Source organism: Vigna unguiculata, chromosome 7 (assembly GCF_037176805.1).
Source record: "Vigna unguiculata cultivar grain cowpea cultivar isolate G323 ecotype 2 chromosome 7, ASM3717680v1, whole genome shotgun sequence".
Lineage (NCBI taxonomy): Eukaryota > Viridiplantae > Streptophyta > Magnoliopsida > Fabales > Fabaceae > Vigna > Vigna unguiculata.
This window is the reverse complement of record NC_140798.1, coordinates 30,062,645-30,123,592: the sequence shown is the minus strand read 5'-3', so window position 1 is coordinate 30,123,592 and position 60,948 is coordinate 30,062,645. Positions and strand designations below refer to the sequence as shown.

General features: G+C 30.5%; 5 protein-coding genes across 9 annotated transcripts; 3 read left to right on the top strand and 2 right to left on the bottom strand.

Moving 5' to 3' along the window:
• The first annotated feature begins 227 nt into the window (after positions 1–227).
• LOC114192420 (kinesin-like protein KIN-14I) lies at positions 228–6,171 on the top strand. Of its 2 annotated transcripts, XM_028082136.2 has the most exons (20): positions 228–409; positions 513–725; positions 941–1,107; positions 1,189–1,332; positions 1,527–1,763; positions 1,866–1,937; positions 2,103–2,171; positions 2,333–2,404; positions 2,494–2,625; positions 2,715–2,796; positions 2,913–3,008; positions 3,099–3,272; positions 3,355–3,461; positions 3,547–3,725; positions 3,874–4,035; positions 4,115–4,368; positions 4,464–4,627; positions 4,721–4,909; positions 5,117–5,604; positions 5,712–6,171. In XM_028082136.2, exons 2-20 carry the CDS (start codon positions 617–619, stop codon positions 5,830–5,832), a joined length of 3,018 nt encoding a protein of 1,005 aa, XP_027937937.2. In that variant the 5' UTR covers positions 228–409; positions 513–616; the 3' UTR covers positions 5,833–6,171. The 2 variants fall into 2 exon arrangements, with proteins under 2 accessions (XP_027937937.2, XP_027937936.2); XM_028082135.2 differs by having other exon boundaries at positions 231–725.
• Positions 6,172–10,784: 4,613 nt separating this feature from the next.
• LOC114191626 (putative polygalacturonase) lies at positions 10,785–14,684 on the bottom strand. Of its 3 annotated transcripts, none has more exons than XM_085675430.1 (7): positions 14,499–14,634; positions 14,125–14,343; positions 13,272–13,580; positions 12,682–12,802; positions 12,387–12,561; positions 12,231–12,301; positions 10,785–11,909 (listed from the first exon to the last, which is right to left on the bottom strand). In XM_085675430.1, the coding sequence occupies exons 2-7, from the start codon at positions 14,131–14,133 to the stop codon at positions 11,236–11,238; spliced, it is 1,359 nt and encodes a 452-aa protein (XP_085531556.1). In that variant the 5' UTR covers positions 14,134–14,343; positions 14,499–14,634; the 3' UTR covers positions 10,785–11,235. The 3 variants fall into 3 exon arrangements, with proteins under 3 accessions (XP_085531556.1, XP_027936725.2, XP_027936724.2); XM_028080924.2 differs by having other exon boundaries at positions 14,495–14,630; XM_028080923.2 differs by lacking the exon at positions 14,125–14,343 and having other exon boundaries at positions 14,499–14,684.
• Positions 14,685–29,367: 14,683 nt separating this feature from the next.
• Positions 29,368–34,737, top strand: LOC114192758 (fumarate hydratase 1, mitochondrial). The gene is made up of 17 exons (XM_028082566.2): positions 29,368–29,660; positions 29,758–29,875; positions 30,027–30,176; positions 30,444–30,554; positions 30,722–30,805; positions 31,398–31,496; positions 31,623–31,673; positions 31,777–31,826; positions 32,246–32,327; positions 32,457–32,551; positions 32,654–32,720; positions 32,834–32,884; positions 33,024–33,119; positions 33,775–33,873; positions 33,975–34,004; positions 34,090–34,155; positions 34,418–34,737. Exons 1-17 carry the CDS (start codon positions 29,509–29,511, stop codon positions 34,502–34,504), a joined length of 1,488 nt encoding a protein of 495 aa, XP_027938367.1. The 5' UTR covers positions 29,368–29,508; the 3' UTR covers positions 34,505–34,737.
• An 829-nt stretch (positions 34,738–35,566) lies between these two features.
• Positions 35,567–40,475, top strand: LOC114192469 (fumarate hydratase 1, mitochondrial-like). 2 transcript variants are annotated; one of them, XR_003606108.2, is made up of 17 exons: positions 35,567–35,691; positions 35,797–35,914; positions 37,741–37,890; positions 37,970–38,080; positions 38,189–38,272; positions 38,396–38,494; positions 38,583–38,633; positions 38,705–38,754; positions 38,836–38,917; positions 38,997–39,091; positions 39,165–39,231; positions 39,312–39,362; positions 39,456–39,551; positions 39,642–39,740; positions 39,822–39,864; positions 39,943–40,008; positions 40,269–40,475. XR_003606108.2 is itself a non-coding variant. In XM_028082202.2 (17 exons), exons 1-17 carry the CDS (start codon positions 35,621–35,623, stop codon positions 40,353–40,355), a joined length of 1,407 nt encoding a protein of 468 aa, XP_027938003.1. In that variant the 5' UTR covers positions 35,567–35,620; the 3' UTR covers positions 40,356–40,475. The 2 variants fall into 2 exon arrangements, 1 of the variants encoding a protein (XP_027938003.1); XM_028082202.2 differs by having other exon boundaries at positions 39,835–39,864.
• Positions 40,476–48,771: 8,296 nt separating this feature from the next.
• LOC114191951 (ethylene-responsive transcription factor RAP2-12-like) lies at positions 48,772–50,193 on the bottom strand. Its single transcript, XM_028081424.2, has 2 exons — positions 49,892–50,193; positions 48,772–49,799 (listed from the first exon to the last, which is right to left on the bottom strand). Exons 1-2 carry the CDS (start codon positions 50,058–50,060, stop codon positions 49,066–49,068), a joined length of 903 nt encoding a protein of 300 aa, XP_027937225.2. The 5' UTR covers positions 50,061–50,193; the 3' UTR covers positions 48,772–49,065.
• Between the last annotated feature and the right edge of the window lie 10,755 nt (positions 50,194–60,948).

The window sequence follows — 60,948 nt, the reverse complement described above, 5'->3', positions numbered from 1 at the left end:
TTCCTAGGTTGAAGTGCACGCGCCTTGGGATGAAGTGAAAGAAAAGATGATGGAAATCAGAACGGTGTTAGGAAACAAAACAAAACATTAATACGTGTTTATTAAAGTTTAAAACATAGGAACGTGTAGGTTCGGAAGATAGAGAGGTTCGGAGTTGAGGCATGGGAAGGTGAGAAGCAACAGAGTGGTGGTGGAGGGTATAAAGTGGATACAGAAAGAAAGAGAGAGGAAGAAGCATTTGAGTTGTTTGAGTACCACTTTGTATCTGTACAGAGAAAGAGAAAAAGCAAAAGGTCAAATTGAGAATCTCTGTGTGTTTGAATTGGTAACAAAGAAACCTCAGCAACACTCAACACCATCATCATCATCATCATCAAGTGTTAAAATCAGAGAGACATAAAGAGAGCGAGTGAGAGAGAAGAGACTCAACTTTTGTTATATCCCTGCATTGCTTCTCTGTAGTTACTCATCGATATTATTTTTCTTTTCTTTTCGGGTGCTGTGGAATCCAGCTTCTGGTGAGCACAATGTTGATGAGTTGAATTGCTGAGCATAGTCTCTGGTGGGAGATAAAGAGATTAGCTTAAGGCTCGGTTGGTGTGTGGTGTTGTTTGTTATGGCGGCATTGTCGTTTTCAGTGGCATCCGTGGTGGAAGATGTGCTTCAACAGCATGGTACTCGCCTCAAAGATCTTGATTTGGAATCTAGAAAAGCAGAAGAAGCTGGTAATTTCCCGTTATTTTCTCGAATTCCGGATTCGTTGCATTTCGTTGTAGTGTTTGATTGTTCCAGGTCTAGTTGTCATATTTTTCCATGAATTTGTTTAATTATAATCCTTTTTTGCTATGATAGTTTTGCTTTTACTGAAGGTTAAACGGCTTGATTCGTGCTAGTTTCTTGTAAAATAGTTATCCTGAGATTGAAAATATTTGAAATGCAGCTTTCAGAAGGTATGAAGCAGCAGGGTGGCTGAGGAAAATGGTTGGAGTTGTTGCAGCTAAAGATTTGCCAGCAGAGCCCTCTGAGGAAGAGTTTAGGCTTGGTTTGAGAAGTGGAATCATTCTCTGTAACGTCCTTAACAAGGTTCAACCTGGTGCTGTACCGAAGGTGAGCATGGTCTTAAATTTTTTATACTCGGTTATAAGTTCTCCATTATTTGCTAATGTAAACTCTGTATTACTCTTAAAGGTTGTGGAGAGTCCTCTTAATTCTGCACTGATCCCTGATGGGGCACCCTTATCGGCATATCAGTATTTTGAAAACGTGAGGAACTTTCTGGTGGCTGTGCATGAAATTGGAATTCCTACCTTTGAGTCATCTGACCTTGAACAAGTATGTACAGTACCACATACGTATTTTAGTTTCAAAATTTTGAGTGACAAATGTGTCAACGTGAACTGAATTTTTAATGACGCATATAACAACAGATAATTCCTTGGCACTTAGCAACGTCGAGTACATTGGAAATTGGAAGTTTGATAAGGTTTCGTGTTGGTTTTCTGCTAAATTATCGATTTGTATTTCAGGGAGGAAAACCAGCCAGGATTGTGAACAGCGTCTTAGCACTTAAGTCCTATAGTGACTGGAAACAAACTGGGAGTAATGGTGTGTGGAAATTTGGTGGAACTGTCAAACCCACAGTCTCTGCAAAATCTTTTGTGAGAAAAAACTCTGAGCCATTTACTAATTCTTTGTCGAGGAACTCATCCATCAATGAAAAATCCATGAATGCTCTTACATCTGATACTGAGTCTAATAAAATGGTTGGTAAGCTTTATTTTTGGCCATGGCCTGTTCTCTGGATTTGTATAGTTGAACAGAAATAATAACTAAATGAATTTTTGTTTTCATTTGTACACATGCAGTCCGGGCCTCATTCTTTGAGTATGCTTGTTCGTGCAGTACTATTAGATAAGAAGCCCGAAGAAGTTCCACTGGTAAGGGGCTAAGATTTCACAAGATAGTTTTATTTATGCATTTAATAACTCTACGGATGTTTATCATCTAGTCTTGCATTCCCGAATTTCAATCTTGTCATCTGTAATGCAAGAGAGCTTTTGAGATTGCTTGCTTTAAATTATATTGTCTTCTCCATGGAACAGTTAGTTGAATCAGTCCTAAACAAGGTAGTGGAGGAGTTTGAACATCGCATTGCTAGCCAGGGAGAACAGGTACAATATTCACCTTATTAATGTATATTGTCATTGTTTTCTGGTGATGGTGGGTAAGTTTCTGTACAGAAAATGGGTCCATTATTAGGAAAGAAAAACTTGTTGGTTAATCATTTTGACAAGCTGTGTTCTTGGTTATTTATTAATATTTTAATTCACAGACTAAAATTTTAAGAGGTGCTGTGTCCCAAGGCAATGGATCTGTATCAAAGTTTGTTATGGCAGATAAAAAGGTAATAATACTGATCCCGAGCTTAACATATTCGAAAACCTTCGTCAAATTTGAAAACGCTCATACTTACCCAGTTTTTTAATTGACTAGATGGATAACAAGATTCCCTCAGTAACAAAGAAAGAAGGATTCCTCCATAAAACCCTTGTTGAGGATGAGGAATCAAAAAGGCGACTTTTGAATCAGCAAGTGCTCTTTGATCAACAGCAAAAAGATATTCAAGTAGGGAGGAGCTAAGATAATACTAATCTCTTTTAACTTAGCGATTTTTTTATTTATAAGTAAAATAATGCCTTCTGTGTATTTTTAAGGACCTAAAGAATACAATTCAAACCACCAAAGCTGGTATGCAGTTCCTGCAAATCAAGTTTCACGAAGAGTTCTCCAATCTAGGTAATATTATGCTTCTGATTAATTTCTTTTCTATATTGTTTCATTCCTATATAATGTGCATTATCATTGGTGAATAAGGTGCTGCATCTTTTTTGATTTTCCATTTCTCTGTATAGGCAAGCACGTTCATGGCTTAGCTCATGCTGCTTCTGGATATCATAGAGTACTTGAAGAAAATCGCAAACTATACAATCAAGTCCAGGATCTGAAGGGTAAATCACGCTGATTGACGAGCTTCTTTAAGATTATTACGACTTATATTTGTCTCGATAAAACTAAGATGGTTGATTTTGTTTAATCAGGAAGTATTAGGGTGTACTGTCGAGTAAGACCCTTCTTATCTGCACAACCAATTTATTCGAGCACGGTGGATAATATAGAAGATGGATCTATCACAATTAGTATCCCTTCAAAGAATGGGAAAGGGCGCAGATCCTTCAACTTCAACAAAGTATTTGGACCAGCTGCGTCCCAAGGTTGGTTTGGTTTTGAATTTCAGTTATCTCAGGATCACTATGTCTAAGTAAATATTGATAAAAATGTATGTCTTGCGTTCAGCGGAGGTCTTCTCTGATATGCAGCCACTCATTAGGTCTGTTCTTGATGGTTACAATGTTTGCATATTTGCTTATGGTCAAACAGGATCCGGAAAAACTTACACAATGGTAAGTTACTTTTAGTTGTCAGTTGTCACCTAAAAATACTTGAAGTTTTAATGACACTTTTCTTATTTATGTTTTTTTCTCGTAGACTGGACCGAAAGAGATCACAGAGAAAAGCCAAGGTGTAAATTACAGGGCCCTAAGTGATTTATTTCTTACCGCAGATCAAAGAAGAGACACTTTTTGCTATGATGTGTCTGTTCAAATGATTGAGATTTACAATGAGCAAGTCAGAGATCTATTGGTTACTGATGGATCAAACAAAAGATATCCTTTTAGTTGTTAACTTAAAATGAGAAAGTATACATGTGTAATTGCCTTTTCTGTTTTGAATATTTTTTATATGGGGTTAGTTAAGCATAGGATGAAAACAACCATTATACTAATGATGCATTTTCCCTTAACCATTTATCACGTTGGAGATTCGTAGTAATTCTCATCGAGGGCTCAGTGTACCAGATGCATGCCTAGTTCCAGTATCATCAACAAGAGATGTTATTGAACTATTGAACCTTGGCCAAAGGAATCGTGCAGTTGGGGCTACAGCCCTTAATGACCGTAGTAGCAGATCACACAGGTATATCCTATTCATTGTCCTGTCGTCCACTCTTGTTTATTTAGTGTTTTTATTGACTTCTTAATTATCATATTGGCAGTTGCTTGACTGTTCATGTTCAAGGAAGAGATTTAACGTCTGGAACTATTCTACGTGGATGCATGCATCTGGTTGACTTAGCAGGAAGTGAGAGAGTTGACAAATCTGAGGCCACAGGAGACAGATTGAAAGAGGCTCAGCATATTAACAAATCTCTTTCAGCTTTGGGTGATGTCATTGCTTCCCTTGCTCAGAGGAACCAACATGTTCCTTATAGAAATAGCAAGCTCACACAGCTACTCCAAGATTCACTTGGTAAGGTTTAAGCTTTTCTGTACACTTTTCTATTCTTGGATGCTCAATTTTCTCCAATTTGATTATCTCATTACGTTGGTGGCGTTTTACTTCAGGGGGACAGGCCAAGACACTTATGTTTGTTCACATCAGTCCAGAGGTTGATGCTGTTGGAGAAACAATTAGCACCTTGAAGTTTGCAGAAAGAGTTGCCACTGTTGAACTTGGTGCTGCTCGAGTAAACAAGGATGGGGCAGATGTCAAAGAGCTCAAAGAACAGGTTCATATTCAAATTTCTCTGCTGTAGGTCTTCAGAATAATCTTAGAAAGTTTTAGCACTTTAGTTAAGCTAAATTTATGAATAATGTTTCAGATAGCGAGCCTCAGAGCAGCATTGGCACGAAGGGATGGTGAATCTCAGCATTCTCTGTCTGGAAGTTCTGAAAAATATAGGACAATGGCTAGTGAGTCATCGCCTTATCATGCAAACCAACGGGGAGTAGATATTGTGAATGATCGCCTAGGATGCCGGCAACCAATGCTTGATGTCGGAAACATAGAGGTATGTATACTTTGAAAGAATGGTTTTGTATGTAGGAAAAAAAAAACAATTCATTTAAATTTTAGAGCATAAATCCTGAGATGTTTCTGGACAAGAACATGTTTTTTAATCAATAAAAGTATACAAAGAGATGTCTACGAATTCACCATTGATGAATCTGAATGAACAATCAATTTACTTATCGTTCGTTGAACATTGATCCTGCAGCTTCACAGTAATACCCCATTGAGACAAAAAAGTCAAAGCTATGATTTTGATGAGATGTCTACGAATTCACCACCGTGGCCACCAGTGAACAACCCTGGACAGAACTACCGGGAAGATGACAGAGAAACTGGTTCAGGAGAGTGGGTTGATAAAGTCATGGTAAACAAGCAAGATGCAAACAAAACTGACAACATCTTAGGCTGTTGGGAAGCAGACGGTGGGAACTTATCCGAGGTGTTTTATCAGAAATATCTCCAAGATTCTTCTAAAATGTACTCAGATGGATCCTACAACATGTTCGTGGGGCACAACCAATTTAAGAGTGCTGGTTCAGATGACATGGATGATCTTGATGATACAACCACTGATTCCTCGGAGCCTGATTTGCTTTGGCAATTTAATCATTCCAAGGTTACCACCATAGCCAATGGTAATGGATCAAAGGCTAGTAGACCTGTCTCTAAGCCAACAAATAGCCCCATATTGAGGTAATGCTTCTTTATTCTAAACAGTTTTTCTGTAGCTTTTCTTCTTTGTTTAGATTAAGATGAAAGAAACATGCATGGTGATAACTTAACTGATGCAATTTTTGCAGCAAGAATAATTCTTCTCTTGGTCCTTCACCTTCACGAAAACAACCAAATGGTGTGCTACATCGAACAGGAAGACATCCAGCTCCAGTGGACATGAAACGCAAAACTAGTAGTAAAAAGTAAGCATGTTATTATATTGGACATTATTATAAGAGTGATTTTTTGTTTCTTTCAATTTTTTAGATGGAGAGCTTTTGCAATAACTTTTGGTTGGGTTTATGCTTGTAAGTTTTGTAAGTTGTATTTACACAGATAATGGAGGCAATAATGCCCATTGCTTCTACCATTGGGATCCATGACGTTTTTTTTTTCATCTTACACTGTAGTTTTTAGGTGATGTAAAAATTCCAAACCATTGCAATGGTCAAGATTGCAACAATGATCTGATTTGTAAAGTCTATTTTTTTTTTCTTGTTTTGGTTGCCCTTTTCTCATAAAGGCTAAAGTTGTACTCCTCTTGAATTTTCTTCTATTTCTGTCCTCTTCTTGACTCATGTATATATAACATGATGAAACGTGAATTTATTTTTTCTGTGTTAGAAAATTTTTATTTTAAAATTTGAAAAAACAAAACACAATCTTATTAGATTTCTTTTTACTTTTTATTATAATTCTAGAGTAGTGGATTGTTATAGAATATAAAGAGAGATAATATGAAAAAATAACATAGCAGGAGAAAATACGATAAGTAGAAAAACAGAGAGTATGATAAAGAAAGCTTCACATAAAAGTTAATTTGAAGCATCAAAGCAACTTATTTTATTTTAATTAACTTCTTAAAAGTATTTTAAGTTAAATATATGGGTTTTATAAGATTTTCTAAGTAGAATATGTATGACATAAAATTTAGGACATGGTGTATTAAATAAGAATGTTATTTCAAAATGTAACAATGCCAGAACCTTTCAAAAATTACATTGTTACATTCTTATCTTTATGATCAAAACCTTTTAAAAAATGTACCAATGTAATTTTTTAAACGTTCTGACAGACTTAAATCCCTCACTTTTTTTTTAAATGTAATTTGTGATCCATTTATGTATTTAAATTGATATAGTTACTTCTACAAATTGCTATTATGCATTGGTTATGAATTATATCATGCTTAAATTAATTTGATAATATTCATAATTTATTTTATTGTTAATTGGGTAAAAAGCAGTCTCATTACTGTAATTTTTATAATTAAGAGACTTAATTGAACTTTTTTTACTAATAACGAAATCAGATAGAATAAAATCAATTGATATTAGAAGTAAAAACGTAGTTATTTTTTCATCTGGAACAGACCCGAAGGCATAATAAAAGCCTAGCCCGGTAGTGTTGTGGGGCCATGTTATTTGTTTTGTGTGTATGTGTTTGGCAAATCTTGCACTTAGATATTTTTGTCCCAAACAATTATAAATATAATCTAACAATATCTGTATAATACTGGAATTTAGAATCAAATTTGTACTCTTTTTTTTAGGACATACATAAACATCAACAGTGAGAAATGACTTGAATCTATATAAGTGATATTTTTTGTCATTTAAAATTTTAACATAATGAAATTATATGTACTTACTTTTTTATATTTATTTAGATTTAAACTCATAGTTAAATTTTTAATAATTATTTTATATATTTAAAATACATTAATTTTAATATTTTGAAATATGTTAAAAAAATAAGGGTTAAATATGTTTTTGGTCCCTCAAGTTTTAGCGAATTTTGGAATTAGTCTCTCATCAAAACTTTATACCAATTTAGTCCTTCATCTTTCAAAATGAGTGAATTTAGTCCTTTTAACCAAATTTTGTTAAGTTTATGTGACGTTTCAAGTGCATTTCATGATAGTATTTAAGTTAACATTGAAGCAAAAATGTGTCAAACAGTAACTTAAATACTATCATGAAATGCACTTGAAACGTCAGATAAACTTAACAAAATTTGCTTAAAAGAACTAGATTCATGCATTTTGAAAGATGAAGGACTAAATTGGTCAATAGTTTTGATGAGGGACTAATTCCAAATTTTGCTGAAACTTGAGGGACCAAAAACATATTTAATCCAAAAAATAATATATCAAACATATAGTATTTTAAATGAATGATAGATAAATAATATAAAAAATTCTGTAAATATTACGACTCGTGCATTCCATTCATATTTATCAATATATACTTTCAACTTTGAACTAAATTATTCCTTAGTAGATGTCTTTAGTTATTGCAAAGTTTGCATCGTTCTTTAAATTGTTTTAAAGAAGGAAGAATAATTATGAAATTTTTTGATTTGTATAGAAGAGGAGATATTGTATGTAATGTAGAGCACTACTTTAAAGGTGTTTGAATGTATGCTTACAATGTATGTACATTGTACTCGCAATAACAACATTCTCATGCAATATTTCTTTCTCTTCCAAAACATTGTTTAGGAATATTTTCAAATAGGTTACTATTACTGTTTTTATATTAGCAAAGACATTTGGTTCTAATTATTTTGTTTTTTTAAAACTTTAACTCATATTTGTATTATCATTAAATTGTAACTAGTGAAAATAAATGTGCTAGGAAGTGGACATTGAGTTTAATTTAACCTTTCAAAAATGGTATTGTAATACATGTGTGTGTACTTTTATCTTATCATAATAAATAAATAAAAATTTATAATTATTATTAAAATGAAAAATTTTATTAAATATATAAAAAGTATGTCCTAAAAAATAATTATAAAAAATAGTTATAAGATTTAAAGGTAAAATGATTAATAAGGTAGTTTATGTTGATAAGGGTAAAATGGATGGTGAAAGATATAAAAAAAAAAGCTATCAAGTAGTTACCAAAAATAGTACCCTGTATTAGTTATTATAGATGTAAATGAAAAAAAGTTATACAAAATGAATTTTTAAAAACACATTTAAATTCTTTTATTTATTTCATGTAAGAGATATTGAACAATGAATTTTGAATTGAGTAACCGTGCTGAACTACCCGTATATACTTTGTGTGATGGAAATATTATATGACTAATTTTCCTTTAAAAGAAATTATCATTTCAAAAAGAAATCAGATTTACAATTCAAGCATATAAATTAAAATATTAACCATCAGTTATTTATTTTCAAATCTTTATTATCTCTTTGAACTGTTGTTCTCTTAAGTTTTTTTATTTATTTATATTTATCTTTTTGGAATCTATTCTTATCATTTTGATAGTGATGGTCAATTATAATCGATTATAATTTGAATCAAAATAATTTTGTTTTCTTATGTCTCAAATTACTTTTTTGTGCTTTTTTATATAAGTTCAAATTTCTTTTTTTCTTCAAAATGTAGGTTTCAGTCCCACATATATGAATACCTTCACGAATTAAAGAATCACTTTTAAATTAGCTTATTCAAGTCAAATTAAACTTCTCACGTTCAATCTCAGAAAATTCACAGTAATCCTGCTGACGTTTAGTCTTTAAAATTCTTATACTCCGTCCAAATTTACAATTAAGAATCATAAATTTAACTTTGAAATTCAAAATTGCTTTAACAATAAGTTTAGTTTCATCCTTCGAAGAGTTTTGAACGAAGTCCATTTCTTCCTCTTTTTCTAAAAAACAAAAAACTATAAATTTTAAATCTTATATTCAAAGAGATAAAATATTAAACTTCATCTTCTTTAACAGTTAGATCGACATCATATTTGATTAAAATAACCATTTCAAGTAAAAAAAAAGTGTAAATAACTATAAAATTCAAGTATATGACTATTTATCATCTTGGTTCAAAAAAAATGAATATATTTCTCTCTAACCATATATTTGTGTATCTGATTAAAATGTGAGACATTATTACGAAATTTGAGCTTATATTTACTTGGATCAACATTATGTTAATTTATTATTAAGATTAATGAAAAGGTCGTAAATAACATGAAGAAATATAAAATAAAATTACAATTTAGGCACAGAAGTATCTCTTTCATTGGAGGTGTCTTTGGTTTCTTTTAGCAGCAATGTTGCAGAAATTAGATGGCAGAGCATGTCCCACCCGATTAAACAAAGTGGAAACAGAAAACATAGGTTGGGTTGCAGACAAAGTGGAAGGCACTTATATTCTATCGCTTTTATTTTGCTTCATCTTTTCACTTACATCTTCAACAAAAATGGTTGGATCAAACAATCTTTAAAAGATTCTTGTAATAGACAAACTTTGCTTAGATTCGGCTTAAAGGGTTGCCCACATGGCTTTGGCTGTAGTTGGGAGTTCACAGTCCTAACCCATCACAGTTGTAACTTGCATTTTTATGATAAAGATTAACACTATCCAATCAGAGGTTGAGATCCCTTACAAGCTACAAATTTTAGCATTATTCTGTTACCATCACACCAATCCTTCGAAAGTGACGTAGATTTTATGATAATGATCACCATGTTTACATGGAAGATGTTTTTCTTTTATGGTCAAATATTAGTTATTAATGTTTTGATAACGGGAAAGTTGAATCAGAACCTCTCTCTCCCCTCTTTTTCAAACTCGCCAAATCAATTTTATAACTTCCAAATGTTAATGGAGAAGTTGAACTCATAACATTTTTCTTCCTCGTTTCCAACTTTACTATTAATCACTTTATAACTTATAACTCCAGGGGAGATGGGATTTAATGTTGCTTCCTAGAGAAAGTTAACGTGAATTCTTTTATGGATTCCCCAGATGGCTGGAATTAGTGGTGACTAGTAATAACCTTCCCACTGTCACCATGATAGGTTCAGTAATGAATAGCTGTCTAGCAATTGCAAAATGCTTGAGATGAATCAAAACCACTAACCCGACACTAGGACAAGAATCTTTCATCCTTAATTCTGGTGCACTACCATGTTCATTTGGATTTGTAGTACTTGTCGTCTCATCTTAATATTCAAAGCTGATAATGTCAGGAAGTAAAAGAAAAGGTTTTGTAATCTAATAATCTCTTTAGAATGTGGTGTAAATGTAAATCTGATGGTAAACATTTCTTAGACCCAAAGGTTTTTCTCTCCCTACTTAGACTGGAAAGTTATCATTTATTCTAAATTTTATCAATCCAAAAAGAATGCAATATCAAGAAACAATGAACAAATATGATTAATCCAGTGGTCTAACATAAAGAGAACTATGCAAAGAAAACCTTAGTTTTGTCAAAACCAGCACACCAACACCCTCACAATGGCCTGCTATGAACAAGAAAACCATGTAGCACTCCATATTATACACGGTGAGTTGAAAGAGAGTAGCGTCTTGGGCTGTACACCAACATCAAAAATTTCTTTTACATGAATGAAGAAATCGAGGCTGTACATAAATAGAATATTCAGAATTGACACCACTCTAGACGGACATTTCATGCACAGACAAGAGGAAGGTTCATTGAAATGTTGAAGAGAAAGAACATCTTTACATCAAGAATTTGCTTTTATTGGAAAATTGTAATGAAGTTCCTGATGGAATATGAATGCTGTGTCTCATGTACAGGTTGAATCAAAGGAATGACTAGATTCTTAGAGATGGTTTCTCATGCGCTTGAGACATAACTGTACGATGGATGTAGAGAAGAAAAGATGGACGAAAAGTTTAACAGCGTGTTCTGCAGGTCAGGACATGGCTCGGGAAACACCTCCTCAGAGACTCCATTTACATTAGAACAAAACCATGGAGAAAATGACTCAGAACCGGTAGAAAAAACCACATTTGAAAGGAATATAGGAGTGAAGGGTGAATCAACTATTCCTGAAAAATTCCCAGCAATAGCAACATTTGCACCAATCACATTCTCAAAAGTAACATTACCAACGACCGGAACTGCATTAGGATCATACTTGTCATCGGGATGAGACCCAGAGAATCCTGTCATGCTAATACCCAAGTAAATATTTTCCAATGTTGTGCTAGAAATGGAGATGTTTCTCATATAGCCACCTCGACCTCTAGTTGTCTTCAATTCAATGCCAATGGTCGAGTTTATAATATAGAGATGCTCAGCTGTTATACCAGATATGCCTCCGGACATCTCGCTCCCAAATGCTAGGCCAGCACCAGATGATGATTGCAGATAAACACCCTTGATGTGGACATTCGTGGTTGGTTTGCCATAAGCAACTCCATATTGATCCCAACCACTCTTCAGCACAATTGCATCATGACCGGTGCTAATATTGCTGTTGTCAATGCAAACGTGCTCGGAAGAATCTGCAAGCAGCAAATACTAATGAGTTTCATCTAGAAAAAATAGTTCACAGGACAGGTTCCAAGAAAACCATGTACATGCTAAACCACGTTTGGAATATAAAAGTATAGAGAAATATATCTTAGAATCGCATAAACAAAATCAGAAAATGGATACACGACATATGATATGATAGTTGAGAAAGGTACCTTTCTTCAATTGTTCTTAAAACTCATACGGCTAGTTTACTAAAAATTTTAGACAACTAAAAGTTCAAGATTCAAATGTGAGGGTTGTGTATTACATAAGAAAATCTGAAGTCACATAATAATTTATCAATTTACCTGGAACTATACCACTTGTGTAAGGGAACTCGGGTGGTGCATGAGCTGTTATGTTTTGGATTCTGACATTGCTGCATGCATAGTAAAAGATTCAGGTAAAACAAAACAGTTCCATTTAAAAAATAGGTCAGAGACACAATGATGAATCACTTGTACCTGCAATACACTGGATGAATGCTCGAGGCAGGAGAGTTTAAAAGGGTCAAATTTGAGATTACGATATCATCAGAATTAACCAGTTCTATAATATGTGGTCTGCTGTGGTTTAAGGAATGAGTTCTGATTAGGTCCCACCAAACAGAACCCTGCCCATCAATAATTCCATTGTCACCTGTTGCAATTATTAATTATTAAATTCACCCATTTAAGTATGATAGCACAGGAATGTTCATCAATCTACGAACACTTCAAAAAGAGAAATAACAATATTGTAATGGAAGAATATCCCTGCCTGTAATCACCACATCACTTAAGTTGCGTCCATAAATCAAACTGCTATATCTCCCACCTGGAACATCAATTCCCCGACCATACGAGGGTAGGGGATCCACTGCAGGCCAGTGTGCATAATCCTGAAATGATACAAAACAAAAGGCGTGTGTAAAATTTTCTGGAGTAAGCAGAATTGGCATTCCAGTAAACATTGTATATTGGCAGTTTCCGTCTGCAGATTGTAGAAAAATCACTTCATGTACACTTTTTATGCTCCAGAAGACTAGCAGGATTACAAGATTAAACAAGGTTAGAAGAATGGTGTTGAAGATTTTATTCTGTTTCTCCTTCTGAGTTTTTCTTAGCAGAGCTATTAGATACACACATAAAAACACTCTACTGGTAAGAATTTGAATAACATTAGCCTTACAAGCGCAACATAGATTTGATTGAAAATATAAAATGCTGCCAAATACTGAGTGCACGAATTTCCCACCCTGATTGAATTTCATGAGACAATTTTGATAGAGTGCAAGAAACAAATGCATTAGGCAACCCTTAGTTTTTGTCTATGAAATGGAGGCTAAAATTCAAGTTAATGATTAAAACCTGCGATGCAATGATGGTTGCGCCTCTTTCAAGGAAGAGAGTGAGGTGGCTGGTAAGGTTAAAACTTCCGGTAAGCCATTTCCCAGATGGAACAAATAATTGAGCACCACCTTTGTCGGCAAATGACTTGGCATAAAAAACTGCATTTTGGAATGCAACTGTGTTCAATGTTTTTCCATCTCCAACTGCCCCAAACTCCAAGATCGACACACTGTGAGGCCTAGGATTCAACACTTTCTGTTTACACGGTCCATGATCATCTTGACCTCCCACACCAGTGCTTAATACTATGAGTAAAAGCACAGTTACCTAAAAAGAAAAAAAAGAAAAGGAGAAAATTTAAAGCACACTGCTAATTGGGTAAGAACAATAACAAAGGCAATGAGGACATCAAGACATAATATGATGAAATTAATGTCATTAAAACATCCAAAAAAAATAGAGCTTCAAGAGCAACATAGATACTCCATTTGGGCTTCCTCCTGAAGAGATTTTGCCTTCTGGCCAGAGAACAAAGCGATTGCTAGCTAATAGTAATTGCAGAAGCAAAGGACAAAAGACATAATTTGATATTAAAGGTGCGAACAATTCACATTTTCAAAAGGAAAGAAACCAGGAATATTTGTGGAACTACCTAACAATTAACAACACAAATTTAAAGCAAGCTTACTAAACCAGATATAACATTCAGAAACGTTCGAGGAAAAAACGCAGGTCAATTAATAGGTACAGTCAGGATAATTAGAAACCTAATTGAAACATGTAATTCAAACTAGCATAGGGTTGATATTAATAGAAAAATTCCAGCTAGAGACGTTTATTAAAAGGCATGGGATAGGAGAAAGCAATAGACCATAAACATTGATGAACGAAATCTCTGGACCCATTTTTCAGAGACACGAAAACAATGTCACAACCAATCAACCACGGCGCAATCAATCACCGACCAATATTCACTAAATTCGCTTCGGCGAGATCCCTCTCGATTCGAGAATTGATCTTGACACCAAAGGGTTGACATAATTCACTACGAAAACCCAAGGCATTAACCACAATTTAACCTCGGAACTCACTGCAAAATCCAGAACAATCACCGAGATCAATTGTGGGTGTTGGGTAAAAAAAAAAGTTTTTTTCTTTTACGGGTAGAAGATAAATGAAAACAAAACAACCCCACCATGAAAAATCTGTTTTTTTTTTTTTCTAATTTCTTAACAACGTACTTACTAGCCTCTTCATGGGTGTGTTCCCCTCTCCGAGAAAGAGAAATAGGAAGGTGAGAGGGAAGAAGAGTGTGGAGTGAAGAAGAGGGTAGAACTAGCGGAGGAAGAAGAACATAGGGACAGAAGAAGAGGAAGAGAAGAAAGTGGTATTTCGTATATAATGCCAACCAAGTACTAGAAACAATAAAACAAACAGGGGGAGGTAGTCGAATGCGACTACAATAAAGGAAAATGCCAGCTCCGCATTTCATTTTCCTTTTTTTATTTTATGTACTATATTAATTAATATCAATTAATAAACAATTTTCCACGCATACAACAAGGACACTGGACTATAAAATATCAACAATTCTCACTCTCATTTTCTCCTTAATCTTCTCCGTCAACCACAAAATATCAATTTTATGGTTCCCTCTTGCCGACACACAAAAAACAATTCCTTGCCACTCTTTAACATATCTATTCATTTAATCTCTAAATTTATTTATATATATCTTTTTCAGTATTGACACTTATTGGAAATTATTTGTTTGATTTTATTAATTTAGAAAGTGTTTGATAGAAATAGCATATTTTAAGAATGAAATTAGCGGTTTATTTAATCGCTGAGGTCAATGTGATTGCGAGTTTTAAGAAATAATAATTTGGTGTGGTGAGGGATACATAGAGTAATTAATGACGTAATTGTTACTTAAGTGACATGTGAGTGTGTGAACAGGTGCCAGATTTGATCACTTCTCCTCCCTCTGTCAATCATTGCTCTGATATAATATAATAATCTTTCAGAAATGCTGTTGGCTGATTTAACCTTGTCTCCAGTATCAAAAATAGATAGGGGTACCACAAATTTTACATTGCTTTCTTTGGAATAATTTCTGCATTTCTCCTCTCAGGAAAAAAAAAAAAAAAGAGATTCTTTTTTCTAATGTGTCATATTTTCTTTATCAAATACTTGGAACATAATATCTTCTTCTTTTCTGAACTACTTTTCTTTTCTCCATATTTGTATAGATTATTTAATTTAGTTTCTATATTATTATTAAAATTTTCAATCAAGCTTTTAAAATTTTTAAAATAACGTCAACTTTATTTTTCAATCAAATTGGTCCAATTGACGATTAAAATGTGTATAAGTGATAGAAGAATATCAGATTAACTGGATCCATTAAACGCTGATCATAATCTATTAAAGTGTATCTATGAATTATAGAAGATTTAAGATACCTACAAAATCGATCAACCATGTACGGTTTATTAAATACATATAATTCTTAAGATAAAACATGGTTTCTAATTTCATATATAAAACATAATTAATATGCCATAAATATTCATTAAGATAAAACATATTTCTCAACATAATGAATTCTGGTTAACTTTGCATCCAAATCTCTCTGCTAGTTTTTAGTTTTTTTTTTTTTACTTTTATTCTTCAAATTGTTTTATTTAAATTTAATTATTTTTTAAAATGTAATTTTTTCTTTAAAATTTAAAAAAAATTTAAATTAAATAAATAAAAAATATTTTCAAAATAAATAAAATTATCTATAATTAAATTGTAAAAGTTATATATATATATATATATATATATATAAAATTATAATTTTATTTTACAGATACACATATGTATTTCCACTAGTTATATGTAAAAGGTATATAGTGTTAGTACTGTTTTATAAGTTAAAACAAAAATAAAGAATGCAATGAGGAAAATATCAAAATAAAAAAAAAAAATCAACATAACATATTGTCACAGAATAGAAAATACTATGAGAATCAGGCTATAAAAAAGTTACTAGTTAAGCGAATGGAGTAAAATACATAAGTTTGGAATTGTTGGATTCAATAGTATCAAATCTAAAAAGAGATAAAAAAAGTTATACATTATGCACTAGAGTTACATCAATGTGAAAGCGTTGGTGTTATTAAATTGAAGAAAGTTATAAGGTGAACTTGATTTTATCCATCTAGTATTCAACCCTAGAAAACGTGTAAGTTAAATTAGCTTCCAAATTAACACAATGGTTGACCAAAAGAACATATATAAATGGAAAAAACATTATAGACTTCTAATAAAACACAAGACACTGCTAGGTGTGAAACTTGATTTTCAGTTGTCAATGCATTATTCGGCCATTACTACAAGTACCTCCAACAATATGAAAAATCACACCACCCATTAAACCTATAGTCAAAATAAAACCAAGTTTTGGTATGATAATGGCCTACATACAAACAAACATGTGCATGTCTTTAAAAAACTTGACTTGCTAAATAAGAATTGACTTTAAAAATAACAATGACAAATGGAAATAAAATTAGTTAACTATTAACAAAAAAAAAAAACTAGAGGATTGAACTTATATTTTATATTTGTGAATTATTAGAAAGTAATTATTATTTATTAACATGTTCACTTGCATTATTTTACAATTATTAGACAAGAATATAAAAGAGGGACCCACAACAATAATGTGTGGAAAATGCTAGGCTGGAGTTACTTGGCTTGCCAGATCAGAACATGAGGGAGTTTCATTGTCTTGTCCCACCAAACCTATCTTCTCTTCACTCTTTCTATTTTTTTATTCTCCAAACACTATGCAATTCAAACCTATCTTATCAGTTTTTTTTCTTTTTCTTTTTCACAAAATATCCATAGAAGAGAAAATAAAACAAAATTCAAAATTTTTCATATAATTTTTGTAAGTTTTAATTTTAACCTGTACATAAATTAATTTTTATCTTTTATTATAAAAAAAAACTTACTAATATTTTTTTCTTCGGAATACATATATATTGTTATCCCAATATTGAAACTTATTTCAATGTTAGGTTACTTGTATTGGGGAAGACTATACCCTTATTTCACTAATTCATGAAAAATGCTAATAAACAATAGACTCTTTGTTCAGATTAACTTTCTTCTAAGTGTTGCTTGCTTGTCATGTTGTAAAAAGTGGTTGATTTGAAAAGAAAAAAAATATATAACAAAAATGAACTTTATGGTATAACTGAAGAAAAATGTTGATTTATTTGGCTTCAAGTTTATCCACTTCACCAGATGAAAAACCTGGGAGATTTAGGTTTTAGAAGAAGAACTGAGAAACCTAAGCAAAAGAGACAAAAACACAGAGAGAGAGAGAAGAAAAACTTGGTATGATAATTGGGTGATGATAAGTGGTTGCGGAGATGATAAATTTGGCAGAAGAAGAAAGTTGAAGAGTGTATTTGGAAATAGCATAGCAGTATGAAAGGATTAGGGTAGGTGAGTGAGAAAGTGAGAGCAGTGACATGTGCAGCATTTAAATTGTGGCACTATTCTTCATTTAAAACATATTTTGTATTTTGGTTATGATAATATGAGTTTTGTCATATACTCTCCTTTAAAGGTGTGATGGTTGCAGCAATGTCAGGGCCCATCCTTCTAGAGCGACAAAGAATCCAATGGTTTTGCATTTATCAACTCATTGCATATTTATTCATGTGCTGCATCTTTAACTAATAATATTATTATATCTCACACTTTCTTATATTATAATATAATATGCATAATGCTTCGTTGTTGCATCTCAACTTCAATTATTGGAGTGCCATCACCTCCTTAATTACACCCTTCCACTTCAATACTGCTCACCTAAACTTTTTTTGGTAAAACACATATACTGTTATCATATGCGTCTGTCTACAAGACTCTTGTTACAGGTTAAAAGAATTTGAAGAATGATTAGTTCAAATAACATTAAATTTTAATATTAATATATTTTTATTAAATTAATTATAAAATTATATTTATAAAAAATGTTTAAAATTTTTTTATACTGATATATTTTTATTAAATTAATTAGATTATTATTAATGTCTATTAATTTTCATTAATATTAAAATGATGTTTTATAAGTTATATTTTTTTTTTCGTAAATTATAATTTTGTTTAAAAAAATATTAATTATCTTTTATTTATTTTATAATTAATTTTGATTTCTATTTTATTTTTCTATTTATATGGGTATTAATTATACTTTTTATCTTTCTTTATTTTCTTCTTCTTTAGACTTCTTCTTTTGAGGATTTTGACATATTTCATTCATTAAATCTCATATTGCCTATACGTATCAATCTTTTTATCCTTGTTTTAGGTTTCAGGTTAATATGTTTTTCTTTTTTTGTGTTGATGTTGTTTTTATTCTATTTGTTGAATTTATATTAGGATTATAAATGCGTTTCTTTTATACGGTTTTATTTTTCAATATTTTTCGATTTATGGCTTCCGAAAGTTTTTCTAAATATATTGTGATGATGAACTGAAACTTTTACTTGGATTGGATTGCAAAATTACTAACCAGATTAGGGTTTAACCTTTTGGTGAATAATAAAGATGAAATCTCTAATGAAATAAACGATGAACAAAAGTTTGAACGGAAGAACAGTGTAAAAGTTAAATAAAATTAATTATGACAATTTAATAAATAATATTATATAAAAAAAGTTCAAAAAATAAATTTTAAATAAAATGTCTCATTCTTAATTTTGTTTCGAGCCTCCCAAACCCTTGAGCGACCCCTAGGTGGTGTGGGTTGAGACTCGATGATGGGTAGTTTGAAAAAGATTTATTAAGAAGATATAATATTAACGATACATTTTATATAAGAGACTTACATTATTTTTAACTTGATTTACATTAAGTTGATGGGTCTTCATGTGGTATGTTGTTCGATTTTCTTGTTTTTACATGTGTAAAGAAGAGAAGAAATAGAGAATTAGGAAGGATCAAAGATAGAGAAAGATGATTTGTATTGTGTGTTTAATAAAGAATATATCACAATCACAATAATACAAGAGAATAATATATATATATATATATATATATATATATATATATATGGGTTAAATATGTTTTTGGTCCCTTAAGTTTCAGCGAAATTTGGAATTAGTCCCTCATCAAAACTTTTGACCAATTTAGTCCTTCATCTTTCAAAATGCATGAATTTAGTCCTTTTAACCAAATTTTGTTAAGTTTATCTCACGTTTCAAGCGCATTTCATGATAGTATTTAAATTATTTACACTGTTTGACACATTTTTGCTTCAATGTTAACTTAAATACTATCATGAAATATGCTTGAAACATCAGATAAATTTAGCAAAATTTGGTTAAAAGGACTAAATTCACGCATTTTGAAAGATGAAGGACTAAATTGGTATAAAGTTTTGATGAGGGACTAATTCCAAAATTCATTGAAACTTGAGGGATCAAAAACATATTTAACCCTATATATATATATATATAAATACATATGTCAACAAATTGTGTTTACATAATATGTCCCTTAAACTTATGATTGGATTTAGAACGACCATGAGTTTAGTAGTAAATTTTTGGAAGGAAGTTGTTGAAAGGAGATTTGTGAGATTGTTAGCTACAAGGTAAAAAGTAGGAATGTCAATAAGTTGTATATGCTTTCATTGTACTTGCATGAACATAATGAAGATCTAGAGCAAAATGTTTGGACTTAAACTGTTGAACAAGATTGATAATTAGCAAAAGAACATCCAAGTTATCATAGAAGACTTGTGGAAGAGAAACAGGAACATGAAGCTCATGAAGAAGGGACTTGATCCAACTATTTAACAACCACCACTACAATTGATCGATGTTTTGCCTCGATGTTGTTACGGGACAAAACCTTTTTCTTGTGTGAGGAACAAGAAACCATATTTGATCCAATAAAAATGCAGTAGTCAAGCATTGATTTTTGATCATCTAAATTTTTGGCCCAATCAACATCATTGAAACATTTGATAGAGAAATCAATTATTAGTTGAATTAAAATTTCGTAATGAATTGTTCTAGAAAATAATATAAAATCTTTTTTACCATTGTCCAATGATTATCCTTGGGATTGTGCATAAATTGGGCACTTTATTGACTGAAAAAGAGAGTTCTGGATGAGTTATAATAAGGTACTGTAAAGCACCAACTATTAATCTATAAATAAATGGGTTATAAAAGGCAGAAGATCCTTCTTGTGTGAGACATGGATATAAGACCATTAAGGTGGGTTTTGGTTTTACATCCAACATTTGAGTTTGGGATAGAAGATCATATGCATATTTGGATTGAGATAAATGAAGAGAGCCTTATATAGTCCACAAAACATCAATGCCTAGAAAGTAATGTAATGAAATGAGATCCTTCAAAGAAAAGTGGGAGCTTAGAGACTCAATTAAAGAATTAATAAGAGAATTATTAGTTCTAGTTATAATGATATCATCCACATATATTAAGATAAGAATAGATGATTTAGCATAGAACTTAGCAAACAAAGAGTTGTCACTTTTGGTGGTCTGGAACCCAAATTGAACTATAGTCTCACTAAGTTTAGTGAACCATGATCTTGGAGCCTGCATAAATGGATTTGTTGAGTTTGAGAACAAGGTGTGAATTTTTGGAGTCAAATCCAGGAAGTTGTCTCATATAAATAGTCTCAGTCAGTGTCTCGTGAGGAAACACATTATTTATGTCAAGTTGGTATAGTCCAACGTTGAAAAATAGTGAGTGTTAGAACAATACATATATAGAAGGTTTTACAACTGGACTACAAAATTCATTATAATCTACACCTTTCGTTTTATGAAAATCTTGTGCAACATGACATGTTTTATGCCTTTGAAAAGAACCCACCAACAACCAATGATAATAATATTATTTGGAGGTGAAACAAGCTCTTTGGTGTTGTTTCCAACAAGAGCATGATACTTATCTTGCATATCCTTTAACCAACCAAGAACATTAAAAGCTTGTTTATAGTTTATTGGTTTATCAAGAGAACACATAGTGGCAACACGATAAACTTTAGGCTTAAAAATACCATCCTTGGATCGAGTAACCATAGATTGAGTATTCAAAATAGGAACAACATGTTTAGATTCATTGTTAGTAGAATAACAAAATATATTTTGAGATTCATTTTAGTAGAACAATAAACAACATATACCCTTTATGTTGAGAAGAATAACCAAGAAATCAACACATGCTATTTTGAAAATCAAATTTATGTTTATTATAAGGCCTTAACAATGGATAACATGCACAACGAAAAATCTTAAAGAACTTCTAGTCAAGTAATTGATTAAACAACAATTCATAAGGTGTTTTATAGTTAAGTAAAGGTGTAGGAAGAGAACTAATGATTGTTATCGCAATAGTGAAAATTCTTTCCAAATTGAAGAGGAAGAGAAGCAACAGCTACTAAGGACAACCTTGTGTCAATAATATGCCTATGCTTTCTTTCAACAACTCCATTTTATTAATGTGTGTGTGGAAATGTAAGCCTATGCTTAATTCCATAAGTGTGAAGACAAGAATCCAAAAATAAGAATTCTTTATCATTGTGAGACTGAATGCATTTGATTTTATGGAAAATTTTGGTTTACAACAAAGCACTTAAATAACTTAAAAACAAAAGTGGCTTGAGACTTATTGTGAATAAGATATAGCCATGTGTATTTGGTATAAGGACCGAGAAAAGAAATAGGAGACATCAAGCCCTATCAGATGAAGGAATATATGCATGACCCTATATATTAGTTAAAACTAATTCCAAAGGTTGAGTATAAAATGTACATGAAGGAAAGAAAGACAATAGATATGTTGTCTCAAGAATACAAGATTGACAAAAAAACTTAACATTTTTACAAGCAATATTACAATATTTCATAACTTTGTGAATACTAGCAGAAGAAACATGACCAAGCCGAAAGTGCCATACTTGAAAACGTTGCAACAAAGGAGTGAATTGTGTAATTAGTTAAAATTTTAGGATTTGAACGTTAAGATGGAAAAAACATATAATCCATCCTTAATTTTTCCGTGAAGAATAATCTTCTTGGTATCTTGTGTTTTAAGAAAACATTCATTAGGATAAAATTCAAAATAAATCTTGTTGTTAGATGCAAATTTTGAAACACTAAGAAGATTATATGTAATGTTGGGTACATGCAACAATTGATTTAGAAAAAATGGATGAGATTTATTTGGAAGAAAACATTTAGTAGAACCAATAGGTTGAATAAACATATCTGACCCATTACCTATTTTCACAATGTTGTTACCAGCATAAGGAGCTCTATGAATCAAATTAGTGACATCATTGGTGACATGATGGGAGGCACCACTATTCGGGTTCCATAGTGGATTAGTGGATGGAGCACCAAGCAAAAAGGGTTCGATTTGTGTAGGAAGGGTAGAAACTTGAGAAGTGTGGGCTTGCCTATTGTTTTGATAATTTCTATGCCAATATTCAATGGTAGTGTGACCAAATTTGGTATAAATATAGCATTGGATCCACTTATAAGTCCAAGAAAAGGTAAAAGAATTATTTGAATTTGATTGTTGAGTAGAATGAGATTTGTTTCTTCCACAAGCATAACCACCACGAAAAGAATTGCATTGGAATTTTGACCTTTACCATTTTTTGAATTCTAGGAAGTGATGTCATTTTGAATAATAATTTGTTCATGAGTCTTGTGTCTTTCAAAATGTTCTTATTAGGCCATGAGGAGAGCCCTAATATCTTCTATAAAATATGGATCAATTCTTAGAAGAACATATGTTACAAAGGAGTCATAATCATTAGGTAACCCGTTAAGAATTGCTTGTATGTGCTCATCTAGAGATAAAGAAGCACCCACAGGGATAAGCATGTCAATAGTCTTTTTGATGTCCAAAAGATCGATCATTCTTGGGAACCTTTAGTTGAATCTTTAACTTTTTAATCTTCACTCTTGTATGTGTAACAAGATAAGTGTGAAGAATGGACCAAATTTGGGATGTAGAGTGAAAACCCACCACTTTTATCAAAAAAGTAGTAGTTATACATGCAAGGAGCCATGCAACAACAATTTAGTCTTGTTGTCCATGGTCAAGATACAAAGAATTTAACTTATTGAAGATCATATCAACGATGGTGAGAAACTATAGGGGAGGAGATACTTCAAGAAAATGTAGAAGCTTAAGGTGACACATGGTGGCTAGGACCTAACATTTCCATAGTAAAAAATTATCTTCTTCAAGTTTAAGCGAGATTGGTGTATTAAAGGTATGATGGGTGAAAGAAGGAGAAGAAACATATTAGGATGTGGAATAAGAAGTAACCACAACATATTGATGAGCCATAAAGAGCCAAAATATCATGTAAAGAAGAAAAGAAACAAAGAAATAGATAAGGATCAAATATAGAAAAGGATGATTGTATTATGTATTTAACAAAGAATATATTAGAATCATAAGAGTACAAGAGAGTACCATATATATATATATATATATATATGATACAAATGTCAACAAATTATGTTTACGTAATAACACAATATAGAACTTAGACTCACATTTATATTACTGAACAATCTTTCCTCTCAATTGTGAGTCTTTCACATAAGTACATTCCTTCAAACAAGAACAATTACAACCATAATAACTCACTAACGACCCTTACTTGTATCGTCGTTTATCACATATTTCAGTTACTACGCATTAGTGACCAATATGGGTTGGTTACTAAATTGGTCACCACTTTCATCAATGACCAAAATTTTGGTCACTATTTCATGTTATTCTTGTAGTGTTCAATATAAGGACTATATTATACTTCTCTTAGCCTATTACCAAGAAAACATTCAACTTTGATACCACTTATGGGTCTTAAATTGGGATTAACCATGAAGATAGCACCAATGAGACATAAGTCAAGTCCACATAAAAGATTGACACAACCTATAATTGAAAATCTTAAGCCAATGGTATTATGACATTCTTTCTTGATGTTATTCAACTTTCTCATTTTTGCACGAGGGAGCCACCCTTGTACCATTGTTCATCATAACGATCCCTCAAGCGTGAGTCCCTTAACATCGCTACATTCCTTTAAGCAAAAACATTTATGTTAAATTATTCCTTTGGTTCTCATTTTCGTAGCAAAATATCAATTTGATCCCTCAATTTTTTTTATTTCAATTTGGTTCCTATTTTGGCAAATTTGATGCAATTAAGTTTTTTCCGTTAGTGGTGTAGTAAAGGTATTAAATGGGGTACCACGTGTCAGTTTCTGGATTTTTTGAATTTATTTATTTATTTTTTTGAATTTTTTTTATTTTGAATTTTTTTTAAATTTTTAAATAAATTATAAATTTTGCACGTGTCAAGCTGACGTCATGCCATATGGCAGTGATAGTGCCACATGTCACTATTATGCCAAGTGTCATTTCCCTATTCTCAATTGGGTCCCAGTATTTTAATTTTTGTCCCAGTATTTTAATTTTTGTCTCAATTTAGTCCCAATTTTTGTAAAAATTGTGCAATTCCTCTTCAAATTTAAACCAAATTTAATTTCTATATAAATGTGCACAAATATTTCTATCAAAATTGATATTTCAAGTAAATATTTTTAACAAGATTAAGTTTATTTTAATTTATATTTTACATTAAACTTTATTTAAAATTGTTTTAAAGTTATTAATAGAAAATAATGCAAATAAAAAAAATCATAAATTATATTGATATTTTATTACATCATACTTTAATATTGTTTTTTATTTGACTTTATATTTTAAATAATTGCATATTTTAAAATGTGTAAAATTCAATAATTTCTATACAAATGTTTTAGTTGGTGTAAAAAGATTAATTATATAAATTTAAGAAAAATTAACTAGTTTATATAACAATAAAAAACAAATAAATTTAAATTTTGAAACAATTTTAAGTAAAATTGAATGTGAAACAAATTTAAATAAACTTAGTTTTGTTGAAAATATATAATAAAAATATCATTTTGAATAAAAAAAAATCAAATTTAATAAAAGTATTTGTATAACATTTATATAAAAGTTATTTTTTTGTTTCAATTTGAAGGGGATAAAATTGCACCATTTTTACAAAAATTGGGACCAAATTGAGACAAAAATTAAAATATAGGGACCAAATTGAGAATGGGAAAATGACCCCTGGCATAATTGTGACACGTGACACTATCATGGCCACGTGGTACGATGTCAGTTTGATATGTGACAATTTTTTAATTTTTTTTAAATTTAAAAAAAAATAAAAAAAAATAAAAAATTCAAAAAATCCAAAAACTAACACGTGCACCCCGTTTAACACCGTTACTACGCCACTAATTTTACCAAGATAAGATAGCATTCAACATTGCTCAATTTTAACATACAACCTGCTATAGTTAGTTGTAAATGAATCTTAGACCATGTACTTTATGTTTTTATAGTATTTAAAATTACAAAAGAAAATATTACTAATTAGTACATTGGTAATACGTTCTTTTGGATGATTTTTAGTACATTTTGATTGTAATTTCATATATATTAATTTAAAATTTAATTAAATTTAAGTTATTTATAAATCTTATTATTTTTAATAAAATTTTATTTATTTATTAAATGTTTAAAACTGAATTTTTCAATTAAATATTTATCTATTATTTTTCAAGTAACAGGATAACATGATTGTTGTCCTACCTTATCATATTACCTGCTTATCTAAATTTACCATGAATTAAAAGTTAATTAAGTCATAATTTATTAAGCAGCAGCTAGTGACATTATGACTTGAAAGGATTTTTTTCTTCTATAACGTAATGTTATTGTGAAAAGTGAAGATTGAATTAGAAATGGAATGTGCAGTGTGGAGTGTCCCCACTAGGCACTATATATGAAAGCGTGAATAATGATTGTGCACATGAAAGTGAAGTTTTGGTGCCAAAAAACATGAAGCGAAGGTTCAATTTCATGCAAAGGGAAACCAACTATGAGTTGTGAATTAAATGGAATGACATTGGATTTGGAGAAAAAAGATGTAAAGCATGTGAGTGAGTGATGATGATGCACGCCTTATTTACTCAATTTTGTCTTTCACTACCATCATAGAATCCCATGCATTCCAAGACAATTAGTAAGAGACAATAACAAAACTATCACGAAAACTACAAAAAAGGAATACCAAGAAGTGGTGTTCAACCTATGCATAACAAAATCAATGAATCAAATCTAACTCCGATTTTAATGCGCCATATAAAAAAAGTTGGGTTAAAAAATCAACTCTGTACTTCATAACATCACTCCCCAAATAAATAATTACAAGTACTTTAAATACAATTTATTCGAAATTTATCAACAGCTCATAACCTATTGATCTATAGGTTGTGTGAGTTGGATTATGTTAATTAAATGATTTATTCACATAATCTTATTTATTTTTTCAATTTTTTTCATAATTACTGTGCACCTACTATATTGAAGTCAATTGTAATTTAAAGGTGACTTCAATTTTTGTCATTAAAGCGAAATCATTTTTAATTTATATATGATGTGTTTGAAAATCCAATCACCTCATTTTATTACGCAACTAACTAACGCGAGAAACAGAATCCCCAAACATCTTCCATGAGAATAGATCGTAAAATATATTACGTTTTGAATAAAATATTATTTTTATTTATATATCATTTGAAAAAATTTAGCTAATATTAAATATTATTTTTATTCATATATCATTTGAAAATTTGAAAATGATAATAGATATTATTTTTAATAATATTTAACTAAAAAATTATCGTTATTTTAAAATTATCGTTATTTTAACTAAAAAAAGGTGCAATTATAAGAAGAGCAGAAAGCACTTGGCCCAGGTGACCGTTAATTATTTGGACAAGGTTACTGACACAAGGTTAAATACTATTGGACCTTTTCAGACACAAGGTTAGGTATTTCTTCCTACACCTCGTAGATTTCTTCTGTACCTTCAAGAATTTTTTCAAATTTAAAAATATCCTTTCACCATTTGAGAAAAGTTACAGAAATCACACTCCTAAATTTACTTTTAGATATCAATTTTCGGATAAAATATTTTCGGACATCAATATTGACAGTGGTGGATCTTGACCAATAATTATGGGGGAGCCAAATTAATATATTCAAAATTTTGAATTTGTATTTAATATGAACACCATTTTAGATACACTCTCATAATTTCATCTTTTTTACTAATTGGATATTCTCAAATTTGAATATGTTTTCCTGTATAATATTGTTTCAAAGAATTAATATCAAATTCATCATCACCTATAATTTTTGTAACCTTAAGAAATGACTACTCGAATTGAACAATTGGATTATAAGTACAATATTCTGGTTTGTGTAAAGAATTTGAATTTGTTTTCATTTTCATCTTCGTGGGTAGTTTTCCTTTTATTATTTTTGAAAAATAAATATAAATTCTTTTACTCTTCATCAATTGACCTATTATTTTTAAGTTTGAAATTCAAAAATAGTTTATCATAATCTAATGAAAAATTCAAAGATATAACTAATAAAAGAAAACTCTAATAATCAATTCATAATTGAAAACTTGTTATGAAAAAACACATAGTACATTAATTTTTCTTCTATCTTAATAAAAAGTGAACATACAAAGGCTCATGAGATAAAAAAAATAATGCTAACTATAATAAATTATAAAATTATAAATTAAAAAATTTTAAAATAATAATATAATAGAATAATAAAATGATATAGATGACAAGTCAGACATAGAAAGATAATAATTACGTCAGCCTCTTAAGAGTCACATCATTCCATTAAGAAAAAAAGTTAATATCAGAGACTTGATCGGTACTCGAGGGATCACACAAATTTATCACAACTCAATTGAAAATTATCAAATTTATCATGAACCTAAAACATAATTAAATTAAAAATAAATAATTTAATTTTTATTAATTTTTAATTTAAAATTTTATAAAATATTAAAAGTTCAATATATAAATTTTAAAAAATTAAAAAAAAAATTGGGGGGCTGTGGCCCCTCCCTGCCCTATAGAAGCTCCGCCGCTGAATGTAGACTTCCGGATATATAAAAAATATATATTAGATTTCCGATATATATATATATATATATATATATATATATATATATATATATATATATATATATATATATATATATATATATAACGCTTTCTTATATATATATTTTTTTATTTTTAGAAGTTTGATTTTTTTATCAGATGTCAACATTTATAAGTATTTATATCGGAAGTTGACATGCAAAAATAAATTTGGGGTGAGATTTACTTAAATTATACTTTTGGATTTTAAAAGATTATTGGAGGTGTAGGATGAAATTCCCAACAAGATTACTAATTCTAATTGTATTTGGACAGGAGTCAATGCATTCCTATTGGCACCCCTAGTTACTGTTTAAACCTTTTACTATTTGGTTCAAAATACTTTTGACGAAAACTAGATTTATCCGTGTTAGTGTTTTTTTTCAAGAAAACATATCACGACAAAATCTTGTTTGTGCTATACATAATTTTAAAACTAAAAAACAAACATAACAAAAAATTGTTGTTGTCTCATTATTGTTTTTTCCAATTAATACAACTTAAGTTTATTTTATTTTATTTATATTTTTAATTCATACTCCTCTATAGAAAAATAAGTTTTTGTCACGTTAAAAACAAATTAACAGAGCAAAGAACTTGTTTCCTCCCGATTTTTGAAGAAAAAGTTTACGCAATCTAGTTGAGTTAAAATTTCGAAAGAAAATTAATATAATGGAAAATCGTTCCACCAAATGTACTTTTTTGTCAAGCAATAAAAAGCAAAAAACTGTTTTTTTTTTTCATAAAAATTAAACTTATTTTCATTTCGATATTTTTTTTAAATATCAATACAACGAAAACTTGTTCAAGTGGAAATATTTTCGTCGAAAAAAGAAAGCCCATTTCGTTGAATACAGGGGTGCCAATAGCAAGCCCAAACCACTTGTTCTATTCATTTCTGCTCCAACTACCAAGAAGACTGCGCAGACGCGTTGTAACTTTATTGGCTACTTTTCCCTGTTCTTTCTGCAGTATTGTATCGAATTCTATTGCTCCCCCACTACTACTATTCTCCGGTGACTCCTCCGCCACCCCAGCCACCGCACACTCAAACTGAACCATGGCGTTGTACGCGGTGTCGCGTCGTTTATCAGCTGGATCCAACTCAACGACGCTCCTTGCTCTGCGTTTTGCTTCCTCTTCCAGATCCTACTCCTCTTCATTCAGAGAAGAAAGAGATACCTTCGGACCCATTCAAGTCCCCTCCGACAAGTTCCTCTTCCCCACCTTTATCTGCTTCTTTTCCATTTCTTTTTTTTTTCTTTTAATAATTCACCCGATTCTATTGTGTTTATGCACTGTTAATTAGATTATGGGGGGCACAAACTCAAAGATCGTTGCAGAACTTCGATATCGGTGGCCCTCGCGAACGCATGCCCGAACCCATCATTCGCGCTTTTGGCGTCTTGAAGAAATGCGCTGCCAAGGTTCAATAAACGTTTTCGCCTTTTCTGCATGCACTTCACCATAATCGTTTTCTAACTTGTTTTTTGGTCGTGGATTTCAACCTAATCGGTTGGTTGCCTTTTCATTATTGTTCTGTCCTCTTTCAATTGATTCATTTGTTTCCTAGTTCAGGTGAACATGGACTATGGTCTTGATCCCAACGTTGGAAAAGCGATAATGCAAGCGGCTCAAGAAGTGGCAGAGGGAAAACTAAACGACCATTTTCCTCTCGTTGTATGGCAAACTGGAAGTGGCACTCAGAGTAACATGAACGCTAACGAGGTTAGTGCTTTGTTGTTGCTACTATGTCAGCCGCACCAAACCTGAATGCTCTGGCTGACTGCAAATATATTACCGAACAGAACAGAGCACATTTAGGATCCTAGATTGGTGTATGATAAATATTCATCTTCACTGTATATTATACCCTTTTCATAATCGTATTTAACTCTTGAGAATCTGTTTCCTTTTTTTTGGGGAACATTTCTGAAGTAATGCGTTCTCATTTTTCGTTGGAAAAAGTCATTTTAATTTTTCTGAACTTTTCAGGTTATTGCAAACCGAGCAGCAGAGATTCTTGGCCATAAGCGTGGTGACAAGTTTGTGCACCCAAATGACCATGTCAATAGATCACAGTCTTCGAATGATACATTCCCAACCGTAAGCATCTTACAATGACATGTTCCCCAATTTCTTATTGAGTAGGCTCGTTCGCTATCAACGCAGTACAGTTCCTGATAGTGTTTCTTATATTTTATTTACCTGCTATTCTGGTATTTTTAGAACATTGATTTCTTTATAATCTGTATCTGTTTACTTCTTTCAAGGTAATGCACATTGCAGCTGCAATGGAAATAAACTCAAGATTAATCCCCAGCCTGAAAACCTTACATGGCACCCTGAACTCAAAGGTTTGAATTTTAGTTCATACTTTTAGACTAGTTAGTTTGTTGGATAGATTACAGTTCTCCTCCTGCCATTTTTTGAGTTGTACCATCCTGACTAAAGGGGATTTTGAGTACTTTGCATAATACATGACTTGTTTTTACCGGGTTAATTGAAATATGTGATGTAAATGTACGAAGATTTAATTGATTTATATACTTCAGTTTTTATATGATTATCTAATGGTTCAGGGTTTCTAGCCATTTTGCCAATACTAATACTGTCAACACTGTATATAAAAATTGTCTAGTGTATTATAGCATAGTAAAATTTCCTAGTACTACTCTAAGCTTGTGGTTTTCTCTGGCTTTTTTTCTCGATTTTTCTTTTGGTCTGCCAGGTATGTAATTTGCATTCAAGATATCCAGTGAGTTATATGACAGAAAACATGCAAGGGACCTTCTAAATTAGATAAAATATAAGCCTTTCAGATGGAATCCTATAAACTGAAAGCATTTGACTTTGTAATTGGTTTTCCTCAAATATTCTTTCTTATCATTGTTTTGTTATATCAGTTGTAATTATTTTTGGCCTTTTTTTTTTTCCAAAAAATGGCAGTCAATTGAATTCAAAGATATTGTCAAGATTGGACGCACTCATACTCAAGATGCAACACCTTTGACTCTAGGCCAGGAGTTTAGTGGGTATACAACACAAGTAAGCTTGCTTATGTTTAGCTCGTGGTGTTTTGTATTTTCGCTATCATTGGTGTTGCATTGTAGAAATACAGACAGTACTTGAGGAGTAATTTCTCGTTCCTTTTTCCTTCATCTTCATCTGCAGGTGAAGTATGGTATTGATCGAGTAATTGGCACATTGCCGCGCATGTATCAGGTTAGACAAGCAAATACAATTTACAAAAGCTAAGTGGTTGTTCTTTACTATTTTCTTTTGGAGTTCTGATTCTGACTAAACAGAGATGTTACTTGATGAACAGCTTGCCCAGGGTGGTACAGCTGTAGGGACTGGATTGAATACGAAGAAGGGGTATGTATGGTTTTTGGATAACGAAGTTGTGGTTCTTATACTTTACCTTTTCAACATTTCGGTGTGTTGTTTTACTTTTGTAATTTGGTATTTTGTTCTTTACCAAAAAGAATTTGATAGCAGTTTTCTTTTTCATTCTGTTTAGAATATTCAGTCTTTTTTTACCATCATTCAGTACCAAGGAATGGACGCTGCCTGCACTGACATGCATGCACGTTTTCCACCACTGATTTTGATTTATTATGGATGTAGTTGTTGAAAATTGGATATTTTCTATACCCTCTAGAGAACTTATGTTTGAGTTTATTTTATTGTGAAAATAACTACCACCACCGGCCTTTACTTTTAGGCTGAAGAAAATTCAACTTCTAAAGAAATAAATTTGGATAAACAGTGATAGTTCTCTGGATGAAATTCAGGTTTGATGCTAAGATAGCAGCAGCTGTAGCAGACGAAACAAATCTGCCTTTTGTTACGGCAGAAAATAAGTTTGAGGCCTTGGTTTGTTACTACAACTTTTCCCCTCGTATTTATTGTGTCATGTGTTATTTCATTACGTCAGATTCTTTCATTGAAGTTGCTTTGCAAGCAGTAAAACATTGGAAATGTGTTAATATTCTTCTTTTGCAGGCTGCTCATGATGCTTTTGTTGAAACCAGTGGAGCCCTTAACACCATTGCAGCCTCTTTGATGAAGATTGCTAATGATATTCGGTTATTAGGAAGGTACGGTGCTACTTTGATGATACTGATTGACGGATTGCTTATTATGTTCAATAGAAAATTAATCATTTTCTTTTATGATTTTTAATTGCTATCCAAATATAGTGGTCCACGTTGCGGTCTTGGTGAACTCATTCTTCCTGAAAATGAACCGGGAAGCAGTATTATGCCTGTAAGATTTTCATGCTGACTGAATTTGTATTTGTTAGACGAACCAGTTGTTCATTATTTTATTCGCCTTACAATTGGAAATTGACTCTAAGTCACGGCCATATTCTGTTTCAGGGGAAGGTTAACCCTACCCAGTGTGAGGCTTTGACAATGGTGTGTGCACAGGTAGAGATCAATTGACTTCATTCTATTGAAATACTTATTAATGAAGTACTGATTGGAAAAGTCTATATGACTTGGTAATAAATCACACGGTTTAGGGACTTGAGCTTTCTGAATAGGTGTCATTATTTATAAATTTCAGGTCATGGGAAACCATGTTGCAGTTACAGTGGGTGGATCAAATGGTCATTTTGAGCTCAATGTGTTCAAGCCAATGATTGCCAGTTGTCTCCTGCATGTATGTTTTGCATATAATATTTGTGTTATGTTATTGTTAATCTACCAATCAATCACACTGAAACTTCTGACTAGCTGTTATTTGGTTCAAATTTTTTACGCCAAACTATAAAACTTGGCTAGAGATTATTGCTTTGGCTGTCATTAATTTAATGAAAAGCAAACTGAATTCTGTTTGTATACTTACACTTGGACTTCTAAACTAGTCTAAGAGTCCAAGTACGCATGGTTCATAGACAACGAGATTGTTCAAGCAGCACTAAGCTTAATATACGGCAGCATAAGTTAATTCCTATGCTGTTCCTCTGTCAGTTTCGAATCAGAAAATTTATATGATACAAGTCAGGTGGACTTGGCTGGAAAGTTGATGCTCTTTGCTATGTTAGTAAAATAGGAAACAGGGATGGAAGATGCTTTAGATACCCTTATGGTTTACTATTCTTGTTTTCTACACTGTTCATGTGTCTGTCGTGATGAGATGGTATATGGTGATGCCCCACAAAATGGAAGATAAAAAATGCCAGGGCGTGTGCAGAATAAGGACACCATGGTTGCTTTTATTGATACTTCAAAATTTTACAATATAAATTAATAGATACAACTGTATTCCTTAAAAGATGTACTGAAATGCCTAATCTTTATTTTTATTGCGATAGTCACTGAGACTGCTTGGAGATTCATCTGCTTCCTTCGAAAAGAATTGCGTGAGAGGTATTCAAGCTAATAGGGAAAGAATTTCAAAATTGCTGCATGAGGTGAGTTACTTGCTAATTTGAAACAACAAATCTCAGATGATGCCAGTTAGACTTACACCCTTGTGCTAATTTACTTTGTTTACTTTTAATTCACCTTGCAGTCACTTATGCTCGTCACATCCTTGAACCCAGTAAGTTTCCCGTCGTCTACTCCAGTAACTTTCTACTTTTCAATTTTTTTTTCTTGATACTGAATCGAATCTGTCTGTGTTACAGAAAATTGGTTATGACAAGGCAGCGGCAGTTGCCAAGACAGCCCACAAAGAGGGGACTACTCTAAAGGTGACAATGAGGCCCTGTTATACTTGTTTTGCTGTTTTTCTTGCTTATTTTTACCTATCTTTTAATAAATAAAAATTTAAGAAGCATATTCTTTACACGAGTATCCTTGTAGACGCAGAACCATTTAAACTCCTCTATTGGTTCCCGTCATTAGTAGTTGTGCTGTTTATATGAATGAATGATTCCTTAATAATTTCTATGCTTTTCGTGGATGTCCAATAAATAGTTGTGACTAAATATCGAAATTGAAATGATTGTTTAGGAAGCTGCACTGAAACTCGGAGTGCTGAGCTCAGAAGACTTTGACAAGCTTGTGGTACCTGAGAAAATGCTTGGACCATCCGATTGACCGGCTCATAATGTTTTGTTCTAATAATTCCTTGTTTCATCATCGGCTACGTTGAGGTAGAATTTTTTTAGCCATACCCATTCACTGGATTGATAAATGGCAATCCAATATTCAATAATTTTGGCTTCCTTATTTGATATTCGTGAGGGAAGAGCTCTTCCAAATTTGTAACGAGACAATGTATTGAAGAAACATACATACTTACCCACATAAAAGAGAAAAAATGTTATTTATTGTCCTTGCACTTTATTTCCAATGGCTTTCGGATTGCAACTTTGTAATAGTAGTGAATAATTTTTCATATTTCTATCTTGCTTAATCGACGAATCTGTGTAGGTGATAAAGAAGGGAAGGAGATGAAAAACGGGTGTTTAATAATGTTTATATAGTAGTTACAAATCTTAATTTCTCTATCATCTTTATTTCTCGTTAATGTAATGTGTTTCTTAAATAATAATAAAAATAGTAACAATAGTAATGGGGTTGAATTTGTACCATCCAACTTCTATAGTTCTTCACCATACTTCAATTAGGCCGTCCGCTTAACCAAAAGTTTTCATGCACACATTTTAGTGGGAAATACGTGTTTGATTTAATTAATTTATTTAAAGAAGTGTATGTATAATTTATAGATTGATCTGAGTTACTAGTACTATGCGGCCCCTGACTTTAACATAATTCGCAGTAACATCATGAATTATTGACTTTAATTTTCTAAATTTATGACAATTTATTACGTGAAAACGCAAATAACATAGCAACAGTCTTTGTGGAAGCTTTATTAATTATTTTTGTATAATTGTTTAGTAACAGATATTTAAAGATTCTACTGTCTTTATATGTATATTTTGAGTTGAAAGTGCAGTTTGCGTTTAATTTTTGAGAATTATTGATCCGTGTGATCGATTCCTGGTCGGGCGGGAGTGGCCACATTGCTCATATTATTATTGTGCACAGATTAAGAAACTGCTTTAAATCCCGAAAAGGAAACTGTCTGGTGAAAGTTATTACTTGTTTGTTAGAACAGTATTTGTGGTCGTATTTGTACAGGTATAATACTATATATAATAAGTATAATTGAAAGCTTATTGGTTAGATTTGAAGGGATCGAAGAGCATGGACTTGGGTTTGTATTCCGTGAGAGAAGAAAGAGATAGCTTTGGATCAATTGAAGTTCCCTTGGACAAGTTCTTTCATCTTTCTTTGCCACCTTTATGCCTCGTTTTTCCATTTCCTCTGTTTTTGTTTTGAAAGAATGAGTTGTTTTGTGATGTTTGTGCACTGTTAATTAGATTATGGGGAGCACAAACTCAGAGATCGTTGCAGAACTTTGATATTGGTGGGCTTTCTGAACGCATGCCCCAACCCATCGTTCGTGCCTTTGGCATCTTGAAGAAATGTGCTGCCAAGGTTCAAATGTGACCCAGCTTTTATACATTCCACAATTTTTTAGATCATTTATGCTTATTTATTTCATAATCCAACTCATGCCTACTTTACTCTTTTATAACCTTTTTCTTTTAATTTTTTTAGTAATTTGATAATTGAAACCGACTGAATTTGCAATCCATCTGAGTTCAGATTTTCAAGTTAATCTTAAAATAAATTTAATTCAAACCAATCAATCTTTCAAGTTAAGAATATATTGGATCAATCATTTCACATTTTTTTTTTTAAATTGAACTTTACAAAATCAGTATGTAAAATGAAGTTTACACCCTAATTGATATTGGATCTCTAACACACTTTGTACGTTGTATACATGTTGTATACATCTTAAACGTATGACTAGACATTAATAAATTATATAACTTAACAAATAACAAATTTGACTAGGAACGAGCTTCGGATAACTTTGATATTATCTTGAAAATATATTTATATTTAACTCAAATTTACAAAATATATTTGTAAATTAAAGTTTACACTAACTTTTATATATATATATATATATATATATATATATATATATATATATATATATATATATATATATATATATATATATATATATGATAATCTTACCTTCTCTAACATATTTCCTAAATTCCAATATTTTTGTAATGAAACGATCGTAAAACATGATCTTGAATAATAAAGAAAAGAAAAATTGTATATCAATATAAATTACTTGTCATAAATTTAAAATAAACCCATGATTTCAAATTTTTTATTGCATAATTTATTTACAACAGATTTGTTAAAAATATTTATTTTATTATAAATATTATTTATATGAAATAATTTTTTCTTGACACACATGGTAAAATACGAATTTATATGGAACTTAGATTTATGAAAGAAAAAAATAAATGATACTCTATTTATATTGATTATTTTTGTGTACTTATTATATTTATTTCTCGAAAGCTGATTTGAGTCAGTTTATAGAATATGAAATCATATATTTTAAAATCCTAAAAGTTAAAAGAAAAAATGTTTTAGGTTCTGATCAACATTATAATATTGAAAAGCTGAATTTACTTTTAAGAAACAAGATATTGCATTATATAACTCTCCTAAAATAATTAAATTTTACAACAATTAATTGAAGGGTTGGTTTCTTTTATTGCAAAATTGAATGGAGATAAGGCTACTTTAAATAATATTGAACCCATTTGGGTTGTCGATGATGCAAATTTGTAGAACGACCACATACACAACTTCCTATGTTTGATGGCACTATTTTTCGGTGTGTGAGTGTCACCGTAGTTAGTTTTGGACAAATTTGTGATATTATGTTTGGTGTTCATCACAAGTTTGAAAATGGATGTGTGTTCGGTGAAAAAGAGAATGTTTATAACACAACAATTTTAGTTATTATTGTGAAAATTAGTTTTTGAAAAGCAAAATTACTCAAATCTTTTGATATTAAATATGTTAAATGGTAGATGAAATTAAAATAAAATTCATATAAAGGATATGATTTTATGCATTGTTTTTTATTTTTTCAAAAATAGATATAAGTTTACCTATGTGATGAGAAATAATTGATATATTTTGAGATACCATCCTTACTCAGATGTTATAATACATGACAATACCTAATATGCATGAGTTTTATGAAAAAAAAAAAAAAAAGCCAGATGAAATCAGTTTATTATTTTAGGAAAAATGAAATGCTAAAAATATTTTATTGTAGAAGTTGGATAAATAAACAAATTTTATAAGCAATAAAACATAAAATGAAAATTGAAATGTTAGATTAAATTTAGAAAATATATTTCTGAATGCAGGTGAACATGGAGTATGGTCTTGATCCGAATGTAGGAGAAGCGATAATGCAAGCAGGTGAAGAAGTAGCAGAGGGAAAACTGAACGAACATTTTCCACTCGTTGTATGGCAAACTGGAAGTGGCACGCAGAGTAACATGAATGCTAACGAGGTTGCCACAGTTAAGCTTCTGCAGCACACAGTTTAGGATGGTACCAAGATTATTGTTTTTTCTCCCCTCAATTTTTCAGGTTATTGCAAACCGAGCAGCAGAGATTCTTGGCCATAAGCGTGGTGAAAAGTTTGTACACCCAAATGATCATGTCAACAGATCACAGTCTTCCAATGATACATTCCCAACTGTAACCATCTTAAACATAGTTTCGTATTGATTTTTTGTTTATCTACTGTCATACCTTGTTTAAAATATTGTTTTCTTTTTAATCTGTGTTTGTTTACTTCTTTTCCAGGTAATGCACATTGCAGCTGCAATGGAAATAAACTCAAGACTAATCCCCAACCTTAAAATCTTGCACGGTACACTACACTCGAAGGTTTGAATTGTAGTTCATATATATGAGCTAGTGGTTTTATCTGGTTCTATATCTCACTTTTCCTTTTATTTATCGTTTATGGCTGTGTGATTGAATTTCTCTGAATGGCTTTTGTGATACCAGTCAATTGAATTCGAAGATATTGTGAAGATAGGACGAACTCATACTCAAGATGCAACACCTTTGACTCTTGGTCAAGAGTTTAGTGGGTATACTACACAAGTAAGCTTGCTTGTGTTTGGCTCGAGCTGTTCCATATTTTCGCAGTACTTGGGGAGTGATTTCTGGTTGTTTTTTCCTTTATCTGCAGGTGAAGTATGGTATTGAGCGAGTAATTGCCACATTGCCGCGCATGTATCAGGTTAGAAAATCAAAAGCTAAGTGCTTCTTTTTCACTGTTTTCACTAAGCAGTGATGTTACTTGATGAACAGCTTGCTCAGGGTGGTACAGCTGTAGGGACCGGATTGAATACAAAGAAGGGGTATGTTTGTTTGATGATAAATGGTGTTTTCTATATTTTATTTTCATAAATTTGGATACTTTTTTTCTGGATGAAAATCAGGTTTGATGCAAAGATAGCAGCAGCAGTAGCCGAGGAAACAAATCTTCCTTTTGTTACGGCAGAAAATAAGTTTGAGGCCTTGGTTTGTTTCTACAACTTTTCCTCATTGTATTTAATGTGTAACATGCTTAGTTTTTTCATTAGACACGGTTCTTTTGCAGGCTGCTCATGATGTTTTTGTTGAAACTAGTGGTGCCCTTAACACTGTTGCGGCTTCACTGATGAAGATTGCTAATGATATACGGCTATTGGGAAGGTTGGTAACTAGAAATTGTAATTTTATGTTGAATACAAAATGAATCGTATTCTTAACGCAATCCAAAATATAGTGGTCCACGCTGTGGTCTTGGTGAACTCATTCTTCCGGAAAATGAACCAGGAAGCAGCATTATGCCTGTAAGATTCTCAACTGAATTTATTTTTGTTACACAAAATTGGAATTTGAATGTAGAGCACAACCATATTCTCTGTTTCAGGGGAAGGTTAACCCTACCCAGTGTGAGGCTTTGACAATGGTTTGCGCACAGGTAGAAACAGTTTCTTTAACTTGTAATAAAGTCAGAACGTGAAGTTTTTATGACCAAAAATTCCTGAATTGTTTTCGTGATTCGAAATTTCAGGTAATGGGAAACCATGTTGCGATCACAGTGGGTGGATCAAACGGTCATTTTGAGCTCAATGTGTTCAAGCCAATGATTGCCAGTTGTCTCCTTCGTGTATGTTCTATGTATATATCTTCTGTGTTGTGTGATATTTGTAATTTATGAATCACATGATTTGAATATTTTTCCTTTTAATTTTTACAGTCTGTAAGACTGCTGGGAGATTCAGCCGCTTCATTTGAAAAGCATTGTGTGAGAGGTATTCAAGCTAATAAGGAAAGAATTTCAAAATTACTTCATCAGGTAAATTCTTCACTTATTTGAAACAAATAATTGAATTATGTTTAAAGTTTGGTTCTTAATTACACTCTTATGCTAATTTAGTTCTTAATTGCAGTCACTGATGCTTGTGACATCCTTGAACCCAGTAAGTTTCCTCTTGTCTATCATGAAAGTACCTAACTTTTATAATCTTTTGAAACTGAATTTTATGTGTCTGTTTCAGAGAATTGGTTATGACAAGGCAGCAGCAGTTGCAAAGACAGCCCATAAAGATGGAACAACTCTTAAGGTGATGATCGCATGTTATACTTGTCTTGTGTTTGTTTTGCATATGTTGATCTCTCTTTTTGAATATTCAAATACAATATTTCAGTAGCATATTCTTTGTACCAGTATCCTTGCAGAAGCAGTTAAACTTTTGTATGAGTTTCCTTTAATATTAATTATTGTGCTGTTTATATGAATGAATTGATTCCTTAATAATTTCTGTGCTTTTCGTTGATTGCCATTAAATTTTGGGTAAATATCGAAGGTGAAATGATTTTTCAGGAAGCTGCATTGAAAATGGGAGTGCTGAGCTCTGAAGATTTCGACAAACTTGTGGTACCTGAGAAAATGCTTGGACCATCCGATTAACTAGCTCCTAATGTTTTGTTTTAATGATTCCTTGTTCCATTAAAATACCTTATTTTGAAACTGTTATGTATGCTTTAAACCAGGCTAAAAGTTGGTAAGAATAATTGTATTGCATTGTTACAGGGATGCGGCTTAAAAAATAATCTAATGGATATTATTTTGCTTGAATGTAAATTTGCAAGATAAGATTAAGGATTAAATATCTTTTTGGTCCCTTAACTTTCAGTGAATTTTGGAATTAGTTCATTTTGAAACTTTTGACCAATTTAGTCCTTCATCTTTCGAAATACATTGATTTAGTCCTTTTAATCAAATTTTGTTAGGTTTATTTGATATTTAGTACACATTTTAGGATTTAGGATTCTATTTGAGTTGTTTATACTGTTTTACACATTTTTGCTTTAATGTTAAGTCAAATACTATCGTGAAACGCGCTTGAAATATCAAATAAACTTAACAAAATTTGATTAAAAAGACTAAATCCACGTATTTCAAAAGAAAAGAAAGATGAAAGACTAGGTTCAAAGTTTAAAAATAGATTAATTCTAAAATTTACTGAAAGTTAAACCAAAATTTACTGAAAGTTAAAGGATCAAAAACATATTTAATCCTAAAATTAATTACCCACCAAAGCAAACACTTGGCAACATTGAATAGTTGTTAAGCAAGAGAACATCATTATTATTTACCATAAAAATTTTCTTACATTGTCTTGGTAGGAAGTGAGGATGAATCTCCTTCCCATAATACATGATCTGGTGTCAAAAGTATTGTATCTCAGCTGTATGGATGTTATAAACTGAATAAGGATAAAGTGGTAAAATAACAATTTTTTCCTCATTCCAGCCACTCTGCAAAGGGGTCAAAATTTGAACTTTTCCTCCTTTCTTTCTCATAAAACTATAATTATCCATAGAACGAAACTATAAAATCCACGTCTTCCTATCTGAATAGATAGAAACGAACACAACATTATAAAATTTAATAAATAAAAAATATATTTTAAAATAAAATAATATTAAAATAATTAATTTATATTAAAATTTAAGGGAATTGATTTTATTTTATTTATAATTTAAATATTTTTATTTTAACTATTTATTTTATTTAATATAAAATATAACTATTAATAAAATATCAATTTTTCTATTTTTTTATTAACTATATATTTCTATTATATAAGAATATATTAATAAATTATTATTTTATCTATTATTCTAATACTTTAATTTTAAATAATTGTTTTATGTATACAGATATATATTAGTAATATAATTTTTGAAAACATTACTCCTTTTCATAACCTAAAAAAATTATATTAAAATATTTATTATGTAATTGATTAGATGAACCTAAATAATTGATTAAGTTAATAAATAATTTTTTATTATTTATATGGAATTGATCAGGGAAATGGAAGGTTTATTATTGTTATATTTTTATTTTCATATCTTCACACTTCGCAGTGGGAAGTTTAATATTTAATTTCTACTTTATTTTTGTGATTTTTATTTCATTTTTTATATTTTAATTGTTTGTCGATTTTGGTAAATAATTTATTCTCTAATCGAAATGCACCGGTACTAAAATATGTATTGTTTGTTCTCGTATAGAGTACAATTATCACAATTATTTCAAATAAAAAACATTAAGTTAACTTAAATGATCAATACCTTGAAAAATTAAATAATATATATGTCCACCATTTATTCAATTCAATCACAAAATCAGATATGATTACACTTTTTTTTTTCTCAACAAAAAGACCTAGTAACCACACACATCATAACTAGTTTTTTCCCTCAGCAAATGATCAATTATCTGTGATGTATTTGGAAAGTATTGAACAAACTTCACCGAACAATAATGTTATATACAAATTTTAAAAAAAAAAAAAACATCAACAATAACTCAACTTAGTCACATTAATTTATTGTACATATTTAAAGTCTTGTACTATAACTTTCACCAATTTTTATCTTATGATATCTTAAATTACGTAATTTAGATCGTTATTAATTGATGAAACTTGAATATCTTTTTTATGGGTTTCAATATTCGATGTTATTATCCACAAACTAAGTCATATTATCATCTCATTCCTTTTCTCAACAAATTCAACCATTATATATTTCGATTAAATTCATCAAATTTCAATCACAATTTATAACGAACTTCATTTAAACAAATAATCAACCACATTATATACCTTTAATATATAAAGAACTTCTTTAAACAATAAAACATAAGTTTTAAAAGGTATCACTTGAGTAAAACACTCTATGGAGCAACTTTCCTCTAGTAAAAGAAGAGATTTACTCTCAAGTTGTAAACTAGTATCTTAAACAACATATATAACGTTTGATCGATCTAAACCAGATGACGAGAGAATTGATTTGATATTTTGCTTGCTTGCTTGCTTTAACATCCAGGAGAGCCTTTGAACGCTCAAATCCTTAGAGAAAAAATATTGTTTTGCTCTTTACTTCACTCAAACTACAAGTTATAACTAGAGTAAGCAATATTTTTAGTTTAGCACTTAGATAAATGCTAAAGCAATAGTATTTTGTCTTAATATTAAATATCACACTAAAGAATTTCTTGTGCAATCAATCAAATACTTAAAATATATGTAGAATCAACAAGACCACAACCACCTCAAAACTTTTTCGAATGAAATATCAATAATTCTAACTTATTTCAAACAATTTCCAACACTAAAATACATTGTTTTGACACAAACTATCTCCATTTTACCTAGCTTTCTCAATTATGTATTTCAATATCAAAACACGTGTTCTAATTTAAAAGATAGAAGACCCAAATTTTTATATATTAAATTTTAAAAGGAATAGGAAATTAATTCTATAAATAAAAGTTCAACATTCATATTTTAGTTCATTTTAAAATCTTCATTTTCTAAAATATTTCTATCTTTACATTCTCTTTAACCAAACATGAGTTGGAATCTCCTCTAGATTGAAGTCATGAAGAGCTTGAGGAGTTTAGAGTATATGGATGGATAGAAATTTGGTTAATGATTGATCTTTGGAAGACTTATATGGATTAATTGGGGTTTTAAGAAAAATTATCAATTGTTAGTGGTTGCAAGCAAACTTCAATCATAATAAAGGAAGTTAATAATCCTTCTACGTAATGAGATGATTGCTTAATCGTATGAATTGGATGAAAGTTGTTATTATGTGTATCATACATTGAAATTGAAAATTTGTGATAGAGTTTTGTGTAATATATGTATGAATATCATTGTGTGATGAGCTTAGAAGATTTAACACCTTGGTAGATGTTGGAATTCTCTCGAAAATTTGGAGTTTAAGTTGTTTGAGATACTCTTGGGTCATATATCACTTAAGTGACATGTTATCACTCAGGGAGTCCTGAACAATATTCATTAATTTCATCAATCACCTTAAGTCTCTCAAGTCATGTGGCATATAGCTCAATCAATTACTTGTAGCATAAGCGAGAGATGCAAAGATGATTCTCTCTCCATTAGAAGCATATCATTCTAGTGTTGTATTAAACGCTAAAGCAATACAACTTGTGATTCAAGTGTTTTTTTGGACACTTAAGCATACCAAGACAATGTACAAATGTCATAAAATGTGATAGCATTTGATGAGTGTCGATGTAACGTGCCTAAAGAAATAAGAAAGAGAAAATGATAATAAAATAATAAAATAATAATATAATAATAACTTTATAATTTTTAAAGAGGGAGATAAGGATAGAAACATGAAAAGGTTGCACCTCCTTTATTCCTTTTCTTTCAAACCACATTGTCACCCAAACTCTCATTCCTTAATCTTCTTTTCTTAATTTCTTTCTCCATTCTCATCCATTTTAGAAATTGATAGCATCATTGAGTAACTGAAGTGTTAAGAATCATTTTGAATTGATTGGATTTTGAAATAGATTAAGTTCAATCAATTTGATTGATTGAACTTAGCATAAAATAAAGTGTTAAGTATATTTTATTGTAGTGAATGTGAATTTATTTTACATACATGATGAATTAAATATAGCGCTATGAGATTATGTTTTGTTTACGTTGACTTAACCTTACATTCTATGAGATTAAACATTTGTTGTAGGTGATGAAGGAAGAAAGTGAGCTTTTAGCTTATGATATTAGTTATTTAAAGTTAGGATTTTGGTGATTAATTGTTTTTTTAAGAGACACATAGTATATAGTAATTGTCCAACTAATATGTTTTTGTTTTATAGGGTTGTTACAACATTCAATTATACAAATTAATTGCACACATAATTTTTTCTACACTAAAATTTTATTTCAGCAACATTTGGAGGTATCTTTTCTTATTTCGAAAAAACTTGTTATACAAGAAAAAATTAACATTAAATTTTACGTAAGTCCAAAAATTGCACAAAATTCTTCGAATCCTTTTAGGAACTCAAACCTAGAAATCAAGACATTATAATTAGTTAAGACTAACAAAAAAAAAATGGAATTAATAAAACGTGTAACATATAAAAAAAATTCATACATAAAAAATCAAGAAAAGAGAGAGTTTCAAATACAAAAGAAAATTATATTTACTCACCAAAATTCTTAAAGATAATTTTATTCTAAACTTTATGACCTATTAATTAGGAAAGTCTAACACTGCGTTCACTTCCACAAATTCACTATTCTAAATGGAATGACAAGTGTTATGTGTGTTCGTTTCAATGGATTTGCAAATGTTTGTGAGCGAGGATTTGAGGGAGGAAAGGGAGAGAGGATCTTCGATGTGGGGAAGAGATGTAAAAGTAATTACTATTCATTTTAAGTGCTTCTACATAAATGCCCTACAACTTTCCTGAAAATTCCACGTTGCAGTGCATTGCTTAATGTTGAGCATTTCATAGGTGTAATGCACAATGTATTAAAAAAGGAGAATGTTGAAATAGACCCTTATAATGGAGAGGATAAAACCAAAGGGAAGCCACATGAAGGTAATCAAAGCGTGCTCTTCGGTCACTCATGTGAGACTGATTTTTCTGATTTGCTTAAAGGCACCATGCAACCCTCCTATTCAATCATGTTGTTTATATAAGTAAGGATGCTATGCATTTTTTAAGAAGTTAAAAAAAGTGATGATGATGATGATGATAACAGTATATTAATTTTAATCATAGACAAAATAATAATTTTACATTTCAATTTATTAAAATATTTTTTTTATATCACATTTATCAAATCATTTTCAAACATTTACAAAATTTTTTACTTTCATCCCTAAATTCCTTAAAACAAACGACAATTTTCAAATATCCAAATTCGTCTATTCACTCCTCTTAAATCTATTTCCTTAAAAACTATAGAAAAATAAAATGGTTATTTCCTAATCTTAGAAGGAATAGGTAATATATAATTTTAAACGGTGTGATAAATATTCATAAAAATGAAAAATTAAATATTTTACTTTTTATTTATAATTTTTTTAAAATAAAATTTTCATTTTCATTTTCATTTTCATTTAATTTTAATTTTAATTTTAATTATTTTCTTTAAACCTATAAAAACACCATATTGTTGTAAGACAAAATAGATCATTTATACTTGTAAAGATTAATTTGATCCAATCTACAAAGCTTGATTCTAGTCTATATAGACTAAGGTCAAAAATATATTCCATTCAAAAGGTTTGTAAAACCAAAATATCCACAAAAATCTTATAAACCAAGGTCATGAACATTCTTTTAAGCGAAAAAAAAAATATTATTTTTTGAAAATATATTATTAAATTTTTGAATTTGGCCGACCTGTTTTGTCCTCTAGTCAAATCTTAGGATCGATCTTTGGTTTGGAGTAACCCATCTCAAATTTCAGTATGGTTAACCCAAGTCGACTTTTAGCCTGAATTTGACCTACTAGTTTTGACATTTGATTTGTATAATCTCATCTCAACCTTTAGGTAAGAGTGAGATCAAATTTAGGTTGGGATTGAATTAGTCAAATTTTGGTCAACATCGACTCAACTGAATTTATTCAAATTTCAATCAAAATAGACTTGATCAAATTTAACTAATTTTAATTTAATTAACTAATATAAAGTCTTGTAGAGAAGTCAAATTCACCTAAATTCTAACCCTAAAAAAAACCTAATAAAAGTTCTTTTATGTGAATTAAAATTGGACGATAAGTCAAGTTTACACCTCTATATTTTTATTTGTTTGTTTAGGTCAACTCAACAGGAAATAAATTCCTTATTTTAAAAAATGTCTATGATTATGAAAACGAGTTATATCTTTAAGGTATAATTAGTCGCATAGTATCCAATTTGGTGCTGAAGTTTCTAATTGGTACCTGGTTTTAAAAAAGTTTCAATTACGTACCCAAATTAGTTTAAGTACACCAATTTAGTCCAAACCGTTAAATATTCCGAAACGGCGTTTAAAAAGTGGTGAGGTGGCAATGCAGAAGGGATACGTGTCAAATAATAACATTGAATTTATAATTGTACAGTGTTCCACGTGGTATTTACATTTAAAGGAGATTTGCCCCCATTTTCATTGTCTTCTTCCTCCGGTATCTTCTGCCCTAATCCAGTTTCTTCTTCATCAATATACCCTTTTGCATTAGTACTTCTGTTGTATCTATTGCTGCTATAGAATTGCAGATTAGGATGCTAGGCCTAGGTCTCATACTCGCACCCATGGTGGCATGATGCCATTTCAGTTTGTTTGCTTCCTCTTATAAGCTAAGATATGGTGTGAATTTCTGAGTTTGTTTTGGTTAAGTAGATCAACAGAGATTACACGTACAGTGAAATCGCCATGGACCAGTCTATCATGAAGCTGCTAGAAGATGATGAGGTTTACTCTATTCTTCTTTCCTTATCTTCTTTGAAGGAGGAAAACTGTGGTCTTAGTCTTACCGATTTGGGGCTTTGCTTATCGGACCACTATGTTTAAATGTTCACAGGATGAAACAATGAATTCAGGGGTGGATGTGGAAGCCTTCCAGGCTGCGCCTAAACACATAAATCAACAAAATTTCACAAAAAACAACCCTAACATCAGAACCCTAATCACAAAATCAGAAAAAAACACAATACCAACCTTTCGTTATCAATGGCCGACAAGTAGCTCTCAAATCTCCACTTCAGTGTTCGAAATGCGCCTTCAATTTCTCTAGCACTCGCGAAGAATCGTCCACCACTTCGTCTCCCCTGCCTCACCTTTCCCCAATTTCACGTCTTCATCACATGCTTTTGCGACTTCTTTTTAACTTCTCACCCCTTTTTTTCATTTTCGTTCTTTTCTTTTTTATTTTTTTATTACAAGACATATTTAATATTCTTCCCCAAATTTCCACGTCATTAAATTTTAATCACCACATATTCTAAATTAAATTCAGAGACCAACCAGTATCAATCAACGTTAACCTTTCTAACGGCATCAACTAAAATGGACTAAATTGGTACACTGAAACTAATTTGGATACATAATTGAGACTTTTTTAAAACCGGGTACCAATTAAAAACTTCAGCACCAAACTGGGTATTATGCGACTAATTATACCTATTTTAAATTATGTTAAACTTATTGCACACTTGAACAACGTTTGGAAAAAGCCCCTTCCGGTAATATTTAGATTGAAAACGCGTTCAGCACGACAGAGGTGAGGTATGGTTACCTCGTACAATGAGAAATTGGAACTAGTAGTGGTACTACTACAATACAACTAAGCAAACACAAGTACAGGTTTTTTAACCCCAAACCATACGCGCCCACTGTGTCCGCTGTCTGCTGTTTTATTTTTTTATTTCCTTTTTTCCAACAAACAAGCCCCACTTCTAACTTCCCAAAACCAGTTGCGCCACTGGATTCACTACATTATTTTTACCACATGTGTCTCTTAATCATCCAAAGGATGCTGTATGACGCTTCCATCACAACGCAATCATTACTTTTTTTTTAATCAACCAAACAAAATCTTATTTAATAAATATACACACCACCAAACTATTTACCAAATAAACTTAATCAATCTTATACCAATCTCAACATTTCCAAATTTTCTCAATTAATTCTTTCACCATTTCAAAACTTTCTCAACATCATCGCTTCTCCACACGCCTTTTCGCCGCACAACTAAAATTACTCGTCAATATAATTCCCATGCCGTTGACCGTTCTCCAAGGGACCAAGATTCCACCATTCAGTCCTGTTCGGATAAGCTTTTGTAAATAACTTTTACACAAATAAACCAAAACAAAACACTTTTTTTAAATATTCCATATTTTTATTCATTTATAAACCAATTTAAATTTATGAAAAAAATGTTTTAATTCTTCTTAGTCTTTCTCGCAATAGTAGTATTGATGAGAAAACGCATACAACAGAACCACCAAGTAACTAAATAGATAAAAGAAAAAATAGCTGATGATTGAAATTCAAACACTTTGAAATTGATCCGGTGAAATCACATTTGAACATACCACCAAAAGCAAAATTACAATTCAACAAAAACTAGAAGATAAATAAATTAATAATAAGATGGTGAAAAGAAGTTGGAAACTCATGAAGACCGCTACCACCGAAGCACCCAATTTACACTTCTGTCCATCCCTGCCAAAACGCAGAGATGTTAGTTTAGTCAGCAGAACGGGAAGAAATCTTGGACAGTATTGACGAAGAAACAAACACATGCATGAAAGGAAAAACCCTTGACTCCTCGTCAATCGAAATTCCAGAGATCCCCGACAACACTTTCCTGAACATTATTCGGTGGCATAGTAGATTGTCCATCATAGTACGGGATCTGATAAAACTTCATGTAATTCTCGTAAGCCATCAGTTCCTCAGAAAGCTCCTGCAATTTGTTCTTTTCCTCTTCAGCCTCAATCACCTCTATCTCTTTCTCCTTCTCAATCACTGCTCCGTTGAAATAACCGTTCACTTTCTGACAAGACCCCATGAACTCGTTCGTCGAATGAGCGCCCTCTGAACCCGACGCTAACCCTGAATTTTCGTCGCCGGAAGCGACAACCGAGTCAGCGTTGACAGAGTCCACGTGGGACGAAAATGCCCCGGTGTGGTTCAGGTCATAACCGAACTCGAAGTTGAGATTTGTGGGGGCATTATTGAGATCACAACGGTACTGTTGCTGATAAGGGGTTGGTTTTTGGGTTGCGAAAGGAAGGGGTGGAATTGGATTACGAGCTTGAATGGAATATTCATCGTCCTCGTTAGGGAAATTCACCTTAGCTTTTTTGCCGCGGATTTTTCGAGCTTCGCGATCATAGGCTCTCGCAGCTTCTTCCGCAGTGTTGAAGGTACCCAGCCAGACACGAACCCCTTTTCTAGGGTCGCGAATCTCCGCAGCCCATTTGCCCCAAGGGCGCTGCCGAATCCCTCTGTAGAGATTCTTCCTCTGCCTTTTCACTGGCTTCGTCTCAACTTTCTCGCTAACTGTTTGTGGAAAATCACATTACAAAAAGATCTTAACATGATAAAAAAAATTAATAGAAAAAAAAAAAAAGTGAACATTGAAGAACACAAACCTTTGGGAGGTTGGGCCGTTTTGACAGTGGGGGGTTGTTGGTTTGAGGTTTGGGAGTAACCGAAGCCGAAATCATCGTCCTTTCCGAAGGAGCTTGGCCAGATATCGGAGGCGGCGAGGCAACGGCCACGGCGGGGTATGAAGTCAGCGATGATGGCACCGCCACACATGATGATGATGAATGGAAGTTATGGTGAGTAAGAAAGGTTTTGGGAATGGGTTTTAGAAGTAGAGTTGAAGTGGGTTGTGAGAAATATTGGGGAAAAGGTGGTGAGAGAAATGACGTGGGAAAAAAATGAAGGGTTGGAGTGGCTTATGTAGTTGGAAGAATGGAGGAGAAAGTGGGTGACAGATACGTCAGGAACCTTCCGCTACAATATTACCCTTCGCGAAGCCCTCCACAAGTGGCTTTATCTTTTGTATCTACTTTTAATGGTTATCTTTTATAACTATTTATAAGCTAATTTAACTGATACAGGAAAATTTAGAAAAAATTATAAAAAAAAATATTTCATGAACTTTTAATGTCAATATTATGGATTAAAATAGCTAATATTATCCCAAAATTTAATCATAATAAGAATTATTATAATAAATTAATGTAAGAGTAGTTAGAATTATAAAATAAAAATTAACCTTTTAAATAAAATAAAAGTTAAATTTCATTGATATTTATTAGATCAACTAATTTAAACAAAATGATTTGTTCAAATAATATATATATATATATATATATATAATTTTTTTTAGAAAATAATTAAAAGTTTTAATAAGAATTCAATTAATTTTAAAAATATAAAAATAATTGTATTGCTATAGTTTACTGCGTCATTTATAGTTAATAACTAGCTTATCAATTAACTCTTTCAAATACTTTATTTATTTGATGTCGGTGATAATATAAAGGTGCAAACACCTGCTTGATAAAATTTGGTTTTGAAGTGTTTCTCTTTTTAATTAAATACTGAAAATAATTAAACTTGTAACAATTTTCTAACCGTTGAACATATCTCCAGTCACACTAATATTATTAAATGTTATTAACAGACCTTGAATAACCAATTAATCACCATTAAATACTTATAATAATTATAATAATATATGTTAAACTATTTTCTTTATCTCGTATTTATTGGAAAATTTTAATTAAATCTTTATATTGTCGATCTCAATTGAATCCATTTTTAAAAAGTATGTAATAATTAGGTTTTTTTTTCAACATTATATTAATATTATTTAATTTGACTTTTTTGTGATTTTTAAATTTTTAAATTTTTAAAATTTTAAATTTATTCTTTCAAAAAAAGTATTATTTAATTCGTTTTCCAATTTAAAAAAAACGAAATTGATTAATTTTAAATAAAAATAAGACTAAATTAATGCAAAAATAACAAATATATAATTAAATTAAAATTAAACTATATCATGACATACGACACGACATAATCTTAATACATGACAAAAAAAAATTATTTCAAAAATAATAAAAAATTAAAAATTAAAAAACTAAAAAATGTCACAAACTGATGCGTAATACATGTTTAAGTGCATTAATAATATAATACCAATAAGAGAGTCTAATTATTATATACTTTTAGGAGTAGAGACTCAATTGCAACCCATCAAAATATGAATATTTAATTAAAATTTTCAAATAAATATGAATATCAACAAAATATTTTAAAATAATATATTTTTTAACATGAAATAAATCTATTAATTTAAAGCAAATAAATTAAGAATTTATGAACTCTTATTTAAGTGATTGGTTGCTAATTAAAAAATTGTTTTGGCAACCATAAATGTCCTATCCTCACCAAATCCTAGCTTGCGTCTTTGATAAGCAAACTTAGTTAGAATGGTAAAGTCTAAACTCTATAGACTTTTACCTTGCCACTTGCCACTAGCCACCGTTTACAAACCACATTTGAATATACATATTTTCTCTCAAAAAATATCTACCCTGTCTAAATTCAACTCAAAGACTCTGGAATCAATCTCCTAAATTTAAAATAATTTATAACAAAATTAATGTGTTCAAAAGGTGAATGTGTTGAAATATATCAATCAAGTGTATTATACAACACACGTGTGTCACAGTTATTTCTCTTCATATTATTAACTTTTATTTTAAGAAAAAAATTAAAATAATTAATTAAGTGTTTATACTTATTTCATAATAAGCATTTTACCACTGTAATAATTGGTTAGTGTTATACTCTTTTTATGTTTCTTTTTGCAATGTTTGTAATTATTTTTCCACCGTCATGTTATAATTAGTTTCACTCTCTTTATGTCACAACTGAAATTTTACCTTTTTTTTATGGAAGAAGTTTTTCTTATTGGTTTTAAACTTTCATTTTTATTTTACTTTATCTTTATTTTATTTTATACTATTGTAAAAACTAGTTTAGAAAGTTACAAACTCAACTCCTTCCTATTTTATATTATTATCAGATTGTATACTTTTATTTTATATATATATATATATATTTTGTAATTTATTACATTATATTTTCACATGTTATTCTTAAGGTTATATTGTTATTCTAGTAATGATTATGATGACAGTGAAATGCGGAAGAACAAAGTTTAATTAAGCTTAAACAATATTGTTTGAATTACATGAAAAATAAACATATTTTTACAAAAATTATTTATAGATTAAAATTTTCATTATTTATTTAGTATATAATTTTGTTTATCTAAAATTTTATATTTTTACATTTTATTTATGATTGTAGGATTATAATCTCTCATTTAAACAACTAACTAATTGTTTTAAGGAAATAGTTAAAAATAGATAGATACATTAACATCTATATTTCTATAGTTGGTTTTATCCTCTCTTTTTTCTCTTTTACCTTATATGCGAAAGTTTTATATTTCATTTACTTGAATAAAAAATTTTAGTGATTTAAGAGACATTAATCTTACATGTTGAAGTTTTGAAAAACTTTTCAAAAATTATGTATAAATTTGAATTTTTTTTTAGTGGAAAGTTTTGACTAAGAAAATTTCTTAAATATCAATTTACCATGAAGAGAAATTAACTTATAATCATAACTTGTTTTAATTAACATGTATAAAATATTTGTTGAATATTTTGAAGTAGGAATAATATTTATACTAATGTCGTTCATTATTTTTTTATTAGTTCAATTTAGTTTGAGTGTGGAAAATAATTAGTTTTGGTTAACGTATTTACAGATGTGGGTGAAAATAAGTATTTAGTAATAATGAATAAGGATAGAGTGATATAATTATTATATGATGAAGTTGTTTGCTTGTTTTTTTTTTTTATATGCTTGAGTGGTAACACAGGTGAGAATAAAGTATTATTGTTTAAAACTTTTCTCTTAATTTCTCAACCGATAAATATTCGATTTTCACTAGTATAAAAGTCGCATTTAACTACACATAATACGTTACGATTTTAAGATAAAATATAGTCTATAAAAACATTGTCACATTTTTGCAATTTTTGAAAGAGTGTAGGCTACAGTTTAGTTAAAATCGTAACTTATACTTTGACTATTAAACTATAGGTTATGGTTCTTTCAAAAAATCATAACTTATATTATTTTCTACCAGACAATGATTTTAAAGAGGATCGTAGCCTATATTCTCCTGAACAGGATTACAATTTCAACATTTTTACTTGATCCACGCAAACCACTTTTTGCCTCCAGCCACTCTGAATCCCCTACAAAGGATTTTCTTACTCGTTTTGCTTACTCATTTTTTTCCTCTAAGATGCGTTCATGTTTTTCTTCCTCGTCTCTTTGTTGTTTTGTCTCTTGTTTTTACAAGTTCATCACCCGTCGTTGGAGGTTTTTTCTCAGATCATACTGCTAACCAGTGCGCCTTGCCCCCAATTTCAAAGCACGTTTCCATGTATGTCTTCTCTCTCGTTTTCTTTTAAATCAGGCTCGCACCTTGCTCCTCCTATAGCTATAAAACTTGTATGTAACATCATGAAAAATTAGAATTTAATGTTATAAAACACCAAAAAATTTAGAATTTTTGAATAGTTTAGGTTGTTGTAAAACAAGGTATATATTGCAAAAGGTTTTTCCTTATTGCAACCGAACACTTTTTGGAGTAATGTTCGTGCCCAGACCTATTCAAGAGTAAAACTAGTAAAACACTTTCTTTAGCTCTAAAAAAAAGTCTCAACACATTTTTTTAGTACAAATATTTCTTTATTAAATTAATTATAAAACTACGTTTAAAAAGAAAAAAGAAGGCCTAACAAAAATTAAATTCCATTTTCTTCTTTTATTTCTTTATCTCTGTTTAATAGTTTTTCTTTTTCTTGTATTTGTAGTAAAAACTTAATATTGTTTTTTCTATTATTTTGTCTTAATTTTACATATATTTTTTTAAATTTTCAATGTGATCTATTCCATTAGATCAAGTTATTTAGAGATGATGAATTGGCATCTTTCAATCATGTACTCTTTTTATGTGTTTATTGTTTAACCAATAACAAAATGAAAAGAATGAATATTAAGTATTTTCAAGAAATATAGAAAGCACATTGATTAAAAAATAAATAGAGAAAAAATATAAAATCATTTTGTTGCAAATAAACAAAAAAAATACTATTAAACCTAATTAAAAAGCAGGTTTAAATACAAATTTGGTTCTTATTTAAGTTGAGTTTATTCAATTTAATTCTAATGTTTTTTTTTTTTCAATTTGGTCATAATTTCTGTCAATTTTGTTCAATTTGATAATTTTTATTAACATTGTTTAAATAATTAATGGACAGAAACAATGTCAAAAAATCCTTATAATGTTTATTATTTTTGGCTTTTGACGTCTACGAAAATACCGACGTCATATTGGGTGACATTAAAATTAACATCTAAAAAAAATGACTTTTTTAACGTCGGAATATGGGTGACCGACGTTCCTTAACGTTAGTTCAATCCCCGCCCAAAGTTCAACTCATGCCATTTGGATGGAAAAACTGCTGAAATTGACGTATGTCCTTACACTGACAAACAAATGTCAAATGACGTCGGGCAATGCTATAGCCGACGTCCTTTGATGTTTGTCAGTGTAAGAACATACGTCAATTTCAGCAGTTTTTTTTTTTTTAAGTTTTGCTGTATTTACAAATTTTCACACCTGAAAAACATAAAAGTCTCAGAACAGTTCACATCATACTCCAACAACGTGGCAATTTTAATTAATAATTGTAAAGTTGTCTAAACTTTTACAATTACCACAAAACTACAAGTTTCATCAAGAAATTGTTCTACAAAGTTTTTAAAATAAAATTCTAATGTTGTTCTAGGGCCTAACTTTATTATTCTAATAAATATGCTGCCCACTCTTGTCTTAGTGTTTGGATAGTATCATCCGATAGAAGTGATGGATTCTTGGAACGCTGAAAAGATAATACAAATTCATTATGCATGAATATTATTGTTTAAAGTTTGATATGATTTATAATATCTTAAAGATATATTCTTACCTCTATCCAATCATCTTTAACTACAGCTCGAATGATTGTTCTTATCCAAAACATGACATAATACTCACATTCCCATAAATTTTCTTGCTTGTTACACTACAGATGACAGAGAAAATAATCACATATCAAGTTCATAAGTTGACATGTGAAAATTAATAACTTGGTAAATGAATGAGTTACAACTTTTGGGTATAATATTTTTTAATCTGTTGTAACATAAAATTTTGGAAACATAAAATATAGGACACTTACTCTTGTAACATAAAATTTTGGAAACATATTTAGTTTTAATATAACTAAATACATGATATGAAAAGAAAAAGTAATACTTACTCTTGTAACATGTTTTTCAAAGCATTTTCAAACTGTCCGATCAGAAAATTCAAGATTTAATACAAACGATTAAAAATTTAATCATTTGTACTAGATCTCAAACGAAAACTAAGGCTCACTCAATATTGTAAACTAAAATTATAATAAATCTTCACATATAAAATAACAATGCAAAAATAATATTAAAAAGTTAAAAAAAGTTACAATAATTTTAACATGCAACAAATCTAATAATATATATAAATTTTGTTCCAAATTTATCAACTAAATTTATCAACTATCATAAAATTTTAAATAAAAAAAATAAGCCAAAAAAATCAAAAAAATACATTAAAATTATTTTAACATGCAACCCATCTAATAATAAATCTAAATTTTATTCAAAATTTATCAAAAATCATAATTTTTCTAATAAAAAAAGCCAAAAAAATATAAAAAATAAATGCATACATGAACTAAAGGAAAATGAAAAACTAACTTCTTGTAGCAAAAATAAGGATGCAGATGGAGGAGGGTAAGCTATCGACAAACAAAGCTTCACAGTGCAAAAAGGGAAGAAAACCCTACATTTATGTGAAATGGAGACCAAAACAAAATTTAATGAGTTCAAAATGCTTAAATCAGTACACAAATCAAAACCCAACAAGTTTCATGGTGGAAAAATCACCCGTGAAGGTCGTGCTGGCCAACGAAATGTGGAGGAGAGCTCGCGGGGAAGAGGAACAATGATGTTTGCGCGTTGCAAATCTATTTAAGGCACGAGAAGTCGGTTCTGCATATACCCGACGTTAAGTGACGTCGGGTAAGTAAAATAACAAACATCGAGTGACGTTGGGTAATTCATGGGCCAATGTTAAGCTGGATTGACGTCGGGGCGGGCAGAAATCGACATTAAGTGACGTCGGTGCAGTGCTAGACAAACATCATTTTTGACACTTTTATTTACAAAAATGTCACCGGTCATTTTTTACGCTTGTGTTATCTTTAGCAGACGTTAACTGTGTGACATTATAGGCACTTTTTGTGTTAGTGGCCCCATGTCAGTTCGAGGTTTTTTTATTGTGATTTTTTTTAATTTAAAAAAAGTGTCATATATGAATCTAACATCGTGTCATGTGTCAATGTTTTATATTCAACTTGGTTCCTATATTGTTACTTTGGTTTAATTTAATCCCATTTTTTAAAATAGAACAATTTTGTCTCTCTCTAACTTGAGACCAAATTTAATTTTTATATAAATGTTATATTTGTTATGAATTAATGATTGTCCATTGATTTGATACATTTACTCATATGATTCATTACTCTTTATGGTAAATATTTGTATTAACTAAGTTGATTTGTTTCCTTTATGGATCACATATTGTATCTATAAATAGGACTCTTCCTATCAATAATAATACATAGATGAGTTGCTCCCTATTCTCTCATTCTCTATTCTCTATTGTTTCTTCTCTTCTCTATTATCTGTCGTCATTCTCTATGTTATTTGTAAGATGCTCTGGTGTACAATAAGTACAACTCAAATGGTCTTTACCATCGTAATGATAATATATACCTTAATCTTTTTATCAATATTTTCACATTTTCCTTTTCCTTTTTTCACATTATCGTGCCACTTCTGGTGACAAAATGTGTCTTTGAAATTTTCTTTATAACCATGTCCAAAATCAAGATCATGATCGATCATGAAAATATAAATAAAATGTTGTTGCATTCACTTCTGGGAATGGAACAGAACCAATTTGGACAGGTTTCATGATTTTTTATCAAAAGCTCATTGCTTTGTTCAGCCATACAAAGGCATGAAATAAATTCATAATATTGATTGCTGCATTCACTTCTGGGAATGGAGCAGATTAGGCGGATCTCATGATTTTTCATCAAAAGCTTTATTGCTTTGTCCAGCCAGCCATACATAGGCATGAAATAAATTCATAATATTTGTGAAATCTCTTTTCACAATATTTTTGTCGCATGAGCAAATTAATTGCTTAGATGCTTTATTTCTTTTATTCAATGGTATCCCAATATCAATTACATATAAATGTATTTCAACATTTAAAATTTCAATATAAGGAATTCTTCCTTGTAATATCAAGAGTCATAAATCCAAATTTTGCAACTTTTCGCGTGTTTAGAACTAGCATATAACATAATAATATTAATAATAATAATAATCACCGTCATAATAAAAATAAAAATAATAAGACGAAGATGAAAATTGATAAAGTTAAATAATTCTTATCACAAGAGGAAGAATATAAGGTAAAATTATAATTTGAGAAAGGATTAGAAAGAGCCTGGATTGAGACACGCATAACACTGTCGTTATAGAGAAAAAGCTTCCACTAGTCCTCAATTGGTTGGAGCATCGTGCTGATAACGTGTTATGAAATAAAGCGAATAACATAGAGAATGACGACAGATAATAGAGAAGAGAAGAAACAATAGAGAATAGAGAATGAGAGAATAGGTTGTAATAATTCACTTTACTTCATAACGCGTTATCAGCACGATGTTCCAACCAATTGAAGACTAGTGGAAGCTTTTTCTATCTAACGACAGTGCTCTGCGTGTCTCAATCCAGGCTCTTTCTAATCCTTTCTCAATTTATAATTTTATCTTATATTCTTCCTCTTGTAATAAGAATTGTTTGACTTTATCAAATTTCATCTTCGTCTTATTATTTTTTTATTTTTATTATGACAGTGATTATTATTATTATTATTTTGAAGATTATTATAATAATTATTAATATTATTATTTTATGTGCTAGTTCTAAACACATGAAACGTTGCAAAATTTAGATTTGTGACCCTTGATATTACAAGGAAGAATTCCTTATATTGGATTTTAAATGTTGAAATACATTTAGATGCAATGGATATTGGGATACCATTAAATAAAGAAATAAAGCATCTAAGCAACTAATTTTCTCATGCGATAAAAATATTGAGAAAAGAGATTTCACAAATATTATGAATTTATTTCATGTCTATGTATGACTGGCTGGACAAAGCAATAAAGCTTTTGATGAAAAATCATGAGATCCGCCTAATCTGCTCCATTCCCAAAAGTGAATGCAGCAATAAATATTATGAATTTATTTTCTGTCTTGGTATGGCTGAACAAAGCAATGAGCTTTTGATAGAAAATCATGAAACTTGTCCAAATTGGTTCTACTCCATTCCCAGAAGTGAATGCAACAACATTTGATTTATATTTTCATGATCGTGATATTGATTATGGACATGGTTATAAAGAAAATTTCAAAGACACATTTTGTTACCAGAAGTGACACAATAATGTGAAAAAGGGAAAAGGAAAATGTGAAAATATTGACAAAAAGATGAAAGTATATATTATCATTATGGTGGTAAAGGTCATTTGAGTTGTACTTATTGTACACCAAAGCATCTTACAATCTTACAAATAATGAGAAGAACATAGAAACATATTTTGCTTATGAAGATGGTGATTCTGATTATGGTCATATGGATGCTACTCATCTTGATATTATTATTTTCTTTGCTAAAGCAAATGGAAGCATTGATCACCTCATTGATTATGAGAGTGTTAAAAAAAACTCATATTGATATTTACGTTTATATGAAAAATGAATGTTTGCACTAGTACCAAAGGATATGTGTCCTATTGATAGTGCAACAACTTATACAATTCTCAAGAGTAATAATTTTTTCTCTTGTTTGATAATGTGAGACATCAATGTTAGTATTATTTATAGCACTACAAATATATTTGAAGACTCTAGAAGAGCTATTATACTTCTACTAAGAAGTTGAATAAAAACTTATTAAGTTTCAAGCATATTTGTCTAAATGGATATTATATTGAGACAAACAATGAAAAAGATATGAAATATCTTTATATCTCTACGATTGGGTTAAAAAAATGTATATTGGAGAAATTATCAACATTTCCTTATGGTTTATACTACATGTATATTAGTTTCAAAGACACGTTTGAAACGTGGTAGGCCTATTGGTTCCAAAGATAAAAACTCTTGAATGAAAAAAGGAGCTAAAATGAAAAATGACCTAATCGAAAAGGTTTAAATCCCAAAAGATTCATTTGACATAATTAATGGTTCGGTTTCAAAAGAACCTCAAGTACCTGAAATTGTTGAAAATGATGACATCTCAATAAATTATGTCATGAATCATATAATATGGAACCAAAATGAAGTTAACATTGACAAAAATTTTACTTATAACATAGCGATGAATGTTATGAATGACAATGAGGATCAATAAGCAATGATCATTAAAGATTGTCGGCAAATAAAAGATTGGCCAAAATGAAAATATGCAAAGAAGCATAATTATATTTGCTTGCTAAACGAAATATTTTTGGATGTATAGTTCGCACACCTGAAGTTGTGAAACCCGTTGAGTACATAAGGATTTTTGCGCAAAAATTAAATTAAGAATGATGAAATTGTTAGATACAAAGCAATTGGTTGTTCAAGGTTGTTCACAAAACCTTGTATTGATTTGTGAAAAAACATATTCACTAGTATTGGATGCAACAAGATTGCAATATTCGATTATTTTAGTTGCACAATAAGGTTTGCATTTATATCTAATGGATGATATTACAACCTATTCGTACAATTCTTTTGAGAATCATATTTATATGAAAATCCCTGAAGGATTTTATTTTCCCAACAAGACAAATTCTAAAGAGGATTTTTCAATAAAATTGAACATGGTCTTTTATTGATTAAAGTAATCAAGATGGGTGTGGCATAACCGCCTTATTGAGTACTTATTATAAGAAGGATATAGAAATGATCCTATTTGTTCTTGTATTTATATGAAAATATCTAAAAATGAATTTGTCATAATTATTGTTTATGTAGATGACATAAACATCGTTGGAACTCCTAATGAGCTCACAAAGGCAATTGATTACTCAAAAAAATAATTTGAGATGAATGATCTTTGAAGGGCAAAGTATTATATGAAATTAGAAATTGAGTATTTAAATAAAGGTGTTTTTATATGTCAAGTGTAACGTCCTAGCCGGAAATTACTTATTAAAATAAATAAGGAAATAAATAAAATAACAACCTCATTTATTAATCATCAATTTCCCAAAAATCGCGGGAAAATTTAAAACTTAAAGTCCAACACGCCAACACAGATAAAATAAGTCGTATTAATACGTATTACAAATAAAATTGTCTATAAAATTATTACAATAAAACCATA

Bases quoted from the DNA above. Each gene is read 5' to 3' on its own strand.
- LOC114192420 (XM_028082136.2), top strand. From the start codon at position 617: ATGGCGGCATTGTCGTTTTCAGTGGCATCCGTGGTGGAAGATGTGCTT. The intron at 726-940 runs GTAATTTCCCGT...TTTGAAATGCAG, and splicing joins TAGAAAAGCAGAAGAAGCTG to CTTTCAGAAGGTATGAAGCA. The intron at 3,726-3,873 runs ATATCCTTTTAG...ACCATTTATCAC, and splicing joins ACTGATGGATCAAACAAAAG to GTTGGAGATTCGTAGTAATT.
- LOC114191626 (XM_028080923.2), bottom strand. The intron at 12,562-12,681 runs GCAGGGATATTC...TAATTGCAACAG, and splicing joins AAGTGATGTGGTGATTACAG to GTGACAATGGAATTATTGAT. The intron at 11,910-12,230 runs GTAAATTGATAA...TGCTGCTTGCAG, and splicing joins CACAAGTGGTATAGTTCCAG to ATTCTTCCGAGCACGTTTGC.
- LOC114192758 (XM_028082566.2), top strand. From the start codon at position 29,509: ATGGCGTTGTACGCGGTGTCGCGTCGTTTATCAGCTGGATCCAACTCA. The intron at 29,661-29,757 runs GTTCCTCTTCCC...ACTGTTAATTAG, and splicing joins ATTCAAGTCCCCTCCGACAA to ATTATGGGGGGCACAAACTC. The intron at 32,328-32,456 runs GTTTGTTACTAC...CTTCTTTTGCAG, and splicing joins AAAATAAGTTTGAGGCCTTG to GCTGCTCATGATGCTTTTGT.
- LOC114192469 (XM_028082202.2), top strand. From the start codon at position 35,621: ATGGACTTGGGTTTGTATTCCGTGAGAGAAGAAAGAGATAGCTTTGGA. The intron at 37,891-37,969 runs GTTGCCACAGTT...TCAATTTTTCAG, and splicing joins GTAACATGAATGCTAACGAG to GTTATTGCAAACCGAGCAGC. The intron at 38,273-38,395 runs GTTTGAATTGTA...TTGTGATACCAG, and splicing joins ACGGTACACTACACTCGAAG to TCAATTGAATTCGAAGATAT.
- LOC114191951 (XM_028081424.2), bottom strand. From the start codon at position 50,060: ATGTGTGGCGGTGCCATCATCGCTGACTTCATACCCCGCCGTGGCCGT. The intron at 49,800-49,891 runs GTTTGTGTTCTT...TTCCACAAACAG, and splicing joins AACGGCCCAACCTCCCAAAG to TTAGCGAGAAAGTTGAGACG.